We start from the raw sequence: 70,858 nt of genomic DNA, 5'->3' as shown, positions 1-70,858 counted from the left end.
ATCGGCCAATCCCGGTGCTTCCGGTATTCCGGTATTCAGCAATTCGCACATCGCCGAACGTGCTCAAATGGTTCGAAAAGTGGCACCGAATCGCAAACTGTCGCGTACGTGGCGGAAGAGCGTGATATGGCCCCATTAATTGTGTGCCAGCTTCCAACAGGTCCCGACGTCAAGCGTCAAAGGCGCGTATGGGCCAGATTGCCACCCAGAAATCACCTTAAAGATGATGTGCTCGGCCGTTCGGTTTTCGCTCAACGGGGCAATATTAGCACGTAGAATGTTGCCACTCATTCCAAACCGTTAAAAGGCACTCCAAGCGGTGGCAAAAGTGGGTTCGGAAATTGAAAGAAAACATCAAGCTGGGCGGTTGTATCATTACCAAACCTTTTCTGTAATGATGCTTAAGCTTTGCAAATTGTTTCCTAACGGTTACACGTGCTGAGGCTTGCAAAACGGCCCACAGCATTTCCGATTTCTTTCCATTTTGCCGTACTTATTTGCACAGAAATGAACAACTTTGCGCGCCGTTTCGAGCTGGCAATCTAACTCGTTTCACTTTTCACCGAAGAAGAAAATGGGCACAAATCATAAGAAAATGGGCCGGAACTTGGCCACGGGGCGGGATGAATTGCATAAAATTTGAATTTCAATCCAAGCCGCCACTTGGCGGCTTTAGTTCTTCGGCGAGCCCTCTTCACCGCGCCCTGAAGATGTTCTTTTGAAGACGGCCACTTTAAAGAGCAGCCTCCGTCCGTTGCAAGTCCTGTTCGGCCATTAGCCGGGACCATATTGCTGCAGATGGCCGGCTGCATTCAGAAATTACTATCGTTTGAATGTTCCTTTTCCGTTCCGCAAGGGCTCAAGGGCTCGATTCCCAGTCAAGACGACTTCGAGGCGGGCGGAAGTGATTCAACACTGGCCCTTACGAGACAGGAAATAAGCTTTACGTGACATTGTCTCAGAACTGAGGAGAAAGAGTGACACACGCCAAGAGCCATACTTTTATCATTTTCCACTTTAACGGCTGACTCCTGCACGTGTTTTGACGAAAGTGAGTTAATGTACCCAGCCAGTTCCTGAAAGGAGTAACGGAGCTACCATTTCCTCTTGAAAATGCCGTCAAACCAATTAGCCAATAGAAAGCCGGGCGGGCTCAATAAGTATTCCGTTCACTTATGCTAGATCGAACGGGCTGACGTATGCTGTGGCCCCGTTTCGTGATATTTCCATTTATTTGGTATGGTAATGGTCACATCAAACACCGTCGCTGTCTTTGAACTGTCCCGAAGCGCCGTGAACGGCGACGGAAGAGAAAAGGTCGATAGGTGGAGCAATTGGGCAGCGACTTTTATCAGCACTTTATGGAACGCACCGGACCAGTGAGCTGACCTAATTCTTGGGCTGCTTCACTATAAGGTAAAGCCTATTTTTCACCCGCCTTTTCCAGAGAGGCTCGTCGTGGTGAAGACGCGTACTGAATATTTATCAGCCTTGAACCATGAAATTGGCCGCTAGATAAACTCTGCTGGCCATTAAGGGTGGATTAGATACCCTGAAAACAATAACCTTATAAGGTGGTCATTTCTGGGCAATACTTTATCGAACCGTGCTAGGATTGTCGCCCTAAGTGATTTTTGGAGCAACACGAACTCGAAATACCTGCTGTGGGATGGGATTTTATCGGTTCTATTGGGTCGCATCGGGAAAGCATCGGAACTACTCTCCTATCGAAGGAGAAAATTAGGAACCAACAGCAGAGCGTGGCCCCTGATTCGGGTCCCTACATAATCAATTAGCCCATTAACACTTTCAAAAATGACAACCCTTTCTACTGACAAACGATTTGCCCGGGACTGATGACAGTCATTGGGTCTTGCTACGGACCGAAAAGTTCGGTGAAAGCACTCCTGCTCGAGCCACCTGGTACGCCGTTCCACAAGACACAGGATTAGCGCCCGCGGGGCCAGCCACGTTTCGTCAACCGAACGCGGAAATGGAGCGTTGAAAATGTGAAATGCAGTGGAGCAGCGAACAGTGCCGATACGCGCCGCGGCAACACCATCTTCCGTTCCCCAAATCGGCACCTCTCTCGTTGGTCCCGATTAACACCGTAAGACGCACAAGAAACGGGGTGCGCGTTTTTCACCGAAACACGCGACCAGGTTGGAGTTATGCGCTTTCGGAGCCCTCCGGCTGTCGCGTGAGCATTCTACCGTACGCGATTTGATTAGAGAGCGAACGGTCGCTTCCGGTTCCCGGACGAATGTGCGAAATCGATGCGAACGTCGGAACCAGCGGCCGACCGTGCCGTTGGCTTCCAGCGATTGTTTTCTCACAATCATTCGCACTTCCCACCGCCCAATCGAACGTTCCCGGAAGAGCATGGGAAAGATAAATCGTTGTCATCGTTGGCCAAACACGTTTGGGGGTAAAAGGGACGGCGTCAACTTGCTTAAAGTATTTGTTTGGAAACCGGCTGCAAACTTTTTGAGATCTTTCTTAAGGCGGAAACTGACCCCGGCTTGATGGCGGCACTTTTACTCACCTTTAAGCATAATATTATTCTACTTTGCGCCACGTTTCACAAACGCAAAGTTATTAAAATTCATACAATTGTAGAAAACCGTTTAGCAAAGTGCCCCAAAAGTGCGGGAAGTGCCCTTCTTTTGACTCCTTTCAACACCCGATTGTTGACCCAAGCAAATGGCCGAATTGTTGACCTAAGCAAATGTGATAAATGGGAAGTGAAAATTATTTCCCTTTCTATCGGCGGCAGAGATTGCCGCCAATCGAAAAAAATGGCAAGTTTTTTGGCTTTCGCTGTTCGGCATCTTTGCTGGCAGGTTACGTTTGGAAACGCAATCGTCCAACATAAAAAAATAAACGCGCCACCGGAAACGGAGCATTGGCGCTCTAGGCCCTAATTGATTCAACCATTCCATTTCTCGGTGGAAATGTTTTCATTGCGAAACCGATCTTTTCGGCGCGCTGGTAATTGAGCCTTTGCACACGAAGTGGAGGGCCAGCCAACTATCCTGCGAGCAAACGTCAAAAACAGTCGGCAGCATGGTGACGGCACGGGCAAAACGTTGCGCAGTAGGCGGCGGGTGAAAAGCGTGAATGAATCGGAGGCATCAATCGAAATATTTCAAGTCACGAAAGGCATCATCCGCGCGTCGTAAAAGTCAATCAATCATCGACCTGTGGGTCGTTTAAAAAGTGCGTTAAAGCGGGTTAGCTAACATACCGTCCGTTGGTGAAAACAAAACACACTTTGAACGCACCAGGAAAATTTAACAAAGGTTTAAAGAGTTTCGCTGTGTACGAGGGCAAGAAATATTAGTACAATAGAAGAACTACATAAAGAACAAAAGATAAAAGGATTGTTGCACTATCATGGAGCATAAACATCGGGCATACGCTCCATTATTATAACGATGGCATAATAGGGACCTGTGAGGATCCCAAAAGGTAACCGAAGGAGTCACTTTAATAATCTTCTTCTTTAAGACACCCTTGCGAGAAGGGTGTTAATGTAATTACGAAACGAAATCGATATTATGTTGCTCTGGCGTTTAAACGTGTTTCGAGTTCTTCTTTCCATCTATCCATCATTGGCATCAGTTTTCTTCAGTCACTGGAACCCGCGATGACGATTAGCGAGAAACAAACGGAGCGGACCAAAATCAGAATCAAGTTCAATTAGTCGGAGACATTCTCCGCCGAACTCTCCGCAAACATCTAAGGAACAGCCAAGCCCCGTTTAACTTACAGAAATGTCCAGCTTCGCCAAAAATCGATAACACCGACAGAAAGACAAGGTCAAACAAGCGCCACCGAAATCGAAAGCAAACGAAACTTTCGGTTAGCTCGAAAAGCCATAAAATCATTCCTCATCTCGCAAGTTTCGCCCAACAAAGCCGAACCTGTTTTCGTCGTGGGCCGTTCCTATCCGGGACCCAGGTATCCGTGGCCGTGGGCCCAAAATTCTTTCTCTCTTCACGAATTTCTCTTTTAATTTATTGATAACACCGGGTCGCCGCCACGTTCGAACTCTCCGGAGCTTGTCTTCATCGACGTCGTGGTGAGGTTTAGCTGATTACTTTTCCACCGACGAACGTTGCGTTGGATCCGAAATCCCGTGGGTGATCGAGAGCTTTCTGTCGATAAAATTTCTCCACGCCGGCCCGGGAAGGTATTTCAAATGAGCCAAAAAGATTCCGATTGATAAAAGCCGACTCGAACTCGGTGTGTTTCACTTCAATGAAATTTCAATTTCTAGCCCGGAATTTCCGATACAACCTGGACCTCGGATCTCCAGTCCAACAACTAGGCCCAAAAGTAAGTGAATTCTTTCTTTTCGTTAATGTTGGAAGTTTTCCTGAGCGCGCCCCGGGCAGCAAAAGGATGTTGCTGTTTAACCGTTTGTCACCAAGTCAACCAGAACCGACACAACGTAAATCCGGATCGCAGTAAATAAGCACAAGGCTGCAAGGGAAAAGTGTTACGCACAAAGGCAACCAATTTTGCTCACTTCACTTGTCTACATTTTCACGTCCGCTTTCGTAACTCCGGTGCACACAAATTACGAAGATGAGCCCAAACAATCGCTTACCATTTTCTTCATTTTGTCGATGAAATTACAGCCGTGCGGACGTGCGGCTGATTCGGTGTCCCGTTCAGGTGTGTTGCTCTATTGTGCGAATTGATTTTTCACCAATTTTTCCTCCACTTCTATCCCGAAATGGCGCGTTCAGGGTTTATTTCTTTTCTTTTCGCTTCACGTATTTACTTCGAAACTTCAGCAAGAACACTTTCACCTCATCGCTGCCCAACTGCACGAACAGCGTACGAAACACTACAACCTTGTCTGCGAGGCGTAATGGGATCGATCATCGGATCCGGCTCCGTTGGTTAAGCAGTTTCTCGGGCACCCAATGGCACGTAATTCGGCACTTACGATTCTGGTCACGTGCCTCTTGTGGTTTCGCGATATCTCGTGCTTCTTATTTGCCCTGGAACCCCCTATGCAACATCACAGTTTGTGAGTCGCACACTTTGCACACACTAAACGACCGAAAAGATGCGACCGTAAGCGCGATCGCCTCTGTCTGACTGGCCCGGTGCACGGTTGTTTGCCAAATGCCTGCCGAACACTACCGACCGCTAGCTTATTAAACGGAACTGCGGATCGCTATGCTTGATGCTGCATGTTGGCCCCACTAATAGTTACCGCATAGCTGGGAGAGCGTGTGACACAAGCGTTCATCCTCCTCGCCCCGAGATCACGATCGCGAGCTGCGAGAGAGAAAACCTGAGCGCAGGTTGCTTGGCTTAAGACGATCGCGCACCGGCCGGTGAAATGTGGGCCTTCGGGGAGAGAGAGAGAGCGAGTGAGAGAGGAGCGAAAGTGAAAAGGGGTAAGGAAAATGAAAGTGCTGAGCGAAAGAGAGGCGCCACTGTCGCTCTCGTTGCGGTTTCCTTCTTTGCGCGGCACGGCCCCCTACGATGCTGATGACGGTCTCGGAAGCTTTTTTTGACGTTCGTCCCGGGGTTTCGTCGCTTACGAAGAAGTCTCTCGCCGCCACCAGCGGGGCGGACCGGTTTTTTCTGCCTTAGCACCCTAACACCATTGGGCCGCTGCCAGTTCCTCCCGTGGACCGGCCCGTGGAACATCAATCTTGGTTACATATTCATGAACAACGATGGGGCGATGGGGTGGCGCGCCGTGTGGTGTACGTTTCAACAAATTAATTATTTTGAGCGCTTTTGTTGATTACAAACCGGGGCTACCGGGGGGCCGGTTGCCACCTCGAGTGCCCCATTTGCCAAGTGTCCAGTGCGCCGACGGCCTAATGCCGCTGATCTAATGATGGCTAATGGATGGCCCGATTATGGAGGCGGCAACCGTGGCCACCGTGTCATCGTTTTTGCGCTTCAGCACGCTCTATCATATCAATTAGTAAAATAAATATTTCAAATTGTGACGAATTCATTGCGTTACTGTGGCCACGTGGCCGTGCGCCGGAAGTGGAGCAATGCCTTATCGATTTGATGAAAACTTTGAATGACAGTAGTTTTGCGTCAATCAGTGACAGCTAGATGGGTTATCAGTTGCTGTTAGATTACGAAGAATCCATTATCTGGTGGCGGTCGAAACTCATATCTAAATCAGTTAACGATTCACTGCAAAATGTGACTAAACCAATCCTTCATCGACTTTTTACAGAAATTCATGAAATTTTAAATAATTTGACAGACATTTGAATCAAAATGGACAGACGAACTTATATTTGTTCTACAACAGAGTCTAAAGGGTGAGCTATTTACGCCAATGGCCAAACTCGTTCTTGGGGAATGTAGAGTGCTCCTAAATCTCCCGAAAAATGTCACTCATTCTTAAGCATAAGAATAATAAAGATTTTCCTTTACCCGAGAAATTGAACGGCTGGTGTTTTAAGTGGAATGTTTTGGGTTCCGAAAACCAAAATGGGGCCCTTGTTTTTCTTAATCCCCGTTCCAAACCTTGCACTGCATTGACCGCCCCCGGGACCGGAATGTGAAATGTGGCCGAAAAAGAAAACAATGGCACCGGGAGAAACATCTTCTGGCAAATGTGCCACCGGAAAAAGAAACGCCCAAAGGTGTTGAAATAACTAGGCATCAACGCAATGCGGGTTGATTTAGGTCCGGTTTCGACCGCGTTCTTCCCAGAACGAACCAGTACGGACATGTGCAATCATTCACGCCATCGTGCTCCTTTTTTAGCACCTCGCTCCTCGGGAATTTCGTTCTTTCATCCTGTTTTTAATGCACCGATTTTCGGTACCTTCCGGTTCGCTAAACCAACCGGTTCGAACGGAACGGAAGTAAGATAAGAACGGCGCACAGATCGTTAGGGGCCGCCGAAAAGTGGGCGCCGGGAAATACGAAATGAAAAACTCTTCACAGTGTCGGATATCTGATCCGGGATCAGAAGATTTAGAATCTTTTCCCTGCTCGTCTATCGGATTGACCTATCCTGTTTTTCGACCTTCGAGAGCTTCGAGGCTTTCTTTTTGGAAAATTCGCGCACCTTTTCCGTCCACCTTCCAGATGGGGCACCGAAAACCCCCCGATTCTCTGTAATGATTTTGTGCGGTGTGTCCTTTAAATGGTTCAAAAACACAATCCGGACGCCAGCGGGTGCCGCGGGTGTTTGGTGATTCATTGTTCGATAACAAAAGGCCCACGAGACTTGGCGGAAAGTTTTTCCCGAATCCGTGTTCTTTGTCAACTTGGTGGCGTAATTAAAACAGTATCTTTTCCACCGAAGTGGTTCCCCATTTGCGGTCCGACGGTAAACCCTAAGTGTAAAAATTTTAATAAGTTTACTTTTGGCCTCCTACTTGAAACCAGATTGATTCTTATAGACCCTCGGGATTGGAGTTCTGTTGTCATCCGCCGACAAATTTAAGGTTGCTCGTTGGTTGAAGGGTGTAACCGAACTGAATTCGTTTCGTTCCGAATTGATTAAACAACAATTGACAAAGTACAAAAACTGTTTAAAACAAACTACACCATTGTCCGTCGACAGCAGGGTGGGATTCGAAAATGAAGTGAGACGTGGCCTTTCTGAGTTCCGTTTCCGATCGGCTGTTTATCGGTCCGGCCCGGGCCACAGCTTATCCGTTCATTCGAATGCAGATCAGGCAGCCGTGCCGCTGTGGCGACCCCTTAAAGTGATTCATTAGCCCATAACAATCAATCGAACCCAGGACCAGGATATCCGAAATTCCAGCCCTCCCCTTCACTCCACTCAACGATGATGACCCCGTTCGCCGGGCGCCCGGGCGGAAAGGGTCGCGAGAAGCTGGCCCCGTTTGCGAGCGCTACGGTGCATATTTTAGCGCGTCTCGCGTCATCGCGCCTCTCTGTCATCCGGTTGGTAAAACATTGCCATCATCATCATCGTCACCGTCATCAGCGGTCCATAATGTACCAGGCCGGTTGAGGATGTGTTGCAAATGAGCGGGCGACGCGATTCGCACATTTTCTTGCGGCCAACGGCCCTCATTAGCATATGGGGACGCGGACGCGGAGGCTGCGATCGACAGAAAGGGTAAACAATGTGCGCCGAAGTGTACCAATTTCACTATCGGCGGTAGATGCTATGGATCCACACCGCCGGGACACGGACCCGGAAGTAGCGGCAAGAAGAGAAACCGGGACACAAAAGACAGCAAGACAGCTGTATGCGAATGGGATACAAGTTGAGGTCGCAAACCATTAAAGTCAAACACAAATGATTATGATCCTCCGCTCCTTTCAGGTGCCTTATTAACAGAGCTCCACAATGGCACTGCATTTCGGCCAAGAAAAATTAATATTCACCGTCACCGAAAGGTGCCAAAAACACCCTGGCTCCACGTTTCGCACGATCGTCTATCGTGGAAAAGCTGCTTTTAGTGGGCAATTTATTGGGGCGCTCCAAGGAAACACGGTGCAATATTCTTGATTAAACGGATGAAACCACTTAAGTTGATCACCGCGTTCGGCGTGGGAAACTGATAGAAGAACGCGCGTTTGCGCACGGCAAAGTGCTGGCGGACGAACATGACGCAATCCCTAAATCCCTCCGGTTCCGCCTTAAATCAAACCCCCCCCCCCCCCCCTTGCTTTCAAGGTCCGCACGCAGTTCCCATCACGATCGTGACCAGCCAGGTCGTCGGTTAAAAAGCGCCACCGGTTTCCATTTCACCGCTTTGTCATCGTGTAAATGGACTGCAAACGCTGATCCTGTGACATGAAGCTGACCACAGAAAAAGCCCTAGTGTGATTCGATTAATTTAGCGATTTGGTACGCTTTTCACATTCCCGCATTCCGTGTAATCCGGTAATGATGCTTCGGTTTTCAACGCCTAGTCCAATCGCCGGTCGACGGGCACCAATAAATCGATGAAATAATTGTGCTCTTCGAACCACAGCCCCCCGTTGTTGTTATGCGTCCGCCGGAATGAGTGATTGGTGGTCCCGAAAACTGGAGCACCCGAGCGGGATGATGGCCAAACTTTCGCTTTCTCTCCCCCCGGCCGACGGTGGTTCCGAAATGCAGCCCATCACGCCATGGGCGAAATGCAGCACACCTCGCGAATGTGCATTATGGTAACGGTAACGTTTGCCGGTGAGTTACACCGTCTTTGGGCCACGTCACCAGGTCACGTATCGAACCGGACCGTAGCAGGATCGTGATGTGAGGCACACATCTAAGATACGGTGGCCGCGCGTTGCGTAAATCCGCGGGAGGCGCGCGTTTGGCATGCAGAAGGCGGGCAGTGGTTCGTGATTTTGGCGCGTTCCGGACGATTCCGATCACGGCGCGCCCGGCGTGGGGCACGCTCGGACGGGTTGACCGTGTAATCGGGTTGATTGGTTCCAATTGATTGGGATGCACACTGTGCAGCACGCAATTAAACACGTGTTTTCCGTGGGTTGTTCTGTCTGTCCGACCGTCGGATTACGTTGGACCCGTCGGTCGGTTGCGCTGACAGTTGCAGCTTTTTTTGCTTTGCCCCTTTTACAGAAAAAATCGACCATCCGCCAAAGGAGCACCAGTTTCGAAGCCATTCATTCCGTTTACGGACGAGCGTCACATATTCGAAGGGTGGAAGATGGAATGCTGTTGATTACGGGATTGTGGTGATGCGTTCGGCAAACTGATGGTCACACAACGTTGAACTACAAATCAGCCCGGATTTTCCGAGCATTCGGACGATTCTGTCTTACGGAATCCGGTAAACAAGCGTAAACTGAAGCAGAATACAAAGTGAGCCGTAATTTGAACGCATCGAAAGAATTGTATGTTGTTCCGTTCGCTATTTTGTACTTTGTATTTTTCATACGATGATTATTTTATCTATTTCACGTGACTTTGTCTTTCATTATCTTTTATCATTTGACGTTTAATTTTATTACACAAATAAACGGAGTTTATCGACCCTAAACTCCATATTTTCATCTGCTTGGCTTCACAATTCGGTAAAGCGTAGGACACAGATAATTTAACCAGGCGATGACTTGTGTTGGCCAACAAGTGACAACCTAAATCAACCCACCATTCTGTACCGGACACTATCTAAACGAGCTTATCAAGGCTAAGAGATTCCGTGCTCTAACTGCATTGTGCGCCCGTGCACGGAGCCAGCACGGTCCGTGCATTCTGCTCGGGTGTCCCCGCTGTAGGAAACGAGAAGGATCCTAATGACATAATAAATAAAATATAATTTCCAAGGAATATTCCCCACTGTGCAAGAGAGAAAGAGAGTGTCCGGAAATAAAAGCTGGGTCAGATGCGCCGGTAAATCGTGCCACCGGGAGGACCTTAAGTAACGGAACTTGCCCGGCCACTCGGAACATTAGTGATAAACATACCGCATTTTGTTTTCACCCAAAGGGAACAAAAACCCGTCGTTTTCACTCCTTATCCTCCTGTTACACCTAATGAGATGGCATCGGCCAACTCGAGGCGAAAAGGCTCACTTTCCTTCCGTCGGAGTTCTCCACTCCCCGGCCAGAGACGCTTCTGTGTTGCGGGTGCACCGGAGAAAAGGAAATCGAGCTTTGCGGAAACACTTCGGGGCGAGGTGTAAATGGGTCACTCTTTCAGTTCCGACCTAACAGCTTTAATTGCATAATGTCTCGGCCGTATGATATGCTTGGCGAGCAAAGTTTTAACTAATGTTTGAACGAAATAGAGTCGACAAAACCCCTCACAGTATTAATATTCGTTCTACTGTGTTTACGAATTGATTAAATTTAAGTTGTTTATAGAAGTTGCTTCGAAATTACCTCTAAACTTCACGTCTACCGAAAGCGTGTTCTGAAAGCGTTTGCTAATGTTTAAATGGTTTCCGCCTTCACCCCGTGGTCTTCCAAAAACCTGGCCAGCATCGCCGCCCGTCGCCGTTGCGTTGAAGATGCTTTCCATGTTGCGGTTACGTTGCGGGCTCGTACTCTGCAACGACCTTCACTTGCCGGAACCGCCACCAATATTCACTGGACACAACCGAACGGTGAACGCGTCCCAGAGTGAAAATATCTTTACCTTTATTTTCGATATTTTTCTTACCTTTCTCTTGCGCCAACGAAGGAGGAACTTGAAAGTAAAAGTGTGGTTCACCGTGGAACGAGTTGAAATTTTATCGTTCGGAATTCCGCAGCCGCAACCGGCATCGTCGTGCGTCGGGCAAAACGCCGGATGGCAAAGCTTTCGGAGTTCCCGAGGGTCTCGAAGCATTAGCCGGTATTATAAATCAATCTTCGGTGTGTTGTAAAGTTTATTTAGAATTTATTTGAACATTGTTCCTGTTTTTCTTCGACGCTCGGGTAGGAAATGTTTTATGATTCGTCTACTAATAAAATTCAATGTATGTCCGTGCTATGTAAAGCGTTTATGAGTTTTGTTTCTACTCTACGGAGCGTGAGAAGAGTCAATACGCATCGAACGAACGACAATCAAGATTTTAATGCGATTGCCTTGCCTTCCGAGTGTTTACATTAAACTAAAAATCGTTTGAGAAAGCAGATGGGACCATTCCTTGGTTTCACTGCACGAAACGCATTTCATCTCAATTGCTAATGTAATCATGTGGGATGGATTCATCCCCTGCAACGTGCACCATACGACCCGTTCTAATTCCTTCCGCTATTTTATCGATCCTCTCGAGCAAGGGGCCATCGTTCGTCAAAAGGCGGACCGCCGTAAATCCAGCTTCATCAGCTTTGCTCGTATTAGTAATTCAAATACCTTTGCTGTCCGAAAATCGTTTTCACTTCGTTAACGATTCCGCAAACGACGGAATGGCGACGATGGCGCAGTGTGGTGAGAAAATAGCCCCGAGGCCCCGCCAAAGCTAAACAATCATCAGCCGCGGAGCATCGCTGGTAGCGACTTGGTGGCGTGGCTCGGAACGAAAAAGTGCACTTTTTAATGAATAAATTACGTAAGCATAACTTGTTGGTCTTCTCCCCTCGGCCCCCGGGGAACGACCTGGGAAAAACGGTACAAACAAATCATAACCCATCCGGTTGCCGAAAGTTTTCATTTTTCTATCCACGTTTTTGTTTCTTTTCCGCAAGATCGTGAGGCCGCAAAGCGAGTTTGAGCCCACCCCGTGGTTCCCATTTGGTTCGGAATTTCGACCGTTTCTAAGCTCACGTTCCGATCGTTAATGGAAGTGGCCTCATGCCGGGCGACATCGAGCGACGACGCCGGGACGCTGCAGCGGCGCTGATAAGGTAGTGTAAAATAAATGAATGAATTATTCTAATGAACATTATTCCCGCCAAGTAATTTGGTTGGCCAACACTCACCGCGAGCAGCGTAGTGAAGTTCAAGCGAATTTACGAATGTAAATTAGCTTGTTGGAGGTTGTTTTGTCAGTCAAATAAATTAACGGTGACACTAATAAAAAGAAATGGAAAAAGTTCCACATTATCGCGTCTGTCAGGCGCGGGGAACACACTACCGTTTGGGCTATGGCCGTGGCATGCAGGGAATCCACTTGTTCACCGCATGGGCCTCATCCGTCATCGAAGTTGAATTTATCTCCAGCCCACTGAGCTTCGAAACTTTAAGCCCCTTGTGAGCGTGGAGAGGTCGCCAAAATATGCGAGCAATGCGAGAAAGCCTTGAGGAGGCCGGTGTCGAACGACAAATGGGACTTTCTTTGAATTTCCTTTCTTTTCAAGCTCCGTCCGTTTCGTTTGCCTCAATACAAACATCTTCGCTCCGTGCATGTGTGTCGCTCTACGCTGCACCGTTACTACCTCGAAACCGGACATTGGCCATCGGCTGGCGATCACTTACGGACCGGTTTGTCCAGATTTTGCGATTTCGGGATCTGCCGCCACGTAACTTACACAGTTAAATCCTTCCACCCGTTGAGTGGTCCAGCCGCGCCGGCCGCTGGATTCCACTCGCGACGCAGAAGAGCTCGTCACAGCAGGCAGTGCACCCCGCAGAGTGTGTCGGTCGCGAAGAGCCCCGAAAAATAAAAAGAAAATCACCTTCGGGAAGCATATTACAGCACGCGCACAGTAACAGGTTTCGTTACCGCAATTTCTCTATTACCGCGCCCATCACTTCCGCTTTGTTGGTCCGATTTTTCGATATCTTTTATTTTTCACCTGGCAGCCCCTGTGCAGATTCCGGTCCGGTCTGACAAGGCAACCCTTAGCCGCCAAAGATGCCAACTTTGATTAAACTTAGCGCAGAGAGCTCTTTGATTGGAGTGACTCATTTGTACGGAAAATATTCCATGGCGGACAACGTTTCGAAGTGTTTCGAGCTCTTGCTTCCTTCATGAATACGATTATGAATTCAGATGATAATTAAGATACGTTCCAGTTCAACGCAAGTCAAACAGTTTTGGGATCCTTCACGAAACCGACAGGATGTTGCATTCTTATCTTATTATTTCATAACAATTTTCCTCATTTCAATTTCGATGCCCCCGATGCTCGTTGGCGTCTTTGCGTGCGTGTGATTCAATTGTCGCCCTGCATTCGGAGCAGGTCATTAAACGACCGGCAGCTGCCAACCCTGACGCCACAGTGAAATTTGCTTTGACCAGGTTTTCTCATTACGGCCCTGCGGTTACTCAACGCAACGTACACCAGCATGACTGTCTCTATTCATGCTTCCAAATGCATGATGCGGTTAGAAAGCAACTACGGGGCTGGTCAAGTGGCCGAATGGCTCCGACCGGTCTCCGATACTTTCCAGTATCGAATAAATACGTTCTTAATTAGTAAAACACTCTTTCTTTCCGGTTTCACCGTTGGAGTAATTTGAAAAACAAGAAAAGCAAAGTTGTGAACAGACTGATAAGAGCAGAGAACACCATTCAAGTTTGGGCGATTCCACTGAATGTGGCCATTTTGGCTCGGCAAGAGCCCTTTCGCATTATCGTCAGTTGCTCGTTCACCGGTCATCAAATAAGGTCGTCTGGAACAAAGATGATCAAACATCGTTTTCCAAGAAAAGACTCACCCAACAGCCACCGAAAAGGTTTCCAGATTGCGTCGGCACTGTCTTCGGACCCACGACCCACGGTCCCACGTTCTCGAGGGCCGGCGCGCCCTTGAGAGGGGTGCAATTTTTATTGAAGGACAGTAACGAGTCTAATTTTGTATCGGAGTAGAAGAATGTCCGTTTTTATTGATGGCCATAAAAAAGGGCGACGATCCCTGCGTAACGTGCCGTTAAACTGCGAAAGGTGCCGACTAATTTCGTAATGGTTATTGGGACGTGCCGCGAACCGTGTCCTTTTTCCTTCCTTCCTAGACGGCGCAGTGCGTTTCAAGTCTGTTCTGGTGCGATTTTGCAGCGCTGCTTGGCCGTCAGCACTATTTGGCCGAAGGATGATGCCCCATTTGTATGATCATAAAAACAATCAGCACTAATCGATCGTTGTTCGTTGCTGTAACGATATCACTCTCGAAAAGGTGTAACGTTCTCGAGCTACCTGTCTGCCCTTTAAATCGTGTATCTTAATCTATGCTAAAGCAACCCCAGCAAACGATGTGCTTTCGGACTAACTATGGCCATTTGTTGAAAGATTTAAACATTTTTCATCACAATCTGTTGCCAACCATTTGCCGTGCGTGTACCGAAGTACGTTGGCCATCAGGCTGAGACTAGTGTTTGTCTTTCATCGTGTACATCTTCATCCGAAGCTCTTTCTCGTTAGGCTGAGCTTTCATAAACCACTCGGAAATCATCGACGGTCGCAGACTGACTCATAACTCCGAGTACATCCTCTTGGGCTACCGGCAGCGCATTGGGCATGCTTGGTCATTTGAGAAATTACATCAATTTTGCAAAAAAGCATCATAAAAAACACTACAATCTTGCCTTCATTATGGCTGTGCCCATATTGTAAAAATTTGAAGGCCCTCCGACAAAGAAAAAGGAACAGTTTGAAGTCCAAAGAAAAACAGCTGTTGCAACTTGTTGTAAGTTATCTTTGCTTCTTTTTGAGTTCGTGCATGTTAAAAGCCAAAGAACGGCCATGATTTTACCAAAGGGTCCTTCTTTTCGTAAACCTAATTTGGGTCACGTTCGGACGTAGGACGAGTTTGTTAGTGACCATTATTCGTTTTACGACACTGACCGGCTCGCGATGCTCAACATTTGGGATGATAAAACTTTTAAGTAATCATACGCCACATCGATAACGAGATCTGCGCCATAAAACCGTCACCTACGCGCAGTCGTGATTTAAAATCCGACCTTCCCGGAAACGCAGACTTGGTTTAGTGTGGCCCATCAAGGAAATCAGTTCTCGTTCCCGATCCCGACAGCGTTATTAGCATCATTATAATCAGCTGGACTGGACCTATTCGCGTGCGGACCTGCGAGCCATCGTGGTGACAAAAAGACGTCCGTTTCTTGTGGAAAAAAGGAAAAAAGGATGTCTATCTGTCCCCTGTTGGCTGGCGGGTTGTCCCTAAGAGCTGCAAATACAACAAGAGAACCCACCGGGTCAAACCGACCATAAAGTAAGTTTACGGTGTCGCCTCTGCAGACACATTGCAGTGGCCCCACGGAAATCAACGCCCATTTTCGGATCATCGCTTATCATAAGCTCAATTTCCTGCTACCCACCGGTTCCGTTTTGTCGAAATAAATTTAATTTAATATCTAATTAAGTCAGTTAAAATTTTAATCAAGCAACAACGTTTCCATGATGACGTTAGTTTTGGCTTTTGCGTCCCGTGGCGCTGCCGATAACCGTCCGTCGCCGTTACGACAACGACGACGACGCCACAAGCCGGCGCCGTGGATGCGAAGGGGCTGCCTCCCGGCTACTGGGTTGAGGGAACATCACGAGGGGATCAACTTCATTTACAACACTTTTCTGTCACTTTCGTCCATCGTAAAATTCGTCCATTCCATTTCGGTCCGCTCCTCCGGAAAAAAGACGATCATCAAGTGTTACCGAATGCTAAAGCGTTGGCCCGCTAGTGTCCTTTTGCAGCCATAAAAGCGGGATTTATGGGGCCGCATGCCGAGCATCCGATGAGACGATGTAGTGCCATGTCGTCGACGAGGACTGTCGTCGTTTCGTGATTTTACTGCAACCCTGCGTAGTACGGCTTTTCGGTTGATGCAATCCCTCGGTCCAAGCGTACCGGAACTTCCTCTTCAATGCGCACAAAGCGTGGACGCTAAATAATTTCTACAGATACTTGAACTTTCGACTTTGTTTCAATCCCGCTTTTGGGAATATTCCCCGTGGAGAAGTATAGGCCGACCGTAAAATGCAAACGCAAACTTTTGTTTGATTTCGTTTACGAAAGAGGAATACATTTGTGTACCAAATTTTTTATTTATCCACAACCGGGTCAAGAGCGATGAATAGAAGATACTTCAAGTTAAAGTCCACTACACAATTCGCTATTTGTTTTCCGATTTTCAGAAACCCTTCGGCTGACTTCTCTGAACCGGATGGCTTGAATGTAAGCTAATGTTGGAATCCTTCGTTTCGCAAAAGAATTCCATTACTGTTTCCCTTGAGCTTAGTTTCGGATGGTGTAAAGAGCGTTGATACGAGGAAGATATCACCCTTATCCGAGAGCTCACGGAGGACGAATTTTATTACCCGGCCGCCTCGGGAACATAAGCAACTTTTACTGTTGTTGCCCGGTCCTGCTAGGTTCTGGTAAGTGGATGAGTACACAGCGAAGTGGTTTTAGGATTTTCTGTGGCACCAACGTCTTACGAGACTCGTCTCTAGAGAACAAACCATGGTTTCCATGGGAACCATTGGATGGCTTTCTATGAGGACAGAGACGTTCTGATGCGACAACAAAGAGATGCAGCTGCAAAGCCAAAGAGTGATGGTGCAATGATGGAAAGCGGTCCTGATAATGCTGGCTATACGTGACGGAAACGAACGCATAAAACTGTGTCAACCGCGCTCCATCGTCACTTTAAATCGTTAGCTTCACACTCTTGTGATGTGTGATGACCAACTCTCCATTTACGATCTGTCCGCTGTATATGAAACTCATTTAGCTATAAATATGCAAATTTCCATCATCACAGGTTGGTTGGGAGTTACTTTTCTAGCGCGTTTCCCCGTTTTGGCCGGTAACATTTCGCTTGGCGGCTGCTTTCGACCCTGCTGTAGACTTTATTTTTCAATTAAAAGTCATTTCAAATTCATTTCCAATCTCACGAGTGCACAATGCGCTGATTCGATCCACCTGGCGCGCTCCTGAAGTGAGGCTTTTTCGGTTCACTAACGGGTTTTGGGTTTGTTTTGCATTTTGTTAAGCGCGCAGTTGTCGAAGTTTTGCCTCGCGCCCGATTTCCGGTGTGTTGAGCATGTAGCAAAGTTCATTAATTAAACTTTACGTGGACTCTTTTTGGTTGAAGAATTAAAGGGTAACGAAACGGACGCGGTAAGAAAGAGTCCGCCACGTGGTTATAAAATGTAACACATTTATATTAACAACTTCAGCCTCATTAGCATAGCGTGATGTAAACTATCGGCACCCTGCATCATTTTAAAGCACGTTCCCTGCGAACCGATTTCGAACAAAGCGCCACAATTAATGCCCATCGTTCATGACACCTCCGATCTATAAACCCGCACAAGTGCCGCCCTAATGCGATGTAAATGACCAGATCATAGTCCATGCGTGACGTAAATGAATCCGCAAAATGTAACGTCCATCGCTACGCAATCCTCATCCACGGACTAAACCATTCCATTCGTGTAATGATCAGTCCGCTACGGTGGCGGTAATAACAATCCATGGCATGCGGCGAATTGGCAAAGGTTAAGTTTTAGTAAAACAGAAAACAGTGCAGTCCCATTCACAGCCCCATCAGGAATTGCAACAGTCTGCGAAACCGGATTTCACCTCTTAGCCATCCGTCATGAGTCCGTTTTTCGACACATTAACTCGGCGGCACCGAGCTGCATCCTTAGCGGGGCCACACGTAACGGAATAACAAATAGTTAAACATTCGACATGTTTTGCAAATTGATTCGCGGTGGCCACGGCTCCGAATTAGGCCCCGCGAAAATTACCGCGCGCTGATTGCTACGTGCGGTGGCCAATAAACGCACAGATTAACAAAAATAACCACATTACCGAACCATTTCGCTCTGGCTTTGGTGTGTGGAGATGCATTACAGCAGCAAAAGGTTGTTCATTTGGAAGGAAGGCTAAATGTACTGTTTCGTAAACATATCGGGAGTTCCGCCGGCCCCATCTGTTTCCGATACGATACGGACCACGGGTGGGCTTTGTAAAAGATAATCAATGTTGCCCTCTCTTATAAAATTATCAAACAATAAATGATTTTCGATTCACTTCTTAAATTTTCGTATGTCGTCGCACACCATTTCCAGTTGCCAGTTGCAGAAGAATTAACATTCCGGAATAAGTAATCACTAAACCCGGCTCGTTCGGTTCAATCGGGTTCCTCCAAGCAGCTTGCGGTTTGTTGGTAAACCGAAAGTGAAAGCCAGTACGGAGCCGTCCCCTCTTTGCGTCCCCATCCCGTGATATCATCTCTTTTCAATTTGCCCAATTCCTACCGATGACGCCACCGAGCCACCGAGTGACATTCCAATCATCCAATTGTGGCGACTCCGAGGATCTGCTAAGGGGATCGTTTCCGGGTTTGCGTCAATGAGGAATCCGTTTAGGTGATAGGAAACCTTAATTTTCTTAATGCCTGAGCTGCACCGTCTCCGGAACGGTCTGTTAGACGCATTTACAGTACGCACCTGAGGCCTCCGTTAGCCAATCGGTTGCAATAAACACAGCTTAGACTGGTTTTCGGATATTTATTTATGTTTCTAAAATTAACGGCCAAGTCGCATTTTATTATCGGCGCCATTTAGTGGGCCCATAAAGCTCGCAGGCCAACATTTTAATTGCAGAATGCGTGTATCATTCGGATAAGGATTTTTGTTAAGTGCGTCTGCCTGCAGTCGATTGGACATTAAATTTGCCAAGACAGCTAAATCTCCCAACACCTCCATCATCTGAAGGCGCCCAAAATGCGCCATCTCGTCGTGGACACAACCGGAGTTTCAAACCGGAAGCGGAATAAAATCGTTTTTTTGTTTTCGCTCACCTGGCACGTGGTGGCATAAAGGCGTCGCAAATCAGCCGAGCATAAACGGGAGCCCAGACAGTAAACGTGACCAGGGCGCGCTGACGACGCTGTGTCGTTAATGCAACGATTTTACGATCCCCCTGACGCCGTAGCTTACGCATGGCGTGTGCTTTTACGAGACATATTCCAGCGATTCTTCGGTGCGTTTAAGCGTCAGCTCTTAGCCGAGTGTGATTTTTGAATAATTTGATTTTGGATTCATAAAAATTGGACCGTTCGACTCAAGTGGATCGCGAACATATTCGAACCCGGTGAATCCAGTGCATGGTGCCAAGATTATCGCTTCCGCACGTATTGGCAAAAGGTCATAACGGCAGGCACGGCGTGAGAACGGTTTTTATGTTGCAAGCCGAAAACATTTACATGCTGTCGTGGCTACGTCTTCAGTAAGAATGATTAAGAATTATCCCTGTCTTCCGAAATTGACCTTTCAGCTCGATGGTGGAGACTCCAAGCTGAAGATCTAGTTCTTTCATTTGCATCCACGCGACACGATCTAGAGCAGTGAGCTCATATTCGATTGACGCCGAATGAGTCATAGTGTTGAAGGTTAATTTTTGCAAATGCATTGTTACGGAACGGACCTAACGCTCGAAGGACCGCTGTCCGAAGTGTTCTAGACGCACCTAACTCTTTAGTCAACCCACCTTAAACCCGTTTGTTAATCAACTCTTCGGTCGACCCTTTCTGGGTTTATTTTCGTCCTGCGATCTAGATCCATTGCTGTGGCCATGCTTATCTATCGTACCGTTTACATGGCTTTCTCGCCTGCAATGTATTTTAAGACGCAGACTGAACCCACGTGGTTCCAAATTTGCTTAGGATTCGTAGAACCCCCTCGGTCGATTGTTTTACTGCTTCTGGTGATAGGTCGGAACTCGTCGCGTGTCCAACATGCATAATGTAACATTTTGAATTTGGAAAAGAAATACTATTCAGACAACGCAAAACGATAGGTTGACGAAGCTAAGCAAACTTGTCGTTTGCTATAAATTTCTTTTGCTCCCAAATGACCAATCCGCAATTTCCGCGCGGACGGCGGATTTCGTAATGGGCCTTGGTCGTGGGAAAAAATAGTCATCGAGTTGAGATGGGCCAATTTAAAACGCTCCTAAAAATAGCCAAATGGTAGAAAATTCCGTAACTGTAAGCCGAGAAGATCTAATGTGTCCGGAAGAGAAAGTGTTGCTGCGTGGTCGTGGTCCAGGCATGTGCGAGTTCGTAAACATTAATAACTTTGGAAGCACGGGGCCAACGCATTTCGGACCGACAAGGAACTGCCAGCCCAGATTAATGAAGCTACAGGTTGATGAGTTGAGCTTTACGCTATTCTGCGTGCAGACGAACGGATGACCACGGTTTCTTTCTCTGACGTATGGCCCCATGAACTGCTGCTGCTCTAATCTTTGATCTTTAAAACACACGTAATCAAATGGGCTTTAAAGTCTCCATTTATTAAAATACGTGTAAAACTAAAGTATAATGGATTCGCATTTTCCGCCTTGTTATTTTACTCACCCTATTCCTGACAAAAATCGATATACATTCTTTAAAATATATAAAGTCCACCACAAATATGCTCTCTACGCCGGCATCCATCAAACCATTAAGTAGAAGCTCGAGCTGACTCGGGGAGCCGAGACCATTAAAGACATTCTGTTGACGTGATTCCGCAGATCTCCGAGCCAAGAAGCCGAGCCGGAGCGTCAAGAAAAAGCGAGATAAAAGAAATCGACGGTTGATTGATGGCGTGGTGGTGGCTCCAATCATTCCATCTCATTTGTTTCTGGTTGGCCCTTTGGGCTAAGCCCTCCCGAGGGCGAAGCATCCCGAAACCGGCCTTCGAAGACACTTTGAAACCCGAACGAACGTTCGTTGGCCCGGGAGCCCGGGAGATTCCTCGGGTAAATTAGGGTGCCCGGAATTCATCTTGAATCTGTCAGAGGCCGACTTCTTTGAACGGAACTCGGGTTCAGTGTGGTTGGTTTGGTTTATTAGTCGCACTCATTCATCCGTCCCGGTGCATCTTTTTCTTTCCCTCTCGTGACCCCCGGTGCAGATAATCGGATAATGATCACCACAAATGTCTTCTTTCCACGGGCGGGGGTCAATAAAAGATTGCGTAGCGGAACGGCTCCGGCCATATCTCGGGTTCTTTTGTGTACGCTACGCGTCAAATCTAGCGAGCAGAAGAAAATGGTGGGATAGACATTTTTGTTTGCAAAGGATAAACAATTTTCGGTGATTAATTAATGGCTTATCGGTAGCATTCCACCAACTGCCGAGATTATCAGTGGCTCGTCGTTGGCTCTAACATGGAGGGTGAATGAACGTGTATCATTTCCGCACGATTGAGCTGCAGGAACTAATGCGTCTTCGTACATTTTTGCCTGGTGAACATGCCAAAGTATGTCAACGGTTAATTCTTGGAGAGTTTCAATTATTAAGTTTAAAACCAACATTGGTCCAATCCGGTAGGTGGGCAACGGAACACCTTCAATACTTCTGCCGACTTTCATAAGCAACCACGCCATGGCAATAAGGAATGGAACACACATTCCGACAAGAAGAATGAACGTGCCCAGAATCGATGTATTTGCATCTTTCATTTTGCGGAAGGTTCACGGCGCCCGGAACCGGAAGGATATGACGGCATTGGACACAGAAGAATGGCCATTGGATGTCCGTTGGATGAAGGGAAAAGGGAAGGGAAGGGAATTTGCATTTGAAACACAAGTTGAATTATAAACTTTGCATTTTATGAGATTATTTACCAATTTTGCCTTCCCGGAAATACCGGCTTGTCGGATGTCGGACACTTCGGATGAGACAAACGGAAATCAAGTATTTCGAAATGAGTGGTTTCCGTAACAAAATTCCGAAAAACGCCATGACTCACAGTGTAATACACAATTGTTTTGCACAAGAACGAGACATAAAGTCATTTTTCAACGAAAAGTACAATATTGAAACACATAATTCGTGTTCTTTACACATCTGTGGCCACGTACTCATAACTTTATGATTTACAGCATGTTATCCCTTTGGGGAAGCCTTGCTCGCAGTGACAAAGATTTAGTACAGAGATCGATGTTTTAATTAATTCTCCCGGTGGCCAGGCACCCCGAATAAGAAACGCATTCGCAAAAAGAACATTACATTAAAAACGGACACCAAAACTCGGAATCTGAAAATCGCAAGTTGTTCGGGTGTTATTATCGTGATTGCCAGGAAACTATTTCCACTGTTTTCCGGTTGACGCTGTGTTCTTACAATAAATCTCCTTTGCACCTTCCTTCCTTCCAGAGGAGAATCGATTTATATCCCGTTGTCATCTCTTGTTCAATGAATTTCATGCTTGCGGCCACGAAGTACACATAAAGACTCCTGGCTGGCTTGCGACCCGAAAGCGCACGCTCAATAGTTCAACATATTTATGATTTTCATTTATAAAATCTGCTTAACCCATTAAAATAATGAATTGACATGCCGCTGCCGACTGCCGCTGTGTGGCCTGTGGCCGTGGTCCCCTTCGGAGCTCCATCCGAGACACTGGCCCTTCCACTGACATCCACCGGTGATTTATGTGCTGCCTGCAGGAAGGTGGAATGAATTTTATCAAACATCCCTTTCGCCAATTGTTTGCCGTTCCCAATTTCGAATATTGACATTTTTTTCTATATTATTTTCCATTGGTTCTGTTTTTTTGTTGTTGTATGGCTCTTTTGTTTTGCTCTATCGGCCCCCCGCAATGCACAGTTCAAAGAGGTGTTGAAAAAACAGATTTAACTGAAAAGTTGCGTTTTGTATTTTTATTATTTGCTACAGAGGAACAAAACGAAATATTTTGATTTAAAGTGTCATCTACTTTGACACCTTTTTGTCATTTTGATGTGTTTTAAAACAATAAATGTGTTTTCCGAACCTCGACAGTTTTTTAGCCCAGCATCGCCACATCGCAATCCATTTAAAGTTTAGGCAACTGTTTATTAAAGTGATTCAGGCAGTTTGGAAGTTGTTTTGTTGTTTTAGGTTCAATAAAATGTAATTTAAAAGCTAAATTTAAGATTATTTAAAATTGATAAACGAAATCTATTGAAAGGGAATCCAGCTGAGAAAAAACCGCCTAAAGATATGCAACCAAATGCACTAGGTTTCTGTCATGCAATTGTAACGCATAGTAACGGCTTATAACGTTGGAGGTTGAAACACATTCTTCGTACACTAAACTCTTTATCGTTAACTCTTAAAATGAAATTTCATACCTCTTTCCCGTCCAAGTTAAGTGCATGTTATCTTAACATTCAAATATGCACTGTTTCGATTTCTCCTTCAATAAAGTACCGTTAATTTAAAGCCTGTCCGATGGTTGCGCGTTGCTCCTTCTTACAATTGAAATTTCCTGCAGCTATTGGCTAGAGTGCCTCTAGTCTTCTCGCCGGCAGCAAATTCCATCTCAATTAAGGACTGGCGCACAACCTTAGGCAAAGAAAGGAGCAGAAAAAATTAAAACTTTTATCTGTTCTTTCCCTGGCTCATTTTTATCAATTGCCAATATTCTCACAATTCTGCAGCATCTTCATTCCTCGATTCAATCAGTTTCAAGTAGAAAATCCTCGACATCGAGCACTTTTGTAATCTAATTACTTCGGGTAGTCGTACAGCGTATTTTCCTTGCTAGCTCAAAGCTAAATACGCAAACTATTGAAACATCGTACAAAACTTGACTACGTTGTATTCCTAGGAATAAGCAAAGCTTCAAAATATCGGCTTTTATTTTCTTTTAATAATTGAATCAACCAGATTTAAGCCTGTTAATTATGTGTAAGCAAGAAAAAACAGACAAAGTAATGAGCATCAATTTATCCGATATCTTAAAAATAGTAATTACAATGATACAACCGTTAAATTCGAAAGCCATTAAAGGAAACGATAGCCGTCATGATAGGGCGAGTATTTTGATTGGCTGTCAAAATTAAGCTGCTCCTGGCCTCTATCTGTGTCTTCCAGTGAAAAAATCGGAACTTGGCATGTCTTTCCAATGAGCCGTGAACAGTCGGCACTTTTCTTTCGCCTTCGACCATCACTCGGATTCGGTGTATTTCCCTTTTGGCCTTCAAACCTACCAGTAAAACGTTTGACTGCTCGATTGCGTCTCTTGGCTGGGGTATAGCGAAATAAACAAGACACGTTTTTAGCGTTTTCTTGTCGGCCGCTTCCGTGTTGAGAAAACGGACAGCCGCACACCGTCCATTTCTGGTAAGCCGAAGCGATTTTACCGCCTTCGAACGGTACATTATGGCGAAACAGCGGACTGTTCGTTCTTTCTTTCGGTTCAATTTGTCTCCTGCTGCCTCCGCCGACAACAATGCCGTTTAATTGCGGTATGCCGCAGCTCTTGAAGCGATAGAAACTGGAGGAAAATGACCAACGAATGCTGGCAAAGCGACAACCGGCAAACCAGGACACGAGGACGTTGCAAAAGGAATGCTTGAGGAAATACTTTACGGTATAATTGAATTCGAAGCACCACCGAGCGAAGCGAACAATGCCATGTTTTCGAACAAACGTAAGCGTTTTGGCAAACGGGCGCAAAAACAATCGGGCCCGGGGAAAATGTGTCAACTTTCCCGGGGCCCCACCTAGCGCTTCCGCCAGGACCCATTCTTACCCATAAATGGTAACGAATTGGAGTTTACTTTCGGGTCGCGTTCGCAATCTTTTGCAAAACCAACGGAAACGGATTTCGTGCCAAACATAAGGTAAACTACAAAACCAACATCACAAAACATGGCCGCAACGGGTTTGGGATCCTCCGTGTGTGTGGTTTCAAATCGTCCAAATTGCGACCACTTTAAGCCGCGTGCCGGGCAGCGTAAAAAGTTGCCGGCACCGACGATAAATTAGCAAATAAAAGCTTGCCTTTTCCTTGCCCGTGTTTGTTTGGACTTGCTGCGTGTAACGTGGATTCCATCCTGGGCCTGGGCGGGTGTCTAGGAACGAGCACAAACACAGGCTGTGCTTCCCGGCCTCAGAATGTTCTTTTAATAGTGGTTGGATGATTTTTGCCGACTCGCGTCCAACAAAAACCGGAAAAATGGCAGCTTACATCCCTCCGAGATGGTCCAGTGAAAATAAAAACAATGCCCATGCCTTACGGCGTGGAACTCAAACCCAAACAGCCCAACACAGACACACCACTACCACATCAAACGGTACACGTGTCTCCCAACATCCGAGTACCGCGATCCCAACGATCGACAGCCCGTGTAGGGCCCACAATGGTACGGGAAAAGGATTTTCCGAGTTTCGGGTGTTGAGCGATTTGTTATTTTATTTGCTTTTTGTTTTGAACGCCATCGAACGCCGTGCGTGCTCCTTGTTTCGATGGCGCAACCGGACAGAAAAATGTTTCTACGCAACACTCGGCTCGGTCCCGTCCGCAATTGTGTCGTTCGGGCGGCTCTCAAAAGGGGCAGAAAAATTTGTGACAACTTTTGAAGACAAATTGGAAAACTTTCCCTCCCCGCCCAAGTAGCTTGGTGCGGCAGTGTGTTGTTGCGGCTCGAAAGTCCACCGAAAACAGTCCGCCCCGGACCCGAACCCGGGTCCCGTTTCGCTTCCGTGGCAATACACAGTCGTAACAGCTGTAACTGAGGCGTTTGAAAAATGTTTGATTTGTCCCGGGTTCGGACCAAACGTGATTTGCAGTCAAGCGCTTAACTAGTCGATTGAAACAGAGCCCCGTGGCCCCAGCTGGATGGCGACACGTTTGATTTGCTTGGCACTAGTTCCAAGGAACTTACACAAGTTCTTATCACGTCGGATAGTAACTATCGTGTGTTAGTTCATTTCGAAATTTAAATTTGCGTCAATTTGCAACAGAAAACGAAAACCAAATAATGTTAAAATGAGCCCTAAAATAAAGTCATGCGGTTGATTGGCTCCTTGGAAACGGAATGCAACTGCCAACGGCGGATCGGCCACGCACCGAGCTGGCTTGAAGCGAGTGCCTTGGAGCGAAATGGCTGCAGCCGGGCTGTTAAATGATTCCGAGCGGCACGGTCAATTGATTGGAAATTCATAGCTGGGCGCTCGTGTGAAAAGTTTCATCAAAAATCATTTCTATTTCGCTTACTTTTTGTGCTGCAACTCGGATTTTTTGTTGTTGTTTCGCCCGCCAGCCAGCTGGTGGCTTTCTGTCGCTTTCGGTCGGCTAAACATGCAAAAATTGTTTCACCATCCAAACCGGGCCCCCCAAGGCTCGCAACGAATAATTTCCACGCACCCACGTCCATTGGCTCGTTCTTTTGTGGGGAAAAAATGGACCTCCCCAGTTTGAGGAATACTTAGAATTGCAAAGTGGTGGAATCCGCGCGCGCGCCCGCATCGGATAGGTACTGGTATTATTCCCAACACAAAAACCCAAGCCCATCGATTGAGGTCCCACTTTCTAGTCCGGGCCATAAAGCGTTCTTATCACCCTGCGCGTATGTCCGGCAAAGTTCGAGCTCCTCCCGCCGAAGATCAATACGATATGCAATTTTCTGTATCACTAATTCTGCGCCCTTTCTTTTTTGCTTCCCATTTGACCAAAGTCATCTAATCGCCGGTCCGTCGATCGATCGGGGTGCAGCACCGAAGGCGAAAGGCAGATAGAGCTGGGGGCGAAAAAGGGGAAAACCGAACCTCTGCATACTTCCCTTGCCCCATTAGAGTTCCCATCATTTACCACAAATGGCATTCCTGCAAGTCCTGCAGTCCGGGCCAGATGAACTCGTTACGGGTAAATAGGAGCGTCATAACCTACATCTTCTCGCAGATAACCGAGGATCTGGAAGCGAAACCGTTCGGCTACCAGAGACCCTCTGTGGGACCTCCAGCAATTGAGGAAGGGTTAAGAAATATATTGCGCCGTAAAGCGGAGAGTGGGCGAAATTGAAATACATATTTTCTTGCTGCCTCAACAGCTTTATGGACAGTGATTGAATCGTTCACCCAACGACGATGCTGCCAGTGCATTCGGAACATTCAATTAACAAGCCACATTAACCTAAGGGTGCACCAAACCGCAAAGCATTTAAGTTCGAAAAATACCAGAAACACGCCTTCAGTAATGCAATAGGAATATTTTTGTTTTTATTATGGCTACTGATTGTAATGCATTGCAGTTACTTATAACATCGAAAGAAGGTCCCTTGTCACATTTTGTCAAGCGTGGCACGGTGCAATTCGTTTAAGGCATTAGTTCCTCTAGTTCCTTTGCAGCGGAGCTAGAAAGCTCCGTTGGAGCATTCAAGCTGTGTGTGCATAAATTGGTTCACTTTTGACGCCAACTGAGTTGGAAACCTCGCCTGCCGTTGGAATGCTTAATTTAAATGAGTATTTGTGCAACTCGCAGCGCACTGTGACTCTTCAGTTGCATGAAAGAATTTTGTGCTCCTTCAAAGGATGCTGATTTCGATGGAACTCTGTTGCAGGCCCACTTAACCATCAACGTTTCTTTCTCTTCTCCACAGGACGTAGTTGGCCACGAGACACACACGCGCGCAAGTGAAGGGGAGGACATTCCTCGCAAAGCCCGCCGTTCCACGAAAAGCTTCTGACCGCGACCGTGGTTCGGTTGTGTAGCGACGGAAAGCGACTGTGTGCGTAGACTGTGTGTTCTAATTGGCACAGTTCAAGTGGCCCCTTCCCGAGAAGAGCTGCTGCTGCTCTATGTGCCGTGACGGTAAGCCGCAGTTGCGTTAACGTTAACCAAGTTAGGAAAGGAGACATCGAACTGTATCAAGATGATGAGGTACGTCGCCGTGGCGCCAATCATCTGCAAAATGGCAATAAGCTTCAGTCGTTGACTTCGAGAACTCGTCGGCTCTCGTCGTCCCACTCTTACCGTGTACCAAAGTGTCCAGTCATAGACGAAAAGACCGCACGTGATGACGGGACTACGATGGAGCAACTGCTGAGAGAATAAGTTTAGCTGGAAAAAAGAGCGGGAGATAAGAACGGGGTGCTGTTTAAGATGTCCGCCAAACGGAAAGTCATACTTCTCTAATCACGCCCTCCGAAGTGGAACAGTTAATGGCCTTGTGCACCAGGATGCCGATTCGTTTGCCCTGTGGAGCGTGGGAAAATGCAGAACGCGATTGAAACGTCATCGAGCGGATATCGCAAAACGTTGGAAAATGATTGATGGACTGAGCCTAACGAGAAACTACATGGAGTCGCCAATGAGTCAAGTAAGTTAAAATTATTTTTCAACTGAGGAGGCGGTGCACAAGCAAAAAGATCCTTTGTGCCATTTAGCCCGTGAGCGGCTCAAACAACCGAGGACCTGCTCGAGCTAATAGAAGGGCCCCGTCCGCAGAATATGCTCTTACCTCGCGCGTTATTTTGCTCCCGACGGCGATGAAGAACAGGACGAAAAACAGATAGTACATGTACCAGATGAAATTCAATACGCCCATGTAGAACAGCTCGTTGCGGTAGATGAACGCGCGGAACAGGCCGAACGAGCAGACGACTCCGATGACGAAGCACAGCCCGACGCAGAATGTGATCTGATGAGTGGCCGCGACGCGAAATTGGACACGTTGCACCAAGAAAGGAGGTTGGAAAGTGGCAAAAGTTAGCAAAGTCGTGACCTGCCCCATTCATGCGGCGCCGGCGCCATTCGAGACACCGCTCGAGGTGAGTGGTTCCTGCTCCTCAGCTGCTTGACAAAACGTGGTCTTTTCTTTCCAGCTGCATCCAGCGAGGACCGGGGGGCCCGGTGGTGTCACATTCCCTTACCTGCACCGAGAAGCAGTAATTAACGAGCTCGACGACGTCGTTCAGTTTGTCGTGCAGGATCTTGATTTGCTTCAGCACATTAATCTGCTCTTTTTCGCTGCAGATCGCGAACTCACCGCGACTGCCGATGGCCGAGGGGCTCGTTGGGAAGTACATTCTGGGGAAGAGAGGGGAATTAACAATTGCCCATCAGTCAGCAGCAGCACACTCCGGAACGGTCTGGACGGCACGTCCCGCCCGGACCTAATTGCCATGGCCAGTCGTTGGAAGCGCACGAGCAGGAACCAGAGCATGATGGCGAAGTAGCTCGTGATGGCGGGAAACGCGGTGTTGTAGTAGACGAACGAAAACACATTGTAGTACCAGCGGCCATTAAACGAGGGCTGATTGTTTAGGACCGTTATTTTGTACACGTAGACGAGCGTCAGGGTGCCAAAAATGCCGCACAGAAAGCACAGCATGCCGGAAATGATGAGAAAGCGCTGCATCCGGTAGTTGATCCTCACGCCGACCTGTTGCAGGTCCTGATCGATGGCGTGGAACGCCCGGAAGAGCGACCCCAGCCGGTGACGCTGCAGGAAGTGAACCAGCATCGTCAGCAGATACACCAGCGTCCCGAGCAGGTACGTGAAGATGCGACTATTCACGGCCAGCGGGGACATTTGGAAGCGCCTCATTTCCCGGCGCATCTGCCGGCACGGCCCGTTGATGTAGAGCGTTCCAATCAGCAGCAACAGGATAACGTTCAGCAGCGAAATCGATCGCTTATTGGACGCATTCTGGAAGACGGGTGCCAGCCCCAGACACTTCAGTAGCAGCAGAAACGGCCGAAAGGCTTCCGTCGAGCTCGCTGTGTTAAACTTTTGCAGCACTTTGTACACCATTGCGGCGCAGAGATCAATCCACTTAGCAGATGGCGAAATCTCGCTCTCCTTCTCCGTTCGCAACGACCACGTACGACAAACTGCCAGGTCAAGTGGTTCCCCAAAAACGCCAATCCATCCTCCTCGATGGGTAGTTTGCTTTGGGGTGTGGCAGCTTGTGTTACAGACCGTGCCCGGGCCCGGTACTAGAATCAATTATTGTTGCTTCCTTCCTGTCTATCTATTTACTTTTCCGAAAACTCGGCGGCCACACCTTTCGGCGACAGACAAATGGAACTATCAGCTTTCAGGGCGCGAGTAGTTAATAATGCCGGTCCAGATGCAGTGACAAATGGGACAGTTCGTTAGCTCAATCATGCGTAATGCAAATAATCGACCCCATGTCCTTTGGAACGGTACGCGAATGCTTCGAAAAAGAAAGTATTCTAGTCTCCTTAACAACTCACCTGAAGGTATTGTTCAGGGCGCAGTATCGGGCAGAGATGAGTAGCAGATGAACCAAAAATTGGACACATTGCAGAAGAAAACACATTACAAACAGGATCGTTGGGATGATATTTTTCAGTTGTGGCTCAACCTGCGGAGCCAGTTCCATCATGTGCGGTATATAAAGCAACAGTAACAGCGCGAACGAGACTAAGGTTGCCACCGTGAAGACACTAACGTACAAATGCAACTTTCGGTGATCGATCGGCGCAGCGAAGGAACGTAAGTGGAGATCAAACTCGTGCAGCATTTGCAACAGTAACGCTACCTTGCATTTGATGGCCCATCCAAAAAGGATGGAAAACACAATACAAACATATTGGCACGTAAAGTACCCATTTTCAATCCGTCCCACGATGAGTGAAGTGTGAATGTGGGCCACATTATGTACGTACAGAAACAGGTACAGTGCGTACGTATAAACGGCCACATAAAGGGCGGCGTACACGAACTCTAGCCACCGCAGGAGTGGCCCGCGGACGGTCACCAAGCGTTCGACGCAAAACGGCCCCAAACCCGACACGGTTTGCAGATAGAGAAACGGTTGCACTGTTTCAAACACATCCTGAACCGCAAACCAAACCATTGTAACTGATAGTAAAACGAGACGAAACCGTCTTCGAGACGAAGAGTGGCTCATAAATATGATCCACGGAGTTTGTTTGTTTATTTTTGATAGAACGGTAAACAATGAAAGTCAACATGCGCAGAACCGCGCCGTAGGTGGCACGGGCAGCTGGCAGCTGGCGAAAATCATTTTACGCGAGACAGAAATTCGTTTTCGAAGAAGACGGAACATCGATTGTTGCTTACCCGAACAACTCTTTCAGCGCTTCGTACCGTGAATGGACCAACAGCAGGGCCAACGTGGCCTGTAACCACAGCTGAACGTACGTTTCGAAGTACAGAATGCGCACGAACTGAAAGTGGCTCCCTCCGAAGGGTTTCATCTCCAGCGTGTCGATCAATATGCTGGAAAGCATTAGGCAAACCAACGGATAGGCTACGGCGAAAATACGTAAACTTTTGGCGAAACTGATCGTCCCGAAGTAGTGCAGCGTGCAAGTGAATCCTTTTCGATTGGCCAGCAGGCTTATGGCGTTGGAAATGTTGTTCAGAGCACGAAACATGCGATTGGTTTCACCGCCCGTTCGAAGGACATGCAACTGCACCACGATCACGGTGAGGTAGCGGAGGATGAAGTAGAGATCGTGCAACCGTGCGATGATCAACGATTTCCAGTTGACTCTCAGCTGCTGCGAGTCTAACGAAGACGCCAGCAGGTAGCTGTAGAATGCCGTGGAAAGGAGGATCGACAGAACGTTGAGACATTGGTGACCGCACCGTGTCCGTTTGCGTTCACAAGAGATGGGCGGATTGACACCGAGGCACTTCACCAGGAAACTAAAGCTCTCGAAAGCCACCAACGCGTCCTCGCCCTGCAGAGACATTACCACAACTAAAAGGGCCATTGGAACCGAAAATGGCACTCAACGACCGTTTCCGATGGACAACTCACCTGAAGGACTCGCTCAGTGCGCAGTAGCGCGTCAGGATCAGCATGGCCACGGCTAGAACCTGTACTATTTGCAGGAAAAAACAGTAACTCGATATCGTTATGGCAACCATATCCAGCCAGGGTGTGTTCATCATGTTCACTTTGAACGCCAAACTCAGCACCGTGATCAGTACGAACGAGATGTACGAGCCCAGCATCAGGCAGCAGGCCATCGTCAGTCGAAAGTGTTGCTTTCCATGGTCAATCGGGTGTCGCAGGCCACTGCTGAGCTGTTCATCGATCCAGTGCAGCTCACTAAGAACGTCCAGTACCCGGTGCTTCACGAACCACGCGAAAACGATGGCAAAATTCGTGGACACACACTCACACGCCATATAGCCGGTCTCCAGCACGACCAGTATCTTCGAGAAGTACGCGTGGTCCGAGTTGGCCGACACAAGAAACGCACAAATGCCGTACGTGTAGAAACTGGTGTAAAATGCAACGTATACTAGATCGCAACCTTTTCTTGCCCACCCGTTGGCCGTTGATGGACGGTGGAGAGAAAACGGAGCCAAACCTGTCACCTTCAGGAGGTAATATAACGGACGAATCGTTTCGTGAACGTTGCGGACGTGAAACCAGCGAACCATTTTCCCGAAAAGGCGACGACGTGCCTGGTACGCGGAACGTCGTAAACGAAACTGAAGCAGTGAGACGCTTCGAGAAGGTGCAGGACGTGGCGACAAACGGGTGATGGAGAACCGAGCCGAGGCATACCGGAAGCGCAGCAGGGTGTTGCCAGTCCTAGTAAACAAACGCGGGCGATGCCACCGGACACTGTGAAAACGAACCCTTGGCCAGGCAACGGTGTTAATGACTCGCGTTCGCGCTTCACTCACGGGCCGACACTTATGCTGCGAAGACGCTGCGTTCGTGTCCGTAAATTAATCACGCATCTATAATGCGAACGACAAACAGATGAGCGCCCTGATGGCCATCATAATGCACAGGGGTGTTGGGCGTTCTTGCCAATTGAATGATTAATTGCCTTTTTCGGGAAGAAAGTTGTCAAAACCTTCGTTGTTTGAGTTTGGTTCGATCGCTTAGTTCCTCCATTTTCATACATTTCTCTCACCGGCACATGCCGTTTGTGCAATTATTCGAGTTTCAGCGCGTAGAAAAAATAACCGATTCGAAAAGAATCGTTTCGCGAAGAAAATTTATAACCGATTCAAGCCGGTTCGATGCGAAGCATTCTCATTAAAACCGGTACGCTAAGGACGTTCTTCAGCGGAACTTACCTGAAGCAAACGTTCACCAGGCGGTACCGTGCTCGGATTGCTTCCACGAAGGCGGTGCATTCCAGCATGAGCAGCACGTAGGAGTTGAGGAAAAACGAGTAGAGTCCTAAATGCAGTATTTGCATTTGGCATGTGTCGGCTTCCATTTGACATACGACCATAGATCCGTACATAATGCTGGGAAGCACAATCGTGGTCAGATAAACGCCAGTCCAAATTTGCCGGTAGAATCGGTGGTGATCAACGCGTTGCTTCCACTGCACCGAGGCCTGAGGATTCATAACTTTGGGTTTACTTACAGCCGGTGGGAGCGGCGCACGAAGACGTTACCTTTCGATCGACTTGGTGTAACTTCCGCAGCACCCGCTCGATTTTGTCCCTCACCGAGCACGCATTCATCAGGCCGTACATGGTGGCGAAGAAGTTGAGCGACAAGTAGACACGTTCGCCGTTCCCCACAATCATCGACCGGGCGAATCCGGTCCGGTCGTTCCCGTACATCAACACTCCGTAGGCCACCGAGTAGAGCACCGCAAAACACGCCGTGTAGAGTACCGTCGCGCGGTGATGCGCTCCGGACGGAGAACTCCGGAAACTTACGCCAGCCAGCTCGTACGGGGCGAAACCGCACAGCTTCAGGATCCAATAGAACACCCGGATCGAACTGTACACATCGAACGACTCGTCCAGCGGCGGCGGATCCTGGGCTGCCATCCCGCGTCCGGCTCGGAAACGACACTGACACCCGCGGCACGGGTGCCAATGACTTCGGCAAGTGAGCATCGCTCGGCGGCACGGGAAGGTGGAGCAAGAAGCGAAGCGACTTTGCGCAGTTTACCACGCCTCATAAATTAATCATACGCATCTACTACAGTGTTCTAGGGGGTGGCGTCCTCGGCAGGAGCGCGACACCAGGCGCCCCCATGCGAAGCGCTGTTTTGCTCCGCGACACGCTCCACGGCACCAGCAGGGGCCACCAGCATTACGGCTTGATGTTTAATGGAACAGGAAGAAGCTTTCACATTAGCGCAGAGAGCCGAGCCGAGCGAGAGTCGAGAGATTATTTTACACTTTAAACTGTTTTCTTTCCCGGGGCATAGGGGGGTCCTTGAGTCGGTGCAATTAAAACAAGTCAAAAGAAGCGTTGGAAGATACATACTTTCGCAAACTAACTCCGCGTGCAATGCAAAGTAGAGCCGATGGTCAATATACTCTGCGTTGCGCAACTCGCAACATTTTAATTAAGTTAGGTAAGTTGCAGTGAATACTAAATTGTAGACCCTTTGTTGATAAATTTTCGTTAACGATTTTAATCATTTTCTGCACCGAAAAACAACGAAAACGGACTTCATCCCGGACGGACGGACACACTTTCTCGAAGCTGCAAATTAGTCCACGCTCCGCTGCAAAGCATCGCGTCGAACCGAATGGCGGCGTGACACACTTTCTTCCGCTTTGGCAGCCCACAGTTTGGCACCGAGCAATCACAAGCGATCGTTTTGCCGTTAGCTAGTTATTTATGCGATCATTCGTTCGAATCGGAATGTGTTTTCTACAAGCTGCGCTCGGTCCGGGGGGGGGGCTAACCCGGCCCCCGGAGGTAGCCGAGAAGTTTCCCACTGTTTATGTAAGTTGCTGGAAAACGAAAATGGCAATTAGTCGAAGTTTTGTCACGCAGCCTCGTACCACTTATCTGGAACCGTTTCTTAGCCCCGCCAGCTTCGGCCCGCCAGCTTCGGTCCCCTGTTTTCCCGGGGATTGAGTTCCAGGAAAAGCCCAAGCGGCCACCACACTGCAGTGCACTCAAAAAGTGAAGAGATAGAACAGTAAATCACTCCGGAAGGGTGAAACTTTCTACTCTCTCTCTCGCTCTCTCTCTCTCTCTCTCTGTTTCCCGGCCAGAAGATTCCGTCCCGTTGCCTAAGGATAAAGTTTAAATTGAATTCGGTCCCGCTGTAATTACGACAACGGGATGCCAGTGTGCTGTCCGCACGGAATGTGAACATTCTTTTTATGCGGCCTAAAGAAAACCTCGGTGCATTGGGAATTTTTCAACTTTTCCCCGTGTGAATTGTTTCCCGCTCCGGAGCCGGCCAGGGCGCTAGCCAAGGGATGCATTGAAATTCACATAATCAGCTGCATGTTGTCAATCGGGCAAGTGTTCGATTTCATTACGCCATTTCGTTCGTTTAAGGAATGAACGAAATCCCTAGCGGTCATAAATTAGCCAACGCGTGCTCATTTCAGGCTTAAAGCACCGAAAGACTGAAGCTCTTAAAGGCTAAATACTGCAACGTTTTAGCAACGCAAAACCCAATAACATAAGCTTCCGGTCAGTCCGGTCCACCATCGGGCGCCCGTTCCTAGGGCGATGGAAAACACAATTCCACGAAGAATTCGTCTGCAACAAGCACTGCCGGAAGCCAAATTAATGTGCACTCATGTGGACACCATCGACACTCCTCGGTGGCCTGTGGAGAGTGGTACGATGAAACGATGGCGTGCCCTTCCGCTCGACTGCATGTGACATCCAACGGATAGAGTACCAAAAATTGATTTGCATAAATTTGCGCTTTAATAACAATTCCAACGACTGTCGTGTGTGCACCTAAAAGTCGTCTAAAACGGTACGGTCCCTCGAAAGCTCATTAAGCGGAAGCGAATCGACGAACCCCGATGCCAGTCATTGGCAGCCGACCGATGCACGGATACCGGAGAGAGCCCGATTCCTTGGCGTAGTATTTAAAGGGCGTCGACGGAACGACACTGAGATTGTCAGGCACTCCCTGACACTGCCGAGGATGTTTTATTCAAGCCACCACACCACGGCCCAGGCGCTCGATTGGCCGTAAGCTCTAAGTGTCTCTTCTGTGCCATGTTCTGGGAAGATTAGAACAGGGGCTAGGTGTAGAGGGGCACGTAGAGGGAACGGTGCGCGGCAACTACATAAATGGTACATTACAATTTAATCAATTATTCACTACGATGAAGTCGATTTCGATCATTCTCTTTTATTGTTCCCAGATGGAGAATTAGATAATGTGCCTTTCAAACCCCATTCACCTACTTGACACCATTTTGCCGTCTTTAACGGTCGGATCGGAACGTTATAACGTATTCCTAGCTCTGAACCTCGGTGCTGGCTGGCTCGTGCTGGGGAATGTAAAAGGTTCTGCAACGGGACTCTGAATCAATTTTAAGCATCCCATGAGCTCGCAATATACAGACAGGACTGATTATCACCTGTTCATCACCCATAGTTCCGATAGCCGACGACCGACGACAGAACCAGATGGAGCACGTTGACAGCATTATGGGTTCGTGCAGTGTCTAACGAACGACTAAAACGTATGAAACTCGATTAAACTTGAATCCACAATGTTTATGGCCTACTGAGATCATAGTAAAAATCATGATCATCAATCAAAAACCATCATCGATAGACTCAAAGGCGTTTCTGGATCAATTTCTAGAAAACTCTACACCACTTAGCAATTAAAAGAAATGTGAAAGCCGATTTAATATATTCAAGAAAAACAAACAATAATTACATATAAGCACAAAATTACCTCCATCTAACATAATTTTTTATATTTCGACTGACGAATGACTTAATTATCTGCCATTCTTTAATTGGATCAGAAGAAACCGAGTCCCGATCGAGTCCGTATCTGTATAATCTAGTTCCATCATATGGTTCCGTTTATTTAGTAAAATTTTTTGCTGTCTTTCGGGAGCTTAACATCCGACCACCGGAACGACACTTCCGTCAACAAAAGTATGATGTACCTCTGGGACAGAGGTTTAATAAACCCTGTCTCAGAATGCTGACAGATATCTTTTCATGTTTAAACTATCCTTGACACAATGTCCCCCCGCACCTGCCGGTGACACACATTTCCGATTCCCGTTTCATGGCTGGACGCTTCCCGAGACTATCCCGGAAAACTCCGGTGCTATCCCGCACAAAGACAAAACATTTTGTGGGCGGCCTGTCTACATTCACACCGCTTGCCAATCGTTTACAAAGCGTTCCGCCGTAACATTATGACTGTGGTCAAACAGACAGGCTAAACCTTCTGGCCCCAAAACGGCAACCGGGACGGAGAATGCGAAGAATTGCACATGTTACTGATAAATTAGAAATTTATGCAAATACTCCACAACACTCTGACGAAAGCCGTACGGGGACCATCGAGCACGATCCCGGAACCCCGGGTCTCCCCCGCCCGCCGAGAGCTATCGCCGAAACGCAACAAGCTGAAGACAGGGCCGGAGATCGAGCAATCAAGAAGGCCGAGGCCGAGTGCGTTCTGGCTTTCCATTTCGGCCTAAATCGGGCCACACAGCAGCAGCAGCCGCTACGTTTTATCGTTTACGATAAGAAATGAATTTCCTTCGCTTTTCGGGCGGCGGGCCACTAAGGCACTCGACTGCCACGACGTATGAGAGGTGCCCTCTGCTCGTGTCGTACAACAAACACGACAGTGTTTGATATTTGTAAGTCACCGGTGGTCGTTGGCACGAAACAGACACCGGAACGGAGATAATATTGTCAGATGAACGCAGCAGTGCCACTTGCCCCGCCCCGGGAGCACGGAGGCCTTCAAATCCTTCCACCGAACTGTTGCCTTTTGTGAAATATGATGATTACGGAGCCGGCTCGCCAGCCAGCCCAGTTTTATCATTTACGGCACGAGGGCCGCCGCCGCCGCCCGAACACCGAATTGCACACCATGCCTAAGATAAGTTCACATACGCCCTCGAGAAGGACACGGACACGCAGCTTCCTGGGGGGCCACGGCCGCCCGAGTTATATCAGGAATTATTGCACGAAATTTCACCACCAGACCCCGACCGAGCCGAGGGCTGGAACCGAGCGCTGGAAGAATGCATGCTTCGGCTAATAACTTCCTTCCGTTAGTCGTCGTCGTCGTCGTGGTCGTGCTCGTTGCCGGCGCGTTATGTAGAACGGTTGGTGGCGCACCAGGAGCAAACAAGGCCGCGTAACCCGGGGAAGTCAAACATGGCCCGGCAGCTGGGCCAAAGAGCACGAGCCGATCCGCTGTCGCCCTCATCGCATCGCAACGAAATTAACTGAATTAGGGAGTTGGAAGCAGCCTCTCCCTGGCTGACTGGCTGGCGTCGTTCGTTAGCTCGTTTTGCGCCTCCCAGCAGCACGGCCTAGTAGTCGCCGGATACGGTGAACTGTGTAACATCTTTCGCCGACAGCGAGAGTCGTCCTCCGGCGGCCGGCAGTCACACCCGCCGGGGCCACTACCGGGAACACGGAACCCGGCGCCGCAGGGAAACATGTGTCGACGGGTGCGACCGTGGCACATCGTGCCAGATAGACGTCATTACTGCAGTTAGCCGCCAGAAGTGTGTACCTTCTATAGTTCGAGCTCCGGCCGACTTCGATAAGTGCCCCTGCCGCTCAGGACCGGATCAGGGACAATATCTAATTCTAATATCACTCACCACAACAGTGGCGGTCCGTGTGGGGGCCGGGTCCGGCCCTCGTCCGGCACCAGTCACCAGTCCGGGGTGTGTTTGGTGCACTAATTAAATTAAACCCCGTGCTGTTCGGGTTCCGGGTGTCGGGTTTGGGAAGTTTATTAGATACGGTGTACGTCCGATATTCCCACGCCAGGTTCACCGGCTTTGCGTTGATGCGGGTTTTATATAAAGTGGACAAAAATGGGACAGTTCGCACCAACTACAAATTTATCTCATTGTTCGGTTAAAGGGAGACTTTCGGAAAATAATTAAACTTCTTCGTTATCCTTCGTCAATCCGGTTCCGGTGGCCTCGTTATGTGGTTATTTTAAGAAAATGGTTCCAGATCCGGGTCTGCCGAAGACACAGGTCTCGTGTACCGCAAATAAATGCCTACAAACGAAAGAAATCCAGACGCCCTCGGGCCCGGCCCTTGCCCTGCGGGGGGCGGCGATAAAATCATTCTTGATTTCGTTCGATTTTCCGCCAAACGAGGTCGCTTACTGATGGCCAGTAAGGCGCTGGGCGTCGCAGACCCATAATTGTAATTATTTTTACTACCCACAACAATTAGGTTACAATGAAAGGAAGATAAATGAGTTTCCTAGGTCGGTCAAGCGAGAAGGTGCCGGTTTGCCGAAAGGACGATGCGCTTACTCCTTTCGGTTCCCGGCCGTTATTGAACCGAGGGCCGAAATGTACCGGCAGCTGCCGCCGCAATACATTGGTTACTGCAGCGGCACCATCTTGTGACTGCATCGTCGTTGTTGCACACTGGGTCGCGGGGTTTCCCTTCTGTGGATGTGGTAAATAAGAATGCAATTGAAGTTGGGCATAAAACTAACTTATATTCTGGTTTGTTATGAAAATCGTATCGGGTGTTGGTAGAGTTTTCGCGTTCCACATGCTGCGTCTACTAGATCGCCTTCGCTTCTGACGTATTACATAACTGACAGTAGTTACTAAAGGATCCAAGAAGGCTTGATGCTTAGGTGCTCATCTGTTTTGAGATGAGATGGCTTTTCTTGTCTAACAAAGGTTTAATTATATTTTCTGAAATTTTAAGCAACGGAACATTTAGAATTATGACCACCGTGCGTCACAACGAGTCTCTGCAGTGCTCGTTGAAATTTGGTTCACTTCCTGCACATGCGAAGAGGCCATGGGAAGACAACGATGATATATCGAATCGCAACTATCGCATCATCTCCGCCCTGCGCTTCGGACGACCCTCTGCGTCTCGCTAACGATCGATTACAGCAGCGGTCAAGCGACGATCACGGCGGTTTCATTTATTTAGAGCTTTGGTTCTGTTTTGGTTCACATCCGAGTTTTTTTAAAGCTTCCTCACACTCTAAACACGGGTTGGAAAAAGACCGCTCGTAGTTGGTTTGCTTTCTTAAATTTCAGTCACCTTTCCAACTTCCGAAGCGGAAAATCGATTTCTAGCTCTTCGCGGGCGCACGAAGCTACGAAAAGTTGACACGTTTTAATATGATTTATGATTAAATAGAAGCAGCCGGAGCGTCGGTCATGATTTATACTGCAAACCCGCACCCCGCCCCGAATCTAGGGACACTGACGCGGGGCGACCGCCAGACTTCAACCGAGACTCAGACCGAGATAAATCATAATATTTCTCTAAACAACTGGTACAGCCAGCAGCGGACTTCCGCAAGATTTCGTGCACCTTTGCCACCGAACCCCCGTCAGCAGAACCCGACGCAGGCCCATCGATCAATCTCGTCAATTATTTCTCCAAATAAATCAAAACTCATCCCTTTTGCGGGGTGGCTGAAACGTGCCAGAGTCCTTCTTTCGCCAGCGAACCCTTTTCGACATACGGTCCACGGGACGGGCAGCGGATTTTAAGCTGGCTCATTTGCGGTGAGCTGAAGGGTTGCACGCAGCATGGGACACATCATAAAGTATAAAGTTGCTGAAAGAGACTGGGGACGCAGGACTATCGGCGTCCATCGAGCCGGGTTTCGGTTCATTGAAGCGAGCGGGAGCACCGTAATTAACGGAGCCATTCAGTGGGGGATGTGTTTATTTGCCTTTCCTTCGTACTTGCACTCATCAATCTGCGTTGAGGCAGTGTTTTGCGTCATAGAAACTTTGCGGCATGTGTCCCGAGGACTAGCTAACGGAATTGCTATTTTATGAGCGAACTTTTACGGTCTTCGGACGGAGACGACACGGGGAATTGCGCATGTGTCTAGGTAAATTACACCTTTCACTCCTATTTAAGGACCTGTCAGATGACTCGAATGCACTCGCGAACTTTACTGTAATCGAATATTTTCCAAAGCGGCCACAAAGTCACAGATAATTATCTCATTGTCATCTAGTTTGGGTGCCCGGAGTCTGGGGGCTATGTTTCTTTACGTACTTTGTATTTGAAAATAGACGATGTAATTTGAAATGAATTATCAAGAAAATCATTCCATTGATTTTAATAACATTTATTAATGTGTCCCCATGTCCTCCACTCTTGAGTTAAGATACTGAACCGCAACATTCAAGAAGCCAAACCCATTACAATACTTTCCATTCGAAATAGTGGCTTTGATGATCATCTCATCTCATCTCATCTCATCTTATCAAGAAAACTCATTTAACATAAGGCAAGTTTCTTTGATTTCATTGAAAACTCTACGTAAAGTTGTGGTTTCATGAACTTCAAAATCAGAGGATACTGGACCTTTTGATTTCAATTCAACAACACGAATTGATTTGGCGATAGCTTAGCATTGAGCTTTTCACATCGAAAAGCACTATTCAAAACGAGGCACAATTTGCAAATGATAGAGAATCTGTATTTCAATAATTGGTAGTCTTTTAGTTTGGTTTAAAAATAACGAAGGAGCTACGTGTTCCATTCCTGAAACTTCAGATCGTTGCTGCTCCGCCTGGTCGATTGGAACGAAACGGAAAATCTATGTTATTTGCAAGAACTTTTTATTTTTTTACCAATTGTTTGCCGATAAGTATGCCAAATCATCCTTTGGTGGCGTTGCATTACTTATTCAACGATCCACAATTGAAAGGCATTCATTGTTGCTGTTTCAAATTGGAAACTCAATCTCAATGCCAAAGAAACCACGGGCATATCAACATGATAGGGATCCGTCTCGTTAGGGGCTCGGTACTCTCTACATCTTCCAGTACTCAGCATGCGATCTGTAAGGCCTTTCACGACGTCTGGTACCTTCATATATAATTTCAGGATTTACGTTGATTCGGTTGGTGGTAGTTTGGGTTTCTAGTGCCGCGTTACTGAGACACGTCCTGCTGCGAGCACGAGCACGGGTGGTACCATAAAAAAGATGGCGTACAATCGTACCTCCCCTGTGGATCCACGCACCTGTGTGTGTGTGCGGGCAAGGAGATGGCATCAGAGTTTTCTTGCTGGAGGACACATTTCATGCGGATTGCACTTGGCTCGATCTGCGCCCGGCGCCCTCGTGGCAGGAGAAACATAAAAGAGATATGCAAAAACAAAACCGACACTCCCTAGCCCCTAACGAATGGTTTCTTTTTATCCGCACAACAAAACCGCTTCTCTGGAGAAGGCTTGTTGAAACGGAAAAATCGGAACAAGTCATTGCTGGCGTTGCTCCGAAACACAAGGGACCCGAAGTCTGTCCCATATGCTGGCGGTGTGAAATATGCCCGGTCTTATGCCAGATGCTGGCGGATGCGGTTGGAGGAGCCACCGTCAACCGCATCAGCAGATGCAGATTAGAAGTCAACAGGATGCGGTCCGGGCAACCTCCGGGAGGTAAATCTTAAATCTCACCAAACAATCCGGCAAAGTGTCCTCAAATTATTGCATTCCGAGATTACGCCGGCATTGCCCTACCTGCCTGGATACGAAAGGCGCGCCCTCCGTCAGCGAATCCGTGAACATTGGTGAGCTTAAAATTTAAGATTCGCTTTACGTACGAACATGAATACGAAATAGGAGCCCACCCAGCCAGCCAGCCCGTCGCGTCCCGTAGAATCTGGGCAATGAAATGAAGCTTTCGCCCTCGGCGCGGCCTTTCTCTCAACGCGCAATCAGTCGTACTGGCGACGGGCCGCCGGAGAATATTCGAGAGCCACAGAGTGACTACCTTATGAATATATGTTTATTTTAATGTTTTATGTTGCATGACATATTTTAGCGCCAACCGACACGCACGTAACGGCGGTGCCCTTGGTGCGCGGCCACGTCCTCGACTCGGGCCGTGCGACCATCCACCATCTTTCAGAATCTTCGCCATTGTTCACCTGGAGCCACGGAGAGGAAGGACCGGGCGCTGCAGCGTGTTACTAGGAAACCGCCAACGGTTGCTGCGAGCGGTCGCTCTGTTTGTGTAGGACCCAAAGGCAACACAATCGACTCCGCCGAGGATTCGAAATAAATCTCCACTTAAGCGTGCACAACGACTCGCCCGACCCACCATCGCGAAGAATACGCGCCACTTTCGCGTCCTTCGGTTCCACAATTATTCTTCCCAGTTTTTCTGCTATTCTTTCCACAGCTACACCGACCGACACACGGTTCCACCGCTTCTTCACTTCACAATAACTGGGTGTGGACCAAAGCTCACTAGATCGTGACAGCCTTGGAAAAAAACCTCGAACGGAGGGGTTAATTATTTCTCGGATGGAATTTGCCAGCTGAATTATTTCAATGTAAAGTTGAATTTAATTTAAGTTTTAAAGTTAATGTTATTGTGTTTGCGCTGGCAGAGTGGTGCGATACGTGCTATTGATTTTATGATTATGAGACCAACGACGGCAGGATCCTAGAAATCACAAATTAATCACATCGATAGAAGGCTTTGCGCGGCCACAACTGTAAACTTGATTGGCTTCCGTACTTCCGTGCGCCATCGTGATACACGGCACGCGGGATGAAAAGAAACCGAAACCACCCACAAACACGGCCACCAGCGCATGAAGTAATCAATTATGAAAATGGAAAACTTCCCGTACTGGGGATTTTAATTAATAGCTAGCGCAAACCGGCAGCCGTCTTCGCCGTGTTCGCTGTGACCGTTCCCGGGCATCGCGCGCGTGCAAACAACGTCACATACCCAGGAGCTTCGTTTACTCAGCACGCACGAGCCAAAATCGGTCGTTTTTAGTCAAAACGGTCACGGCACACGCCGTGTGAGGCAGCTTTGCGATTCGCGCTGCTTCCCGGATCATGTGGGTTGCGAAAGTAAACGATTGACGCGGTGTCTAAAAACGTTGGCGCCACGGTTCCTCGGTTTGGTCCGGAAATTTCCCGAGCAAATCGGTCCGCTTTCCGCCTCCCGGTCCCGGTTTGCTTAGAGGTACGCCACAGCAAACCCGATGCTTCCGCCGGAAAGGGGAAAGCGATTTTTTGTCGTCTTTGGTACGATCGAATTAACTACCAAACCGCCGGCTTAAACTCAAACTTGGGTGCTGTTATTGAACGAAGCCACCATTAGAGTGTGTGTGTGTGTGTTAAGAAAAAGGTGCGTCCCGGTCCCGGCGGCTCCATTCACTCTTCCCGACGACCTACACCAATGAATCAATGAAACGCGTACCGTCGGCGTATCACGATTTCTCGTATCCTTCCCTTTTATACAAAGCGCCGGTTAAGGTGCAGAGTGACAACAACTGGCTGGACAACTGGCTGGCGGTACGCAGGACCACACGAACTGCTCGAAATTGTCGGCCAAAAAGCGAACACTTTCCGCTTTCATTCATTTCCAGCAGCAGCCCCGAAGTGGTGTGGTTGTGTCCTCTTCGCAGCCGGACAGCGCATGCGCTTGACGGACGATTCGCGCCCATAGTCCTCCTTTGGTCCTCCGTCCGACCAGCATTCTTTGTCCGAGGCCTACTGAGTACGGCATGTTTTCTCTTCTGAAAGCTTCGAAATTTACCTTTTTCTCAGTTATTATACCTTTTATTATCCTTAAGCTCAGTTTGAATGCATTCCAAAAGGTTGTGTCAAATTGAGGTCTGCTTACGCTGTAATACTATTTCAATTTCTAAACCCTGAATATCCTATTCGCATGTGTGCCGTCATTATGTGCCAGATTCGTTTCAAGCCTCCCCTTTCACCAAGTCCTTTACAAACATGCACACGTCGTTTGATGAAGACAAAACTCTTGGAAATCAAATGAAAAATTAAAATCAAAAACGCCCTGTTGTGCCGAAACTCCATTGCGGTACATTTTCTTTCACGAGCGGTTACGATTCTAGGATTTCGACAAAAGCTAGCACGCGCGAACTGAAGCCTCAGCTGGGAGCAAAGAAACGCTGTAACAAATTTTGATTAGTCGAGCAAGGTACGGCTTGGTTTTCCTTTTTTCTCGGAATCATGCCTATTAAAGCTGGCATCCAAAGCCCATTTCTTCTTTGATTTAAACGCCCAATAACGGCACACCGATATCGACATGCGAATTATTTTCCCATCTAATAAGTGTATGAATGTAGCACTCTATCAATTGATAATAAGAAGCACGTAGCGATAGAGAATCGCAGACTAGAAGTTCATAAGCCACCTGACAAACCATATTTCGTCTGCTTACCAACCCGCTGTTAATTCGGCGACCAAACATCCAACTACCCACGCTTCATTTCAAGGACCACCCATCGCGCCTTGTTCGGTTGCAGGTGGCTTCTGGAAATGAGTTTCCACCTTCCGGAGCACATACGAGCCCGTTTCGGACGCACTTTGCTCCCCCGAATCTGAGCATTCTGTTTTGTGGATTATTTTTGGACTAATTTGAATACCTGCTTCAAATAAACCCACGATTTTAACAGCCTCACCTCACCCGTTCGATGTTATTGTGCGCATTCGAGCAGCCAGTCTCCGATGGCGACCAAATAAAAGATATCGTCCCCGGGCCGGAGCCCGTGTGTAAAGGTGTCTGGTTGTAGTGTATTTGTGTCGAAATTTACGATTTTAGAAAATTAAATTCAACCCATCGCCCACAGCAAACAGGGCTCGGATGCGGTTTGAGAGACCTCCGACCGACCGCTATCTATTAAACTCCCCGTTGGATTAGGCAAACACCCCGACAACCCGCTGCCGGCGTCACCCTCCCCGGCCGTCCATCGTGGCCCTGGCAAAGTTTCTGGCAAAATATTACACCCTCACAGGAAACAAAATATCGAGACCCTTTACAAGAGGCCGTGCCGTGGGGCGGTTGAGGGCTCATATTTTGCGGCCCGAAATAAACGCTTGTCACGTAAAACATTTATTTTACTCCGCCGATCTGCTTATCGAAAAACTTTACGCTCGTCAGCCCCGGAATCGCTTTTAATTCCAGTCGAGACCGGTGCCCATTACATGGCGCCGCGCCGTCCGACCGCAGCCATAATGAACGAAAAATGGCAGATGGAAATTGAAGCCAGCGCCGACGACGAAACTCCGGCACACAAATGGTTCTAATCCCCTCGGAAAAAGTGCATCCCGACGGGCGACTAATTTGCCGACCCACTCAAAGTTCCAACTTCCCGGACAGCCCGCCGACGGGTGCCAGTTTTAAAATGATTTAACGTCATTACGCCCCGTCCGGCGGAGAATAACATTTTCTTTTTGTTCCAATTTAAATAAATTATCGCCCGTCAGTGCCGTGTTGCCGGGCTGCTGCTGGATGCTGGACGCCGCCCCGGTGCGCACGGTGCATTCCGAGTCAGCCACTTGGCAGTCAGTCCTTTCGCCGAGTGTGCCCCTCTTACTGGACCTGCTGGCAGGCAGCACTTCCATCGGTAAACGCCGGGGCGCGGCAGGGCTCCATCACTGTCACCGATCCGTCCGGTGTCCCTCACACACCCGAGGCCACGCCATTGTGTGCGAGAGAGTACCGACAAATTAGTGAAGTTTCTGTTTTATTCAACCATTTGACTCGATCTCTCCACGCAAGCTCGGCAGTAGCGACCGTGAGTTCTGATCCTGTGGCTCCGGGTCCTCGAGATTGAAACCAAGAAACCCGGACCCGACACTCGCTTTTGACGAGCGTGTCCCTGTCGACAGCGCATTTTACGAGCTATTTTGTTTGCTGAATAAATACCATTCTTTATTCAATTGCCTGTGCAAGATCATGTCCGGTCGTTCGGCACTCGCTCAGTTTGCAGTAAATATTCATAAACTTGCACACTGACGCAAACTCTGCCTTTTCCCAGTCGCCGGTCGCCGTAATCCAGTAGTGCCGCTTAGCGGGCAAGACGAACCGCAGAGACCTGCAAAGCAAAACAATTGTTTCGCGTAATTCCATCGGCATCCACGGTAAACTTTCCACCGGCAGCATTATACAATGTGTATGCCGCTGCTGAGGGAATTTTGTAGTTAAGACTTCCAGAATCCTTCGGATAGAAAATACTGTCGTACAATATTTATAGATGAAAATTCCTGTAGCCCGCCCTCGCTCGCTCGGAACACTCTTCACGGGGGCCGGAGGAAGATAAACATTATGGCCGCGCAGTAAACACCCGCCCGAGCGGTTGTGTTTATCTTTCCACACCCAAATCGACAACGTTGCGAAATGTCCCTTCGCACTTTGGAAACGCTCCATTTTCTGTGTCTGCGTCTGGTTTATTCGGATTCCGTTTCCGTCCGCCCGGATCAGTTGTACTCCGCCAGCCGATTGTTCCTGACGCTACGACACGTGTTTTTCCCTGTGCCCCGGTTCCGTACGTTGAGCAAGGAGTGGGCCACCATGCGCCTCCACCATGTGTGATTGATTTCGTTGGCCCTCGCGGTATACGGTGCCCCTATTTTTATTGTGCGGCCCGAGAACGACAATCTAGCCCGAAGCCGTCTCCGTCTCACCGTCTCAGTATCCCCCGGTTCCAGATTACTTACTCCGGTTTACGACCGACCGTGCGCGTGTGTGTGCCTCGGGGGCGAATTTCACAAAATGTCACCTCTGCTAAAATATTGGTTTAATATCGAGAGTTTCTACGACGCATCGCGACCCTGCGTTCTGTTGCAGAAGTTGTGCGGCCTGTTGCCTTTCACCGTATATCGAATTCCGAGGGCCATTACGAGGGTGCCCCGGCACGGTGCCAGTGCCAACAACAACCCCGTTTCCGGCGCCGGCGCCGCGTCGCTGAAATCGGAAGTGAAATTTATGGACGTTGTAATTTTTGCCCTGTGGCAAGCGTTTTTCCTCCAAATGCTGTTCGCCCAGTGGCCCTCGGCGATGCTGAACAGCCCGATGTCACGCATCATAGGCCTGGTTAGCTTGGTGCTCCAGTTGATCGGGGGATTCAGCTGCTCCTCGTCGTCCCTGCTGGCGCTGCTGTGTCGCAAGAAGTTTGTGAAAATGGTTCACCTGGTCGAGAGCGCCGATAGTTTGGTAATTGTATCGGCACATTTCTATGCCGCCATGTCACCGAACTAACTGACTCTGGGGACTGCCCAATTCGTTTTAAGTTCCAAAAATGGTTCGGCGAAATCCCGCACACCAAGCTACATTTCGGCTCCGTGGCGCTACTGCTGGCCACCTGCATCGCCAACGCGTCACTCATCGTGTTCGATACGATCGTTGATTCATCGTTGATCGAAATTGAGAAACCAACGCACATCAAGTACATGTACCTTTATTTCTACATTATTCGAACGGTTCAAATAATTGCGGTGACGACGTTCATCGCCGGTTTGTACAACTTTCGAACACGCCTTCAGGCATTCAGCCGTCAGTTCCGGTAAGTTCCGACACCGGTCCGTCATCAAACACGACAGTAACCTTTCCTCCATCCATCCGCCGATTCTAGTGCCATGTTCCTCGAGCAACAAGCGTCTGGCCCGAGATGGTCGTGCCCGGAAATGCAAGAACGTATACAGGGCCTCGTCGAAATCTACACGCTGCTCTGTGACTCGATTCGAATGTTTTGTATGCTCTTTGCGTGGCAGGTAATGATCGATTGGCTCGTCGACCGGAAACATCGACATAATCCCTGTGTGCGTTTCTCTCGATGGCAGCCCATGTTTTTCTGCGCCTCGCTGATAACGTCCGCCGTGTTCGCGATCCTCGCGCTAAGCAATAAGCTCTCGAACGAGGCTCCGATTCTGACCGTGCTTTCCATTATCTACACGCTACCCACGGTGCTATATGCCCTCCACTTTCTCCTGATCATCAAACTCGGCAGTGATCTGAAGAACGAGGTGGGTATGGCCAGGCCACTTACCACACGCACGCCAGTGACACGCCTTCTACGATGCTTTATATCTCTTCACAGGGCAAACAGATTGCAGTCCTCGCTCATAAAGCTATAAATCAATCATCGAAGACACCGGCCATTGTCGAGAGGGTGAGTCGTAACCATGCGACGAAGTTGCTAGGGTGGTACGACACTGATTATGGGTCATAATCCGCTTACATTTTTTGTATCGACCACCACATCAATAATGCGGTGCCGATCGACCGTGAACCCCCCGACGGACCAACTTTCTTTGACCAACTTCCAAACTATCCACGCGAGACAATCAAACTGTCCGTCCGTCCCGTCATCCACGCTAATGATATTTTCTCTTCTTCCACACACGCGACGCGCCTACTTCGTCTAGCTGATGCTTTTCTCACGCCATCTGCAACACCAACGGCCGGTCGTATCGTGCGGACTTTTCTGCTTCGACTGGACACTCGCCCTTTCCGTAAGTCAAGCAGGCGTCCACTCTCTCTCGTGCATAAGCCTCAGGTTTGCCTCGGTTTCGCTTCGTTTCAGCTAATCTCCGCCCTGGCCACGTACAGTGTCATCCTGATCCAGTTCGAGTTGGTCGTGCCGAAATTTTTCATCAGCGCCATTGTGCAGTATTACGAAGAAAATCACGCCCCATAGGACGTCCGGAAACGAAAAAAGGGATGAGTACTTTGTGTTGCCTGTCGCCGGTCCAATTGTATTTTAATGCATTTGAGTCATATTTTGGCACCACCAGTTAATGGCACAGGTTATGCAAATCCGGATGCTCCATATTATCACATTTTCACAACTCTGCACCGTCCACCGTAAACCGCTTCGTTCGTGAGCAGTCGGATGGCACGTGACCAGCGACCACCGAAAGCTACATCACACCTAATTACATCGTCATCGACACCATATATTATTAAGATGAGGCTCCACCACGGTGAGCGCATCTTCCGGGTCCTGAGCAGACCACAAACTTCCGGCACGCTGGCGTTCCTGATTGCGATGCATTTCGCGTACGAACCCTGCCCTGACCGAAATCGCTTTGACACTGGCCTCTGACTCCCCTTTCGCCATTGCTCAGCCCAAAAGCGCTAGAAACTCGACGACGGCAGGACCTTCTCCGTGAGCGTTCGTGAGGGTATCGGAACGGAGAGGAATGTTTTTCCCTTCCGCTCATTATAACTCATAAAGCACTAAGTATGCGGGAATGCACGAGTGCATCAGCATGTTCGACACCGGTTCGGCCGCCACCGACGACAACGACGACGACAAACCATCTGAAACCAACTTCCCGTAAAGTGGGGGTCTCCGTCTTCAAAGTCGGAGGGTAAAACTTTAATTTCCTTTCTCCGCTTTTGAGCAAACTCGGCTCGGATCCCGCCCTTACGATGGCCGCCTCCGGGAAGGTTAGAAGAGCTAAAAGGTGAACTTACGCCCAAGTTACGGCCAAATTCCCAGTTTGCACCCGGGAGATCAGGACGATCGACTTTGCCCGGAGAAACAAATGCATTTTATTTACCGGCACTTGTGCACACCACTCACGTCCGGCACGAAGAAAGCGTCTCGCAGAGGATGGCCTGATCCTGGGTGACCCACTGCCTCAGACTCATTGCCTCATTACGGCCCCTGGGGAAATAGACGACACGCATGGCACCAATGCACTCGACCGCACTGCATTTCTAGACAACAGTACAGCAACGCCTGAGCCGCTGCCGTGCCTGAGCACTGGCCGAGCACGTCACGTACGCCACTCTGCAAAGGGCAACGCATGGCCCAACAATGGCCCAGGAAAAGAACAGGCCAGGACATAAAGAGAATTCATTGGCGCATATCAAATTTCTCGAGTTTTGCACCTTCCTTAACTGCACTGGCTTCTGCGGTGCTTAACATCGGGCGCTTTCGCTGCAGGACAACCCGTCCGCAGCACTCACGCTTCAGTAGTTCCAAACTATGATTGCATTATCGGATACGAGCAGGAAGCAAATTACATTTTGTGTCTGCACCGAGGGCAGCCAAAGGTTGCTAGATAACTAATCCAAAACTGCTCTATCAACGGCAACACCGTTGGCAACGTTCATGGCCGACTAGAGCGTTCGTAGCACGGTGTAACCAAATCAGTAATTAGAATCGAAGTTTTGACTGTGGCCCGAAAAGTGCTCCACACCTCCGTTCCATTCCAATAAAGCTAACAAAAGTGTATAAAAATAATGTTCTAACTTCCTCAATCCGGGTTACATTTTGCATGCTCGATTTGTCGCCGACCGTCACCATGCAACGGAACCAAATTCGGTCGTCAAAATAGTGTTTCCACATTAACAATTTAATCAACTCCCAGCGATGGCTACCGGGCTTAAATGTAATCCAACAAAACAACGGAGTTATCCTAAAAGCTTATTCATAAAATTCCATCATAAAATATTAATGAAGGTAATGAAATCGCAATGAAAACCGGGCCATTTATTGAAATACAGGACAAAAACTTTCAATTGACGTTACAACAATGCCTGTCATAAATAGAGAACGCCCCATTCGATGATGCCAGTGCCACACGGAAAATCAATAAATTACGTCAGGAGGGAGCGTAAACGGGACGGATTATCTTCGGTTTAATAATGCTTCATGGACAGAGCATTCAAAAATTAAGACTAGGATTAATGGCGGCAGAAAGGCAGCTTTCCGAAAGGGACCCACGTACCCCCGGCAAGAAAAATGTAAAAACGATCATAAATTATATCAATATCATCAACCAGTTTGGCACCTGAAAAGAACCTTCCTGTCGGTGTCATTTTTGCCCTGAATGAGAAAGGTTTGTGCCATACATGTTTTTTCACACTATCCAAAAACCAATAAAGCATACTTCCTGCACATTCACATGAACTTTTAACAACCGGCTTTCAGTTGTTACCGAAAGAAAACATAAACCATAAACGTCCGAAATTGAAAAGTTATGATTAGCCAAGGCTATCATGCTGAAGCAATTTGCTCTCCCCGCAAATCGATTTCCCCGCAGCTACAGCGGGATTCCGATTACCATGGCCAAACTATTTCCGTCGACTGCTCCCAAGCAAAGCATGGTTTTCGAATTCTCCGGAGCCCTTGGATGATGCATTGTGCAGACTACTAATGGCAATTAGTAGTCTGCTTGCTTACAACATGGATTAGAGCAACAAACAACAATAACCATCAACACTGGCCACTGTTCGGCAAACTTTTTGCCAGACTGACCACTTCCCAAACCGACCCTAAATGAAACCCAAAAGAACTACAAATATATTTTCTACCACCGCAAGAACATCGGAACCTGTTTGTCCAAAGAAAACTTTGCTAAACGCTCTGAGCATTCGATAAACTCCCTGCCCTTTGTACGAAAATGAATTACGTGATAGTCCCCTGGCCACATTTGAAGAGTGCCCGTTGCCGACGTCAGCCGATAGACACTCAATTGTCTTATCTTGATGGCCATTTGGGAGAAAAACATTTCCCACACACTGGCCAGCCGTCGGGTGGAAGGCAAATGAATTAATTTGTTTATTCCATTATCCACCAGATCCAGCAGATCCTTTCCGGCACGAGACGTCGCTCAGACGGTACTCATAGAAAACTTTCGTTCGCTTTTCCTGTTCGCAAGTAAATATAAAACAAAAATATCTGTGATCCAAACCAAAACCAAACTGGTTAGTGTTCAATATTCGCGGCACTACATTGAATAAATGCCCATAATCAACATTTAATTTTGTAAACTCCGTCTTAGGTCTAAGCGACGATGATTACTGTACGCTTTTCTGTTGGGGGCATGTATCCATCATCCTACCATTCGAACTGGGCCACGTTTGCTGCACGATAAACCAGTGGATCTAGAACTTTGATGCACTCAATGCGGCCCCTAGCACAAATCGTGATCGTGCAGAGCGAGAATCTAATTAAAATTACCACGTTGGCCAACGCGGCGCCGACCGGTCCACCGATATATGCTGCAATGTTGCAAAGGACGAAGCCCGAAACCCACGAGTAATAGGATTTAATATTCGATGCGTATGTAGATGTAGCCAATTAGTCCATTAATTACGCCGATATATCGACGCCGTCCGCTTTTATAGGGACAACCTCACCAAAATTGCCGAGCTGGATTCTTCACCAGTATTGGTCACCAGGGGCACCAAAAACTCCCGACCAATCATTAATGTTCAACAAAACTGGTAAAGTCCTAGGTACGATAAATCGAAGCAACCCGATTTCGTGTACCGCGTTTTGTACCGCGTTTGAGGTTGTTGTAAAACGAAAAATTAATCCTAAAACTGTACAAACTTCTAACTTACCCACTAAAAGGCACCACGATCTAACATTCAACATTCAGCAACTAAATACCGAAAACTAACCCAAATCGTACACATTAGATTAAGGCCTGGCCGACCGAGCGAACTCGGCAGAGTCGAGCATTGCTGATGAGCCTTTCACGATGGCATTATCGAACCTCAACACAATCTCACTTAACAATACAAACAACATACAAATCACCAACTCTGTCCCTCGCTCTCTCTCTCGCTCCCCCAGTGTACCGAAATGCAAAGTCCTTTGCGATGGAAGTTGAGCGAAGCCAGGCCGATAATGAAGTGTTGACCCAAGCCCAGTGGAGCAAACTTGGGGCCGTTTAATTGAATCAAATCAACTGGCCGTTTCGACCCCAGCCAGCAAGTCCAGAAGCCAAAGACACAGCTGATTATTCGAACATCACAGGCAGACCCCCGTTAGCGTTTACCGAGCAACAGTGCTCTTCGACGGCCAGGAACTCTACGGGCTGCACAGAACTGCCAATACGATTATAATACAAACTAGCATCTCCCCGCTTGGGACGTTGGACATTGACCGACGGTTGCCAAAGCAAACCCCGCAAACGAGAAGAAACAAGACAAGGCCTTGCTAAAGTCATTAACTGCTGAAATTGACTAGCCACCGAGGTACTCCGATCGTCCTGTTCCGATCGTGTCGACGACGGAAAAAAATAATAGGATTACACACACACATATTCCCAGTTCGCTTAAAATGCAAATATTTATAAACGTTTGCCGCGTCTGGTAGCTGCCCGCAAGGATTGTTTAGAGAAAGGATCTGGTACGCTGCTTAACACTTTCTTGAGATGAAGGTGTAGAAAAGAAAAGATAGGGAAAAGTGTCCTTTTCCGATTAACGAAGTCAAGGGCCACAGGCACACGGAAACGTTTTTTATTCAATTTTATTTATTGAGCCTTTTTATTACTTTGTTTAAACCATTTAACCAAATTTCCATTGTTGAAAACTAAAAAAACAGTTTTGTGACAACAAAACCATAACGACGGGAATTTAAACAAAAAGACCGCATGTTGCATGGGAGCCATTTTGATTCCAAAACTATTGTAATGAGAAAACATTCGACGGCAACATGTTTACACTAATTAGTCCGCGATGTCAAAATTTGTCTGATGCACTCTCTCTCTCGCTCTCTCTCTGGTTTGTTACCTCAGCTTCGCGGTATCCGTTAATTACTCCTTTTCATTCACCTTCGAAGATCGCAGATGCTTTCGCCCGAACATCCGGTTCTTTGTCAGTTTTGGACGTTTGGGTGGTGGGAATCCAAAAGCCATTGAGGGCGGCAGCATCTTTCGCCAGACAGTGTTCGAACGAAATCATACAAAAGACCGCCCCACAAGACGGGCACAAAGGGATGTTTTTTCTTGCCCCGCGGCGACAACGGCGGTGCTTGTGGCGTAACGACGAGGAGGAGAGTTCGGGGCAAAATGAATTCGAGAAACACAAGCCGGAGACAGAATGACGGAACACATGTCACGTTTCACAACCTGCATGAAGAACTCCTTCCGGTTATTTAGGGCTTTTTCTTCCCGAGCAGCAGAACTAGAGCAAGTAGTTTGCCTCATGTCGGACTCCGATGTTTGAATGCTTTTGTGTAACGAAGCTATAGAATGATCTTATTCCAACGGTACGTCGTGAGCATGGGTTTATTTATTATGTTTTGTAAGAGTGCAAGCCGGTTGTGCAAGCCGGTTTAACCGGTTCAGATACAAATTCCACGGTATTGAACAAGATTGCGAATGGTACAAAAAATGCCACATTTAAGTAAACTAATTTGAGTACAAAACTAGGTCGTTATTAGCTCAACTAACCCATCGCGGTCCCGGCACTTTCAAATTGTAGCAAAATGATGATGTAAGTAGCGGCCGTAGAAAGTATCTAGAGTGATTAAATCGAAGGAAATATATATTAATTTAGCGTGTTAAGCTTACACAGAAAAGTTGATATTTTGTAGTACCAGCCAAATCGTACCACAGTTCTATGCCAAATAATCAACAGCCACTGCTAGCACAACATATCAGTAGTATCTTGCTGGTTGTTTTATGTGACAGCCATTTTTATACGGTACAAAAACTCGTCAAACTGTCCTAAACAGGTCATCCATAAAAATAATTGAAACGTTCGAGTTTCCCGCACATTACTAACACAGCTTTGCTTTGTGTTGAAGCAACAAAACATCAAAAAACTGTGGGCAAACATGGCGCACACTAAACCGGAAAACTTACCGAAAAAATGAGAGTCCAGTCGAACGGAAACAGGCCGCACGTTATCAGCGGTGATCGATGGCCCAACTGCATCAAAAACAATCGCAACTGCCAGCAGCACGACGATAAGCACCGCCATCGCCAGCATCAGCAGCAGCATCAGCAAGGAAGATTCCAATCGTAGCAACCCGCGCGTTGGTTGCACATGTCCCGTATCCCACAAGAGACAGAGAGCAAAGACAATATTTATTTGTGTTAGCGCAGAGTTTGTGGACGCATCCATCCAGAAGTGTACATCGCAACCGGCAAGGCGCACACGAAAACAAACAATCGTCAACGGAACCGGGGAGCATCAGGCGGATGAGTATCGAAACACATCAGCAAAACTAACACACACACACACAGACACACAGACGTACACCACAGCAGGCTCTGGTTCGAAAAGATCAAATTGATTCGCACAGGGTTAACAATGTAATTGATGCGCCTCGCAATCGGTGTCAAGATTGGATGAACCGGAAAGCGTGTCCTTGCTCGGTTTCACATCCACATCGGTTCGGTCGCCCGGTCATCTGCCCTTTTTAGGACCACTGCGGCTGCGGTGCAGTGCCCCGGCCACTCCCTTCCCCGCGGCGGATGCATGTTCCAACAATGGCGTGCATGATCAAGTGTCGCTGTGTGAGGCGCGCGACAGCAACAAATCGCGGGACAAATGTTTCGTCAAAAGCGCACGGAGCGGAAAACATAAAAAGCGGCGCCGATCCTTGGCGCGCGCGTCATGCTGAGCACAAAATAGAATTTTATACCACACCACCAAGCGGTGCGGAAGCGGTCGGGAAGGGCAAAACACACACACACGCGCCAAATGGCTTCTCGTTACGTGGGCTTTCTGCTTTAACGAACCAAACTGAAGCAAATCTAACTAACGAATTTAAAACATACAAACAAGCCCCGGGTCGGTGGACGAAAAAGCGGCGCGATGGGAAAGGACAACCAGCATGAAAGGAGCACAATGTCTATACGGCCCACCGCCCCGTGTGCATGTGCAAGTGCATGTGCATCCAGCCACCCCTGTCCCGCCAAAGTGGTGCATTGCGTGGACGTGGAAAATTTATCGGTTACATTAAGCGGCATGCCAACGACAACGAGACCCGCACGACGGCAACGACCCCGATACCATCTCGATTATTTCTGCGTTATTTGTCGAATTGATGGCCCTGTCGATCAGCATCGCCGTCAGTTTGCCCTGTGGAAGAGTCACAGAACAGGTCCAGTATGAGGTATGAGGGCGGTGTCCTTTTCGCGTCCGATGCCCCGTCGGATTTTTTGTTCTATTCTAATCAAACTTATACACCCTTTCTATCAATCAACCCGTTTTCGAGTGTTTGTCCAATTCATTACCTGCTGCTTCAGGGCGTTCCCCAGAAAGGCAACGATCAGTATGTTGTAGGCAAATATCGCGTAAGACATTAACGGTCCCGCGTTGAATACGCTCTCGAAAGGCAGCACGGAGCGCACGACGAGCGTGATGGCGAAGGTGTAAAACAGCAGAAACACAAACGATCCGGCAATGCTGACCATAATCTGGAACAGAAAGCGCATCGAAAGACACTGGCACTGGCACTGACACCCCCCAGTACCTGGATGCCGTAGTAGAAGCTTCCGTTGTCGGCCAGATCGCAGATTTGGTCAAAGGTCTGCATGATTTGTCGCAGCACCTGCATTTGCGTCGAGCCGTGCACTGCAAGTGTTGGAGTTTCGATGCCATTCACATCCAACAAGAACTGCTTCCGGAAGGCCTCATTCAGGCGCACGTTTCGCAACCAGACCACCGTCAGGCAGGTTATGCTGACGATGTGGAACGTGGTGAGGCTAAAGTAGGAGTAGCCGAGGTTAAGCAACAACATGCCGGTCATGTTGCCACGATACAGCACGGCGATCAGCATCCAGCAGGAGCCCGTGGCCAGAACGTAATACGCGAGGAACGCCACGAAACTGTGGGTAAAGTTTGTCCGCTCACCGAGCTCCTCGAGGGCCCGGTCGATGGCGTGAGCTGCATTGTAGAACTTCCAGATCTCGTGGCGATTGATAAAGCAACTGATAAGCCCGTAGATGGTCGACGCGTAACAGGTGATGTTTACCAGCTTCAGTCCAATGAGCATGATGGACGAACTCGCCGGTCGCTGGGTGGTGAACGTTCCGTAAAGCACCATGGACACAGCGAGCGCCAGGTTCCCCACAAACAGCCCTATATCCAGCGGCGTCGTCATGGTAGTTCCATTTCGGACCCCAGCCCGGGGCGTGATGCAGCCCATGCCGCTCAGCTTCAGCACCAGGTAGTGCAACGGGACGCAATCAAACACGTCCCGTTTCGGTAATCGCAGCAGCGAACCGAACAGCTCACCGTTACCACTTTTCGCTTTCATGTTTCCCATTTTCCCCACCACGGATCCGCGTGAGGCGACAAAACGACGGCGACCCACACACATCAACTGCCAGCTCAAGACTAATGCGCGATTAATGTCCGAAGCTAATCAGCCTCAGGCTGGGCTCGGAACCTAATTTACCGACCTACGAAATAGCGCCACAACCGCACCACAATTGGGATGCCTATCTTTGCGAGAGTCGCAGGACAAAGTGGTTTGAAATTTTAATCAGTCTCATCGTATACTCATTTGTCCTTTCCCATACGCGTGTCGGTAGCAACTGCATTCAATTGCAGTACGTAATTTGGAAATCCCTGCCGAACCCCGTGGCGATGATTTGGTACATCTTCCCCGATACTAATGGAGAACCAATTTTAGTAACTAATCATCTTTTGTTTTGAACAAAAATATTTATCGGATTTTCCTAAAGCCCCCGAAAGTTCCCCATTTTTACGAAAGCTCACCTTCAGCGTATAGCTATCTCTTTCTCCCGCACACCACCAAGCGCCCGCTATCCCGCTTCAATCGTTGCGTTCAACTTGCACGCGCCGTTTTCGCATGGCACGAAATGTTTCGTGCAATTGGGAAACTTTCAGTTCAAAGTTTGAAATGTTTCACAAACCGTTTCGTTACTCCGAGACGTTGTTTGTTCTAATTTTGTTTGTTTTTTACTAATGGTAAGGTAAAAAATCCTTGGAACGTCCAATTACCTCATTTCTCAGTGTGATCGCAGCGTAAAAGGCAGACGAAATGCCTCCGCGACACGAGTGCTCAGTCTAATTCAAAACAGGTGCGCGTTGGACAATCATTTAGTGAAGTGAATCTGATTCTCGATGATCAAGAGTGGCCCAATTCCGTTGAAAGTATTATCTTATGTGTAAACTAACGAAAGCTCCCTTACAAACTCCTCCCGCGTTCCTAACTTCTGTTAGGAACCATTTTTAAGTAAGCTTATTCGATAATTCGTAAATCTTCACCCCACCGTATGTTTGGCCTTAGGAAAACAACAAACGGGATGGGGCGAGGGGATGAGGCCAAAAACAGAGAACCGAAGCGCAAAACTGGTCATCGAACGACGTGGCCGTGTGGGCAACAGAGTGTGTTGCGCAGCGCACAACTTACGCGGCCCGCTCTTCGCATCAGCTGGCGCAATCGGCCGATTTCACAGCGCGCGCGGTTCCATTGATTTACGTCTCATTAATGCTTAACGGCCAATCGATGAGCTGCTCGCTGGAACCGGCCCGGCCCCGGCGCAGAAACGGCGAGAGAGACGGCCCAAGAGAGCGCCATTTTTCATGAATGAAACGACAGCCCGTGAACGGGGTGAAGCAGCGCGTGGTCGCGTGGTCGTCGTCGGACTTTTCCTTCCGACCGGGGCTCCGGGGTTTGCATAAATGCGGCTTCATTCATACACACGTTGGCGGCCGTCGCGCGCCCGGGCTCGGGCTGTTCATATTTCATTCATCGAAAAAATGTTTACAGAACGATCAGAACCGGCGGCGGTGGGGGCGGCGGCGGCCGTAGCGCGGCGGTGGCACTGACAACATATTAACGTTTTAATGCTTATGCCAAACATGATCTCCATTCCGCCGGGCTCGTCAGCCCGGAACATTCTGCACTGTCTGCGTCGTAGAAACCCTTTTGTGGCATTTTAATTCTCGCCCCGATGCTGACCCATTTGCGAAGGCCACTTGGCAACGCAACACCTTTTCCGTCGACACCAACACCCCCGACGACGACTGACGTGGGCGCGTAGGCAAGTGACAATCTTTTCTGCTTTAAGCGTCCGCTGGGAAAGTAAACAGAGACTTCAGCGAACCACTTTTTACGCCCCGGAACCGTTTTACGACTCCGAAACCTTCCGACGGCCACGAGGCGTGTGGGGCGAAACGGAACGGCAGGAAGTGCCCTGGCCGGGACGGGGATCTGCGCTTGTGGACTCCCGGCAAACTCTAGCACGCGCGCTGGCGTTCGTCGATCGTTCGATTCGGATTTTTTCTCTTTACGCATTTCCGTCGCCGCATCGTCGGTCCGTTTGTTTGTTTACGCTACATCATTTCCGCCGAGCTGACCGCACCGCCCGCCGTTGACCACCCCCCGGCCGAGCCCTTTCAGCGTTAGAACAGCCCTCTGGGAGGCGAGAACAGGTTTATGGGTTGCGTTTTCTCAGTGCGACACCTTTGCGTGAAAAGGTAACCTTCGTCGGTTGGTAAAACTACGAAACTTCGGGATGACCGCTAATCGACGAGCTAAGACAAATGCGCCAAAATTAATTAGCTCTATTTCATTGAATTATTCTTTTTGTTATCCGCCCACAACCGGCGAGCAGTTTTCTGTAACGATGTGCTTTTACGGGCGGAGTCGTTGGCCCCTTTGCACTATGGGGAATTCCTATAACATAGGCGGGCATATTAGGAATCTACGGACATTTGTGAACCCGCCAAATGTGTATAATTTTTTCTTATCGCAAATTATCTACTTTTTTATATTAACAACCTGCCAAACAGAAACAGCACCCATCAATCATTTCATTTAAATTAAAAAACCAAAAACATATTTTTATTCAAAATTAATTTTATTTATTTCGTTTCAATTAAATTTTATTAAACTTAAATCATATTTTATTTTAATTTTTAAAAAATATCAGAAAAAATTAATAAGTCAGATCCATTCACCAATACCAACACCAAAGTCAGAAGCCAGATGCGAAAGTTAGGTTAGAAAATGAGAGTCCGAGTTCGGTTCCGTTTCGGTTTCGTTCGTTTCAGTTCGGTTTTGTTCGTTCGTTATTCAAGTTGCGGGAAAATCAATCGCACCGATCAATCGATTTTCCGACTTTTCGTTTCTAACCGGCCAGTTTTCTTTCCGTCTGTGGTTTCGCAAGTGAATACAGATCGCAGCTGCGAGCGGTGTAAAATGTGAAGAATACGGATCGGATCAAAGTGCACCGTGTGTTCGCGGGAATAAATATCTGAAGTGCTTCCGTTGTCGAGTGGCTTCTTCGAGGTGTGTGCGTTGTTTGGGAACTTAAGTGGCCAAGCCGAGACTGATCTAAATATTTTCTTTTCTAAGCACGACACTGGCACTGTAAAACATCCAACGAAACTCTCGTGGCACAATTCTGAGAGCCGTGTCCAACGGTTTGTGGAAAATAGTGTATGAAGTTCACGATCGAGCCCACGGGTGATCGTTCAAAATAGTTCGCGAACCTTCCTAGTTATCGGACGCTGCAACTAAAGTGCCTGAAGCTGGTAAGTCCGTGTTAATACGCGATCGCGATAAGATCTCGTTCCGTATTTTAGTAGGATTTGGTTCGGATTGAGCCCCTTCAGGTGAACTAACCAGAAACGGCAAACAGAGTTCCATAATGTTCGGTAATGGTTTGCCTGGCAGCCCAACAATGGATGCGTTTCTCATCATTGTACCGCCGATGGCCGCAGAATCAAGATCAACAAAACGGAGGAAATTAAAGATCGGTCATTGCAAACACAATCGGTCCATATTTTGCTGCGGCCTGGTTGTGGTGGTGCTGGTGGCCACATACACTCGTTTGTGCCAATATGTTTATGAGGCATATAAACCGGCGGCCCCGCCCCCCCCGGGCCGGTTCTTGATTGGCGCGCCATAATAGAGCTCCCCCATTGATGGCCGTCAAAATCCGAGTTTTGTTTGGCCGATTTCGCTGCAGCAACCGATCGATCGGATCGGTGGTTTACGCAACGACAGCATCATGCGGCGGCGGTGGCGGCGGAGGTGGCCTCGGTCCCGTCAAGGTGCCAACCGGCGAGTTCCCTGAACTCTAGAACCAACACCTCTCTCGCGGAAGATGGTTAACGAAAAAGCGGATCATTGGATCTGGCCGGCCAGCTCCCAACACCGCCGCGCCGCATGAAACTGATCCTCACTTTGCTCCTCCACACGCTACACGTTTGGTGGCGCTGCTTCTTCGCTTCCTCATTGAGTTTCATCTTTTTTCTCGCCCGTTCTTGGCCCCTGCCGTTCCCATTTGTCGCCTGCGCGCCAAGAGCGCCAAGATGCGAACGCGTTCTTCGCTCGTGCTACATTATTTCATTCGGGCCGAACGAAAATTCGGTGCCAAAGGCGCAGGGGCCAGGTGCCAGGTAAAGAAATGGCAGACGCCAGAAAGAGGTAACTTCCTGCAGCGCCGAGCCGCCGTCGAGAAGCGACCTGGGCTTGGGCGCCAGCAAACTGTTTACACAATACCTTACCACCTCCTTGCTGTGAGGTCGTAAAGGAGTCGGAACCCGGAGGAATTCAAGGAACGAAACTGAAAGCCAAAGATCGTTGCTGATCGGCGCGGATCGACACGGAGGGCAACAGACATAAGCCCTGCGGCCACAGCAGGCAGCACCAACGACCGCAGGTACAAACGCGCCACAGATCGCCCGTCACGCCCGACGCCTTCCCACCGGAGGACGGAATGAGATTTCGATGCACCGATGCGAACCTTTTGTGTTTTGTGTTGTTTTTTTGTTTCCTCGTTTTTTACGCTTCAGAATTTAAAGGACGGCCAGAGAAATTTAAGGACCACCTTCTCGCCGGCCCTCTCTGCTCCTCGTTTCAAGTGGCCACCATTGTTTCTCGCCTTGCGTTGCCTTGCCGTTCTGCACAACGACGGTCCTTGCTGCTGCATCCCGAGTCCGCGTGCTGATTATTGCGCTGATTAGCAAATTATATATTGTGCTGCTGTAGAATTTATTTCCAAAATGGAGTTGGATCACGATCAAGTTTGAAAGGAACTTGCCCATTCGCCACAGAAAATATCACGCCTCAAGAGCTTCACTTGAGCGCTATTTTACTTACTTTTTGAATATCCCGCCCGGAATCGTATCTTAAACGGATATAACGGATAAACGTCGGTGAGGCTCGGTCCATTTTCCAAAAATATAATCTGGCCTGAAATGTATACCTCCGTGTTGGCCTCTTGTTTATGCATGTAACTTTTATATCCGTCTCATCAATTTCTCATTTAATGGGAACTTCCAATGACGCCTTTTATCCGGCGCGACTTGCTCCTCCGCGGGCGGGGAGCCTTTGAACGGCAAAAAATAAACATGGCGCCTGCCTTTCGGATCTGACCTACAGGCCAGACCACCCGCCCCTTGCTGCCCCTCGTGCGCTAAACGGAAACAAATTTTATCACTCACCAAGTCAAAGCGATCCGTGTCGTTTATTTATTTTGGTTTTCTGCTGTTTCCGTGAGTCGGTCGGTTTTCGGGGGACCCTGGGTGCCTGTTCCTGCGTGCCATATCTAGGCAAAAAGGAGAGAAAAAGGCGATAATCAACGAAAAATGTGTTCATCTCCTTTGTGTCAGTCTCGCCACCGGGATCGCGTTCTACAAACGATCTCGCGATCGGCCGTTTTTCACTGCGCCGAAAAAAAAATGTGTGTCCTTTGATTTCGAACCGCCAAACCTCACCCGGGGCCCGAACCACGGTGCAAGTATTTATGCAAATCGATTATGGCCATGAATTTACATTTAAGAAACCCATTAATTAAAAAAACAGCCAACACCGGTTCACCGTCCAGCGGCGGCGACTTCCTCGGAGCGGTAACTTTATCCCGCCCGATGCGATCCGACCGAGGATCGTTTGAAAACAAACGGCTACCACCGCGATCGAGGGAAAAAAAGAACGCGCCAAAAACCCATTCAAAGGTTCCTTTTCCGACGTTCCGAAATCGAACCAGGCCAAACAACCGCCGCTGGGGCGCTGCGGAAGCCCGACTCGATCTCCTCGGATCGTGAGAAAGGCGCACCCCATGGGAGGGGGCTGAGTGCGGGGAGAAGAAGTCACCGATAAAACGCATCCCACCGTGACCGGGGCGCTTTCATCCGCTTATTATTTATGCGACCGCGTGGAGGTGTGGCCGCGGTCGCTTATCTGAAATGTGGTGCACGTTCCCGTCAATTAATTGTATCACTATTTACGAGCCACGAGATTAATGCGGAGCCAACACCTAAAACTGGCCAACTTGAGCAACATGAAGGAAGGAGAAGGAACGATCTGTGAGTGTTCCAGGGGACTTTCCGGATTTGGCCAGCCTAGAAGCGGTACGATGCGGTCACTAATTAGCTCGGACTTGCATCCAGTCATTTATTTTTCCTTCACTTCTTTATCACTTGTCATCGGGGTGTGATGTTGTGGCGCACCCGAGAGAGAGAGTCAGGGAGAAGAAGAACCGAGAGCTGTCACCTCCGCCACGGAAAGTTCCACACAGTTCACAAACTACGCGGAGCGGACAAATTTATTAGCGTCTTTTTCGTGCATCGTTCCGCTAATTTGGCAATCCACTGTTCGGCCCCCTCTCTGGCCGCGCCGTCACCATATAAGGGCAGCCACTAAACTCCCCAAAAGGGAAGTGGTCCTTTTGAGCGCCGCCACCGGATCGCGTCCCCCGCGCGGACTGCTGCGTTGTCAAAAGACGGCCCGTGGCCCGTTAAGCATCGCATGTTACGATCACGGAGATCGGGTGGATCGTCCGTCTGGCATCACTTGAAATGCCGGCCGCGCCGAGCCGTCCCCCGCACACACTTGAGCGCGGTCGCAGCCACCGGAGCATATCGGGCGCGTGTCACTCCCGGGGGGAAGTCACTGGGCCGTCGAGTGCACGTCAAACAGCCACGTGAAGGGTGCGAAGTGGTGCGTAGGAAGTGATGACCACCACCACCACCATCAGGAAAACAAACACACAACCGTCGATCGCCGGTGGTCAAATTAAGGAATCCGTTCGCGGCGTTCCCATTCGCAGATCACTTGGAGACTTATTTATTTTTCCGGAACACCGGATTGGGCGTCGGGTATATTGAAGATTATTTAGTTTCTCCAACTCCTGGGCCGGGTTTCAGTATGTCTCTTCTAAATTATGACTAACTTGTTGACTCTGCGATCTGCGTCATAGCCGTCCGGCGGCGGCGACGGCCCCGGTCTCCAGAATGTTCAGTCTGGGGTCGAACTGATCGATCGATACGCGCACGGCACGGCACACGGCGCCGCACATATGGTGTCCTTGTTTCGACCGATTGTAATTGCACGCCCTTCGAATTCAGACACATGGCGCCACGTACAATGGCTAGTCCGCTGGCCACAGCTCGGACCCGGCGTGTTACCGGATGGCGACGACAAGATAGAGGCAGAAAAATCAGACTCACTCCACCCGGCTAGTCGTGGCTAGCCAATGAGTAGCCCCACGCTGGCCGGCCGGGCCGATCCTTACCGGGGTCAAAAGCAAAAAGAGCCCTCCGGTGACTGGCCACGCTGGCTGCTGGCCGCTAGTGAGTTGCTAGTGACATAAATCATTGCTAATTAGCACTACATCTCACATCGTGACAACACTCGTGGCCGACCGACCGACCGAAGGTGTGATAATAAGCACACGGCCGCTGTCGCCATCATTTGTCCGCATGTCCGCTCCTCGCGAACAGGGGGAGCACCGTTTGTGCGAGGAGAAAATTCATATCCACCCCGATATATCTATCAAAAAAGTCTGGTTGATCCTTGTACTAGGTTGTTCATTATATTCGGAGCCTCGATACCAGAGGGCGCTGCTACGAACCCAATTTTGTTTTTGTTATATTGGTACACTCTTCCCATGAACAGATGTCAAGTTTCATTTCAATCGTTACAATTTATTAACGTCACTTAAGTTTTTTTAACAAGCAATTTAAGAATCGGCATGTAACAGTATTTTCTACAAAGGAAAAAAAACAAAGTAACGTGCAGTGATTTATGAACGTAAGTTGAAAATGTATAAGAACTCTTCGCCTTCAATTAGCGGGTTAGAAGGGGGTTTTCTGAGTTTAAACATGGTGGTCGCAGTAGCCTTCGAGACGATCCATGTCAAAAACGTCAAAAAACAGACACAACACCTGAAATCGTAAAACAATACCGGATATCATTTTCGAAAATCGTCCAATCACTGATAGAAATTAATTACAAGACCTAGCCAACTCATTGAGGAGTATAACCAATATTTTGACTGAAGTTCTGGGTTCCTAAAAGCTGTTTGCAAAATGGGTGCCGCATTCGCTAAAAACGCATTCGAATGCATCTTTCTTGACAACATTTAAAGCGTTTTCGATAGGATAATGTGGATTTTGTGCATTGAATCATCACTAGGGAGGAGACTTAGGTCTATCACCATGATCCTGAATCAAAACAAGCGGTTAAGGAGTGGTATGAACCCTTTTCTTCAGTTCCGAAACGAGTTCGTCTAGAAATTGCCTAAAAAGATGTTATGAAAAGTTTTGTGGGATGCGAATAGAATTTTGCTAGCGGATTACTTGCAAATTGATAAAACATAAAATTTTGATTATTGTAATAACATTCTAGACCTGATGAAAGGGAAAATTCGTGAAAAAAGACCCAGTTTGCAGAAGAAAAACATCCACTTTCATCAAGGCAATGCACCTTGTCACAAGAGCATTTTGAAAATGGAAAAAATCCATGAATTAAAGATCGAATTGTTGAAGTATCCACCCTATTCACCAGATTTGGCCCCTAGCGACTTCCATCTGTTTTCAGACCTAAAAAAAATCGTTCGCGAAAAGCATTTTCCATCAAATGATGACGTCATAACAGTTGTGAAAAAGTAATGAGACATGTCGATACTAAATGGTTTGTAAAAAAGAAATTAAGCGATCGATTGAAATGAAACTTCTCATACGTTCATGGGAAGAGTGTACCAATATAACATAAAAAAGCAAGGCTCGTAGCATTGCTCTCTGTTATCGAGGCTCCGAATATATTGAACAACCTAGTAACTGCACAAACACTCGATATTCTACATAATGTTGTTGACTCATGGGCTCCTTTCCAATTATTTCCAATTAGTCCCTGTAGAGGAACCGACAACGAAGTAATCTGTTGAAAAGGTTTGGCCAAATTAAATTGAAGTAGATAAACTCAATGCGTGCTCTCCGAAAAAGAATCTCTTTAATCTGCAAAGTTAATTCCTTTGCCAAACTTAACTCATTGAGCTGATCTCTTTTATTTAAACTGCTGATTAGCGTGATCTGTTTCGATCGCTCGATCGTTTCTGGTTGAAACCCGTTCCCCTTTTCGTGAGTTCCCGAACACGGCTCCGCGACGCCCAAGAAGCTTATCTGGCATGGCGTCAAAAACTAGAACCGAGAACGTGCGCAGCATTCACCCCCCCTGGCCGGGGCCACTTTGGGGCTGTTCTAATTATTAAAAGTAATGGCCCATTCCCGACCCATAAAACGTCACTGATGGCCGGGGCGGGGTTGTAAAAAGTATAATTTAAACGAATGAACGAACGACCAAACAAATGATTTGCTGCCCAGCGGCGGACTACGGAGACGGATCGGACCGGGCGAAGCGCCGCATTCTACTGCCGCAAAGCCTCCAATAAGCACTTCATAAAACGGCGACAAAAATCCGCGGCGCTCGAAAAAACGATAAAAACTCGGCGCGCACCCGAAACGCGGTCCCCCATAATTCCGAATCCACCCCGGGGGCCGCCTTTTTGGCGCGCGGTCCTTGATCCGCCCCCCCCCGCGCACCGGTTGGGCCCATCCATAATAAGGAGCAGGATTTACGAGCGAAACAAAACGGGGACATTGTGGATGACACTTTAATTAACAGGTGATAAGAGGAATGCTAATGTCGATCGGCTTTTTTGTGTGTCGCATTCGCGGCTTTTTCGTCCCCCGGACACTCCGGACACGACTCCGGTCCGGGAGTCGGTATTGATTTATTCATTATTATTTTATGCGAATTTTATGTTTCGCCCCAAAACCCGCCCAGAAGCTACGTGGCGGCCGCGGGACCGCAACTTTCGCGGCCCGGTCGGCGCCGTTGGAACTAAGCCGAACCCGAAACGACTTTATCCCAAAATTTGTGACCCTCTTCGATAACGAATGCGTTCGCAACACGGCTTACGGGCCGCGGGTTTTGATGAATGAAGTGATGAACGAAGCAATTATCCGGCTCAATAAGCCGTTAAAGGCCGTTCGCTCGTCGGAAACGATCGGTCGCGATCGGTCTAAGCCTGATATTATTACGATCATATCGCGGGGAAACAGATGTCGGCCACGGATGGCGATCGTGAAGCGCAGTTTGGGAAGCGCGGCCCCGCGAGTGTGTCCGCCTACGACGTTAATCAACCGCAGACCACGTCACGGCCTTTAATCGGTTGCAGATTACGAACGAACCCCGTTCGAGGACTCACCGTTTTATCGCGCGTCCCAAAGATCGCGGCGCGGGGTTTTACGGCCCGGACCGGATTTCTTTGAACCCATTTTCGGCACAGCACGGCGCATCGCCATTGGCCACCGTAACAGAGCTATCAATACATAAGCCTTCGCACAAGGCTAAACCCATATATCATCAATTTCGGTCGTGGGAGCTCCCCCCCCGCGGTGCTCCTTTTGTGGCCTCCGTGTTGCGCCGCGCAAGTTTTGCATTCCGTTCCGTTGGCTTCTCGTTTTTTGGGGTTGGTCAAATTTGCGCCGGCGGCTTTCCTGGAACTGGCGAGCTGGAGCTGACCCAACTGGAAATCCCCATCGCGATGCGCGGCTTCTCGTAAAACTCTTAATTAACCTTCCCAGTCATAAATTGTAACACATCTATTCTTCGAGGCCGAGCCTAGACCGCGATCGCGCGCTGTCGTCGCGGTCAAAAGTGCGATTAGCATTTTGTTTTCTGGCGCCAGCGCGATCGTGCGTCGTTGAAAAATAGCTCCACATAATTCTACCCTCCGGCGCGCCCCGTTCGGGGGGGGTCCTTAATTGGAATGTGTCGTTTGGCCGGCACTCCCCGGCAACGGTTTGCAGAGATTTCGTCGGGCGAACAGTTCAATACCGATCCAGCCGATGGCTCCCGGCCGAAAGCCCCCGAGCTGTGTACTCGACCGTTCCGTTTACGGACCGCTTTGATATCCATTTCGGCTCATTTATGTCCCGGCCCCGGCCAAAACAAAGGCCATATTTTTGGTCGGCGACGACGGAACCCCATAAAAAGTCCTACGCATTACGATTTTAACGGCCACCGATGTCCGCTGGCCTCCGATCAAATAAAAGTCACCGAAACCCGGCCCGGGCTGATGCCGGTCGGTTTAAAAATCCATTTTTCATTCCAAGAGACGACGCTGAAAAAAGCCGCTTACAACCGGCCGGCCGGCCAATTTTTAGGATTGCTGCGCGCGCTCTCCGCTGCGCGCAAAACCGTGTCAATTCACACCCACCACCACCGCAGAGGTCGCCTCACCGGTTCACCGCCTTAGCCGCCGACGACGACATCGAAAAGCCATTCCCGAAGATGTACGACACTGGCCCGGGCGGCGGCGGCTGTATTAAAACTCGATTAGGCCCCCCGTTATCTGATTTCGATTTTACCTGATCAGTGGATGTTTTGCTTCTCGCGATCGCGGCGCGATCTCTTTCCAGCGCGGCGCTTCGGTGGCGACAGCAGCAGCACTTCCGCAGGCGCCACCGTCTTCGCGCGCGTCCATTAGGACCCGCGCCTCGTTAGGCTTGTGCCGTTCGGCCGTTGTGTGTGTTACCCGATGCCCACCGCCAGATAGTGTTCCATGTCGCGCCCCGAGCGCCTGCGCCCTCGTGCACCGCAACAGTTCGTCTCGCGCACCTCGCGGACTATCATTACGATCATCGGCGGCCAAACCGGCTAACCGGCGAACGCTCCGCAGTCGTGCGGTGCGGTTACCGTCGATCGCAAGCCAGTTCCGGAATTAACCGCAGAAGCCGCACCACCGAGAACAGCGGCGGTTGCGCCATCGGTGGGTCCGACGGGTTTCGACGTGGCTTTCGTTCCGACCGTCAAGCGGAACAGTCGAGCGTAACCGATAGCAGCTCCGTGCCCATATCCGGTCGGTCCCTTCTTCAACCACGTGCCGCGTAATCACCACCACCATCACCATGAGCCGATCGATCGATAACGGCTAAAGACCGGCCAGGCTCCGCAGTGATCGCGATCGCGAAGAGTGACGACGGAGTGACGAGAATGTGAAAAGATATTTTTGAACCTATTTTAAAACAGTGAAAAGACGTGTTTCGTTTGTCGTCGTGTAAATTGTGAAAAGGACAAAATGTTTCCACCTTTAGCGTTACTCATCGCACTGTTGGCCGTATTATTTATTCTGCCCGCTGACTCCCGGCGGCACCAAGGTAAGTGGTAACGAGTTTCGGTGGCGCCACCGCCAAAAAGGGCGAAGATTCCTTTGGGCTCACGATTCCCGGCTTCGCCGCAGGCCTGTACACGCACCATCTCGAGGATGGTGCCGCGGCGCTGGTGGTGCCTCGAAAGGTAAACCATCGCGGAGAAACCATCACGCATGTCTTAACACATCATCACGAGCCAGCGCCCGGAGACGGCGACCGGAGACGGCGCCGCCGCAGCGCACCGGAAAGCATTCCTTCGCAGCAGCAGCTCTTGCAGTACCAGATCGACGTCGACGGAGACGAAACACTCCACCTGGAACTCGAGTAAGTGCCAAGAGACCCAAGAACCCAGGTCCGACCCGAGACGGCCCACTCGACACGTTCGCGCGCCCACTGGCCGTGCGCCGACGGGCCGAGGTGGAGAATCTTTGACCACTTTTTTACCCTTCAATCAAAACCGACCCTCCGCGCCGTGTGGCGCCACCCCGCATGATCGCGGGCAGGCGCCACGCCGAGGCGCCGCCGTCGCCAGTCCGTGGTCGTCCAGACTGAAACGTGTTTTCCAGTTGCGCCCGACCAGCGAGACGTCCCCAGCATCCCCGACGCGAGCCGAACCGAGAATATGTTGCGCGCATTGATGTCTGAAGCGTTGTTCCCTTTTTCGGTCGCAATGGGCCGGCCCGAAGGAGTTCCCATAGTGTGCCGCCGAAAGGGAGAAAACAAGATTCACTCTCTCCTTCTTTTTCTCTCTCTCTTCTTTATCTGCCTGGCTATCGTTGCCATCGATGGCTGCGCCACGAAAACCAGACCATCGACGGCTTCGTTTGTAGCGCCTTTAATGGTGGTGGAGCGCCATCGACGCGACGTCCGGACGCGGGTTCATCCGAAGAAGCACATCAACTGTCACTATC

General features: G+C 48.7%; 5 protein-coding genes across 5 annotated transcripts in view; 2 read left to right on the top strand and 3 right to left on the bottom strand.

Annotated features, from left to right (window-relative positions):
- Positions 1 to 27,902: 27,902 nt before the first annotated feature.
- On the bottom strand, positions 27,903 to 29,862 carry LOC128273013 (putative gustatory receptor 28b). Its single transcript, XM_053010916.1, has 6 exons — positions 29,222 to 29,862; positions 28,979 to 29,135; positions 28,567 to 28,746; positions 28,234 to 28,302; positions 28,080 to 28,166; positions 27,903 to 28,010 (listed from the first exon to the last, which is right to left on the bottom strand). Exons 1-6 carry the CDS (start codon positions 29,860 to 29,862, stop codon positions 27,903 to 27,905), a joined length of 1,242 nt encoding a protein of 413 aa, XP_052866876.1.
- Positions 29,863 to 31,157: 1,295 nt separating this feature from the next.
- Positions 31,158 to 31,799, bottom strand: LOC128273014 (uncharacterized). The gene has a single exon (XM_053010917.1). It carries the CDS (start codon positions 31,797 to 31,799, stop codon positions 31,158 to 31,160), a length of 642 nt encoding a protein of 213 aa, XP_052866877.1.
- A 10,521-nt stretch (positions 31,800 to 42,320) lies between these two features.
- On the top strand, positions 42,321 to 49,464 carry LOC128274329 (uncharacterized). Its single transcript, XM_053012484.1, has 8 exons — positions 42,321 to 42,433; positions 47,477 to 47,981; positions 48,059 to 48,330; positions 48,400 to 48,538; positions 48,608 to 48,790; positions 48,865 to 48,936; positions 49,193 to 49,279; positions 49,351 to 49,464. Exons 1-8 carry the CDS (start codon positions 42,321 to 42,323, stop codon positions 49,462 to 49,464), a joined length of 1,485 nt encoding a protein of 494 aa, XP_052868444.1.
- Positions 49,465 to 54,962: 5,498 nt separating this feature from the next.
- Positions 54,963 to 57,786, bottom strand: LOC128274325 (uncharacterized). The gene is made up of 5 exons (XM_053012480.1): positions 57,001 to 57,786; positions 56,762 to 56,944; positions 56,538 to 56,606; positions 55,382 to 55,468; positions 54,963 to 55,034 (listed from the first exon to the last, which is right to left on the bottom strand). Exons 1-5 carry the CDS (start codon positions 57,784 to 57,786, stop codon positions 54,963 to 54,965), a joined length of 1,197 nt encoding a protein of 398 aa, XP_052868440.1.
- A 12,073-nt stretch (positions 57,787 to 69,859) lies between these two features.
- The window catches only part of LOC128271902 (A disintegrin and metalloproteinase with thrombospondin motifs 7), a 10,015-nt gene continuing 9,016 nt past the window's right edge, over positions 69,860 to 70,858 (top strand). The window contains exons 1-3 of the mRNA XM_053009583.1: positions 69,860 to 69,953; positions 70,037 to 70,271; positions 70,755 to 70,858. The exon at positions 70,755 to 70,858 is cut by the window's right edge and continues 59 nt beyond it. Of these exons, the coding sequence (XP_052865543.1) occupies positions 69,875 to 69,953; positions 70,037 to 70,271; positions 70,755 to 70,858 (418 nt within the window). The 5' untranslated portion in view covers positions 69,860 to 69,874. The remainder of the gene's footprint in view (positions 69,954 to 70,036; positions 70,272 to 70,754) is intronic.

This window comes from Anopheles cruzii, chromosome 3 (genome assembly GCF_943734635.1).
Source record: "Anopheles cruzii chromosome 3, idAnoCruzAS_RS32_06, whole genome shotgun sequence".
Lineage (NCBI taxonomy): Eukaryota > Metazoa > Arthropoda > Insecta > Diptera > Culicidae > Anopheles > Anopheles cruzii.
The sequence above is the reverse complement of the archived record's forward strand: the minus strand, read 5'-3'. Positions and strand labels throughout refer to the sequence as shown.

Excerpts from the sequence above, each read along its gene's own strand:
- LOC128274325 (XM_053012480.1), bottom strand. The coding sequence starts at position 57,786 with ATGAAAGCGAAAAGTGGTAACGGTGAGCTGTTCGGTTCGCTGCTGCGA. Across the intron at positions 56,607-56,761 it reads GGAACGCCCTGAAGCAGCAG|GGCAAACTGACGGCGATGCT; the intron begins GTAATGAATTGG and ends ACTCTTCCACAG. Across the intron at positions 55,469-56,537 it reads ACGCAGAAATAATCGAGATG|TTGCGATTGTTTTTGATGCA; the intron begins GTATCGGGGTCG and ends TGCTGCTGGCAG.
- LOC128274329 (XM_053012484.1), top strand. The coding sequence starts at position 42,321 with ATGCCCGGTCTTATGCCAGATGCTGGCGGATGCGGTTGGAGGAGCCAC. Across the intron at positions 42,434-47,476 it reads GTCCGGGCAACCTCCGGGAG|ATTACTTACTCCGGTTTACG; the intron begins GTAAATCTTAAA and ends CCCCGGTTCCAG. Across the intron at positions 47,982-48,058 it reads TCGAGAGCGCCGATAGTTTG|TTCCAAAAATGGTTCGGCGA; the intron begins GTAATTGTATCG and ends ATTCGTTTTAAG.
- LOC128273013 (XM_053010916.1), bottom strand. The coding sequence starts at position 29,862 with ATGGTGTACAAAGTGCTGCAAAAGTTTAACACAGCGAGCTCGACGGAA. Across the intron at positions 28,303-28,566 it reads GGAGCAAAATAACGCGCGAG|GGCAAACGAATCGGCATCCT; the intron begins GTAAGAGCATAT and ends CACGCTCCACAG. Across the intron at positions 28,167-28,233 it reads CGGAGGGCGTGATTAGAGAA|CTAAACTTATTCTCTCAGCA; the intron begins GTATGACTTTCC and ends TCTTTTTTCCAG.
- LOC128273014 (XM_053010917.1), bottom strand. The coding sequence starts at position 31,799 with ATGTCTCTGCAGGGCGAGGACGCGTTGGTGGCTTTCGAGAGCTTTAGT.